The sequence below is a fragment of the Rhinolophus sinicus genome, chromosome 4, assembly GCF_057876585.1.
Source record: "Rhinolophus sinicus isolate RSI-liver-muscle chromosome 4, RSI-T2T, whole genome shotgun sequence".
Classification (NCBI taxonomy): Eukaryota; Metazoa; Chordata; class Mammalia; order Chiroptera; family Rhinolophidae; genus Rhinolophus; species Rhinolophus sinicus.
In genome coordinates, this window is record NC_142504.1 from 102,868,974 (window position 1) to 102,941,062 (window position 72,089).

The following is a 72,089-nucleotide window of genomic DNA, read 5'->3' on the forward strand; positions in this document are numbered from 1 at the left end:
TATAATGACAGAGTTGCAACAGAGTCAGTGAAAGTCACAAACCTAAAATATTTATCACCTGACCTTTACAAAAAAACACACAAAAAAAACACGTTGATCTCTAAGGCAATAATTTACAAAATGTATTCCAAGAAACACTATTTCTAAGGGGTGTCAATAATTATATAGGAAAACAGGGGGTTCTGTGGCCAAATGTTTAAGCAATACTGAGTTAAACCAAGTTACACACATTATTTTGCTACAGAACTACTCTGAGCCCTTAAAGAATCTCGAAGAGGACGGGAAATGTTGCATTTTTAAAACTTTTATGACCATGAGCTTTTTGTTTCAGATTACATCTCAAGAGACTAGTATCCAACTCACTGGAAAATGCCACTCCAGAGCTGTGAAAGCGACAGTTTTCAATGTATCATCTTTGGAAAAAATGGGGTAGACATAAGCTTCAATGACCTTTGACGTTTAAAAACAGTCAGAATAATTTGAATATACGCAGGGAGAAGGCCTTACTGATCACAAGCCCAATATGAAACCAACACTTGGAAAGTCATGGAAACATAAACATGAAGTTGAGTGTTAGTAGTGGGCTCTGTTTTTTGCAGAGCTAGCCATGTTCAAAATAACTTTAAAGTCAGAAGGATAACAATGTGCTATTGTATGTCTCAAATTTGGAACCATGGAGCCCTCATAATTCATGTTGCTTCATGGACTATAGCTGGGAATTAAGGAGAAACTAGGTTTCACCAGCCAATTTGAAAAATGGGTTCAATTACTAGGAGACGTTTGAAAAATATTCATCTATGCCTAACTTTTCTTCTAAAAATTAAGAACACATTTCTAAAGGACCAGAGAGATCACAGTCGCAGGTAGTCACTGTGACCTGTGGTCTGGGGTCAGACCTATGTTATGACTGTCCTTTCCCTTACACTATATTGTCCTGTCTCTGGCCTGTGGGATACATTTTGTGGATGACTGGCCAGGGCCAGAAGTCTAGTCCCTAAGCCAAGGAAACTGCTGGCTCACACGTACCGACTCAGTCGGAATCTGCATGGGATGAGAAAAACACCAGGAAGAGTTTGGTGAGTTCAAGTGAAGACAATAAGTTCCAAAGTATGACACCCATATAATAGGATGTAGAGTGGGATGCTTCCTGTTGTCCCAGAACCATGGCCAAGGTCCAAAGCTGAGCTTGAAACTGTTGGTGGTAAGCACTTCCCCAGAAGACTTACTAGAGGCTCCATTTCTGAAGTCCCCCAATCGAATAAACAAGAGAACTGAGCTAGGGAACTGGAGGTAACCAACTTTTGGTAAAGTCCATGTTAATGAAGAAAGTCTTTTCTCTCATTTCTCTGTGGTCATGGAGAGTGTCTCCCTCTCCCCAAAGGTAAGTAAGGCAGTCTCCAAGAGAATCGTGAATAAAGACTGACTCTGAGCAAGGGAGACTGGATGAATACAGACCTCAAGATCTTCTCTGGTGCAGCCGCAGGAATGAGCTCTTAAGGGTTATTGAGAGAATATATTAAGAAATAAAGAGTATAGTGGGCTGTCCTTTCCATTTCCTAACTATTGCAAAGACAAGAGGAGAGAAAAGTGTTTATTTCATACATGTCACCTAGAGTCAGGTTGGGGGGTACATATTTGAGTATATTGAATAATATTCACTTCCAGACTTCTGAAAGCAGTTGGTCTAGGTCAGCAGGGCTTGTTGTATGTCTGGAAGTGAGATGTGGGCAACCCACCAGAGCTCAAGCTTTCATGGACCTGGGAAACACAGAAAAGGATTCCAGTAGTTCCAATAGCTCCACGTGAAGCAACAAGGAAATAGGCAGAGGGATAGGGCCATGGAGTCATTCAGGATAGCCACTGGACCAGTTGAGGGGGGCACCCAACAGAAAGGTTGGGAGATGTTGAACACCACTTAAGGCCAAGATACAACTGCATTCTAGGGTGGCGGCGGCAGTTCTCAGTAATAGAGGGGACCAGGATGAAGCTGAACTGAACACTGTCCCTCAAAACACGCACACAAACACACACACACCATGGAGACTGACACATGAACTGAGAACACCAACATCAGAAAGGACCAGCCTGCAGGAAAGCTAGTCCAGGACAACATTCTGTCACCACACACTCCAGTGCCTCTGTCCTTCCCTTCCGACCATGCCTGTGGGCCAGCATGGGCTCCGGGAGGCTTCTAAAGTCTAAAGAAAGGAGCTCAAAGAGAGGGGGAAGGAGGTAAGTACATGAAGAAATGACTGCCAATCTTCAAGCCACTGGAGCCACAGAGTGGAAGAGAGACAACTCTGCAGGGGAGAGGACACCAGCTTTGAGTCTGATTTGAGACTGAAGTAAATAAACAGGACCGCGTCTTAAGTAACAAAATGGACTGTTCTTATAACCAAAAGTGACAGGAAAGTTAGAGGAGGTGGCCAAGTTGCTGTTAAGGGAGTTATTTCCCAGCAGGAAAGGTGGGTCAACATATCCTCATTGAAGGAGCTGTTATTGGATAAATATAAAACTGTTTCGTTTTTATATCCATAGCATGTTGAGAGTCCCCAATAAATTTGTTACATAAGATAAATACTTCGGACAGAATTTTAATGTTTTCATATTTCTAATGCTTTTCTTCCAAGGGATTCTAAAGGCAGTATGCCAATATTTTCCCCGTTCTGCAAATTAGCACAGAGGGAGAATGGTATTGGTTATCAAAGGCCTCTGAATCTAACTACAGCCTTCTGTCTTCTACTCATATCACGAGGCAGCTGACTCCTCTCAGACCCAAATGTGATCCATTTTTAATTGGGAACAGAACTTTTAAATTCTTGAGCCCAAAGCAAATTAAAAATTAGAAAGAGGAGGAGGAGGGGAAGGAGATGGAAAAATTTTGTTTTTCCCCTAATTTGAGAATCTGTGATTTCTCACTGGTTTATCAGTACCAAGATTGTTTTGTTTTGTTTTGTTTTTTTAATGTTCCTTTTCTTTAAAAAAATTTTTTTTCACAGTTCTCTATTCATGACTAAATTTATCTGTTTTAAAAAAATCCATCTGGCTTTTGTGTTATGGAAGCCCACACAAGCTTGCACCAACCGTTGTAGAAGCAAGAGAGTTATCAAATGGAACAAGTTTCAAATGAAGGGACAGCAAGCTAATTAAGGGCTGAGTTTCTCAATAAGGAATAAGGCACAGTGGAGAGTTGAATGATGCCAAAACACACAAAAGTTTCAAAGTCTAAAACTGTGAGGAAAAAAACAGCAGAAATGACTTGGCCGGTTTTTCAAGCCCTACCCTCAAAATAAATACGTCTATTCCCTTTTGTATCAACAAATATAAATATCACTCAAATACTCTCAAAATAATATTAACATTACAATGAAATATAACCACGTACAAGATATACCAAAATATAAATATAACAAAACTAGAAATAACATTACATTGATTGTTAAGAGACTGTCAACTGGTTTTCTTCAGCAATTTTATTTTCTGCCTCAACCGTACTTAGATTTCCCTATTTATATTATTCTGGGCAGTTTAATTTTCCTTTAACCAATGGATGAATAATGTCCAATAAAATAAAACCTTTCTGCAAGAAAATCATTTAGTTCAAATGATTCTGGTACAAATGATTTCCATTGTTATCTGGCTTTCTTTTCAATATCTCCTATCAATGTTAATAAACAAGAAAAATGTGAAAAATCACTTAGAAAAGACCAAAATTTCCCCGTTATAGGAAAGCTTATAGATCTAATGTATTCCTGCCATATTGGCACGATGTGGAGACAGAGCCTACTAGACTAGGTATTGAGAAGTTTTATAGCCTTTTTCAATTTCGCCTTTACCACATCGTACCTCAGTTCACTCCTCAGAACAAGAAAGCCGTTGATAACCACAGCACACCCTTCATGCCTCTAGGAAATGCGTTAAGAATCCATTTGTGAAATGTTTCTTTGAATTTCATAAAGAAATGGCATGTTAGAATTGTATGATATGGCAAAGTGTAACCAGAGTGTGGTTATGTTGGAGCTTTTCTTTGGCTGAACGAAGGAGAAACAAGCAGCTCCTTCAAGGTCTCTGGCGTTTTTTGAAAGTAGACTTCCTCGGTGGAAAATCAAATTGTTGCCAATTATCGAAATGGAGAGAAAATGGAGAGGTGGATGGAGAATTTTGCAGAGGGCATAGACTAGACAAGCTCAAAAAACTCAGTTACCATCCTTTTAAAATATAACCCACAAAAAGTTACATCATAGAAGTCTTCACAGCCATCTGCTTCCGCCATCATCTTTGATTTCCACCAACAGATTTCAAAAGTTGAATCTGGCCCTTTGTGGGTTTAGGAACATTTAGCATGATTTTCTGGATGGGATCAGAAAAGACACTAATTAACTCACCATTCCTATCAGCAGGAAGAGTCTACCTCTCATCCTGTCAATTAAGACACAACCACGGTCTTATGTATAATTCCTTGTATCTTTTCACATTCTTCACAGGACCTGGAACAGAATTTGAATATAGCATGCAGTCCCATCCCTTTCTGTCCATCTCCACTTCCACCCCTAACACCAGGCCTAACCACCATTGTGTCGTTTTTTCCTCGTCTGGGTTACTGCAATAGCCTCCTACTGGTTTCCTGTCCAGCGTGGAGACTCTGGATTCCCTCTAATCTCTTCTCCACAGCCAGAGTGAACTTCATCAAAAGTAAATCAGAGCATGTGCTCCCCTGCTTAAAACCCTCCAATGGCTTCACCTTGCATCCTGATAAAAAAAAAAAAAAATTCCAAACTCAGTATAATAGCTGCTAAGGCTTTATGTATCAGTTAGCTATTGTTGCAGAACAAGCTGCCCCAAAACTCAGTGGCATAAAAAAGATTTGTTTCTCTTGTGTCAATGGGATTTTCCTGATATAGAGTAGATGTGGCTGGCCTCACGTATGTACCTGTACATGTATTTCTCATTCTATGGGCAGACCGTGTGCTAATAAGCCAGATGTTAGTAAGGATTTTTTCTTTTTAATTTGTAGCCAAATGTGGTCGTGGAGTGGACTTATCGATTAGGTATAGTAAGTGCCATGCCTAAGTTCTCACAACACTTTTAGGAGGCCACAAAATTGTTTTAATTCTATTTTAAAGTCAGAATAAAAATTTTGACTATGATAACAATGAACCCATTAGTATTTTTTGTCTTTATACCAATGCACCTATAAAATATAATTTTTAATAGTTTTTTTTTTAACGGATGAATTGGCCCTTGAAGGGAAAAGTGCCTAGGGCCACCAAACCCACAATGCAACCTTGCCCAATCTTAATTAATCATATTAGAAACCTAGAAAACTGTTTCTTGGTCTTGTATTTTTTCTCTTCAGCAAGTCATGGAGCTTCATGAAATTTCAATTTCCTTCTTCAAAGAAGAGGGAACTTAATAGGTAAGAGTTTCATCTGCACTCTCTGGAAAGGGAGTGCCCCCCAAATTGGGGGATTCCTCCCAGCCCTTGTTGGCTTGCTGGACCTTGGACTCTTGGCTGCCCTCCCTCTATCTGGGAGACATCATTTTACGCTGAGGTCCTCGTCACCCTGCTGTGACCCTGGGTCATTAATATGAAGTAACTATGTGGAGAGTCCTTTTGGTCCTGTGCAAAAAATAGTGGAAGACTCTTTCCTGCAAGAGATTATGTTATTTTCCAGTCAGAGGGTTTGCTCATTTTATTTTCATAGAAGACCCGTTTACATTTTAGTTACCTAGAAGTCCCATTCAAATGGTCGATCCTATTAGGTTTATAGAAATCTAATGTTGGTAAATCTCAGAGAGGACACAAAAATGGAAGTTAACTGTTTGGAGAAGAGATGCAAAATTATTCCTCACCTGTAAAGACAGTTAGTTTGGGTTCAAAAGTAATAACTTTCTTTATCAGTCAGTCTTGTCATTCCCACAAGAATAAATGTGGTTAGTAACCAAATATATACATATATATGTATATATATGCATATACATATATATACATATATATACATATATATAGTTATTCCATCCTTTTTAAAAGAAGCCAAACAATTTTTCAGATCACCGCATATAGTATATTCCAAAGTTCACTTTGTCTTGTGAAGCTCTGAATTAGCTTCACAATTTTTAACTTATTTTGACATCATTTTGTATTTTTTAATAGGTAGTTAATTTCCTGTTTCTGTGTGTCCCTTAGTGACTATGTATGTGCTTACATTTCTTTTTCTTTCTGGTTCCCAAGTCACAAATGGAAAAAAGTGTGATCCCACATTGGCCTCATCAGCTACCTGGATGTTTTCACAGATTCTGTGATTTCTTTCCTTGCTGAACAGAGAGAGAAACTTGCACGGTATTTTTGCCTTTCCAGAATGTAGAATTCATTTAATCTCATCTGTGTTTATACATATTTCTTGGTATTCAGTATTCCTAATACTTCCCTGGGGCTTCCTAACAACGTGCCTTTTTGTGCTCTCCACTTTGGAGGTTCCATGTGTCTTGTGTCCCAAGAATTGGAGAAAATGCTCCCTCTTCCTCAGCTCTCTGAATTATTATGCCCAAAATTTCCTAAGTTGGAGCTAGTCTTCTATTCATCGGCCTCATCACCGTTTGATTGTGGCACTGAGACACACCCTCACATAACATGGAGGGATGCTTTGGAAAGTCTATACGTGCCCTCTGTCGCTTCACCTCCTTGGAGGAAGTACAGGGGCCCAGCTCAGGCTGGCTCACCCAGGAGTCACTGGGAGAACAAGCTTGACTCTGAGCAAAATGGTTGCTTCCTCTCAGCCATCTCCTTTTCTTGCACTAAGGAGGGGATTCCTGATTTACCTGGTGGGACTACGGCAGTGATTCTCAAAGGAGGGTCCCTGGACCAGCAGCATCAGCTTTACCTGAGAATTTGTTCGGTACAAATTATTGGCCCCACTCCAAGGATCTGTACTTGAACAACCCCTCCGGGTGAAAACAATGCTCAAGTTGGAGAACTACTGAACTAAGGCTTTGTTTTATTAAAATTAAAGTTAAACCTTCCAACTATTTACTTAGCCCCACCAGGGCCTTTATGAAATCGGTCCTTCTTGGTATCTATTAGGTAGCTCTGTTCCAGGTGCTCACGCTAACCTGTGCCCTCCTGGGGCACAGGCGGTGTTGGCAACGGGCCATTGGAGGAAGCAGGCAAAGTCTGTTTTTGACAGCGTCTCCTATTTCCTTTCAGCTCCTCTATCCTTTACATTCCTTTCCTATGTCACTTTCACACCAATTGTTGCTGTCTGTATCTTTTAATCCTATCCCATTCTAGGGATAGGATATCGGGTGATAGAGGCGGAAATCGATACTCTCCTCAGGTCGATTTGAATGCATTATCATAAAGACCGAAACACCACCCTATCGCCTTCATCAGTCAGGATAAGTTGGTTACACTGTGTTAACAAACAACCCCCAAATCTCATGGGTTTACAACTGCAAAGGATTGTTCCCACTCACACCGCACATCCAGTATGAATCAATGGGGAAAAGAGAGCTCTGCTTTTCCCAATGATCCTCACCGTGGAACCAAGCTGTCACTAATATCTGGTGTGTGAATGTGGCAGAAGGAAAGAGAGCATGGCAAAGCACAGAGTGGCTTACCAGACTTTGTCCAGAAGTGACACATTACTTCCCTTCCTATGTCATTGGCTAAGCCAGCTAACATGGCCAAGCCTGACCTCAATGGGGCACTGACATTTAATCCTCCTCCAAGGAGAAGAAAGGACTATTACAAAACCATCATGCACTCTTCACCCATCACCCAAAGGGCTAGACCACCAACATAACATTTCAAACTCCACGGTGGACAATGCGAAAATGCCTGTGTGTGTACACCTGTGACTGTACACTCGCTGAGTGGGTCCAGGGTGTCGGGAGGTTCCCTGAGGGAGGCTGCTTCCTGCTGGCCCTCACGCATAGTCACCCGGATTGTTTCCTAGAGGAAAAACAGAACTAACGTTGATGGAGTGCTGCCTGAGTGCTGGCAACTGTGCCAGACCTCTTCCATTCATGTTCTCACTTAATCCTCACCTTCTGCAGGAGAGAAAGGAACTAACCTTCTACAAACACACCAAATCCCAAAGCAATTTGTCACTTGCCCATAGTGACCAGGGATCTGGTAAAACTGAGATGCTGACTTCACAGGCACCAACAAAACTAGATCTGCTACCAGGAAAGTACAAACTGGACACAAGACACCTCTCAGGCACATGGCAGAGGGAGCCTGATTTCTCCAGTAACCCCAATGCTTCTGGTACCGGATAAGCCTCTAAAAGAGGGGCAGTGGTCACTTTTAGTCCACTGTGATTATCACAATGCTGCAACAACGAAACTCTTTCCCCACTATGAATACAATTTCTCAGGATTTTAATTGAAGGAGCAATTCTTCAAATAAATGCAGACGAAACTATATTATCCTGATTAATGAATAGTGAGAATCTATTTAAATCTAGAGTGTCTCAAGATAAATGAGACCAATATAGTTGTTTAACGAGACTTAGAAACTCCATCATTTCAGTAAAGAATACTTCGTATCTTATTTGCAGGAAGCTCTCTGATTTACACCGTTAATGGTATATCAAAAGAAAACCTCTTTGGCTGTATTTCAATTTCTAAATCATTGGACAATAAGCACAAATAATGCACATTAGAAGGTACCCTTGGTGGAGAAACTAAGAGAGAAGGACGTCCGGACGTACACAAAGCAGCGTGCAAGGTGGGTAACAAGCAGATAACTTTGTCAACAACACTGGCTCCGAAAGTGCTTAGCTCACTCAGAAACGGCACCAAAGACCTCAGTGCAAACGCATCACGAAATTATGTCGATGCGATGCTGCACTCAGCAGCTCCATCAGCAGGGCAGCAGCTGACTTCAAACACCTCCCAGAACACTGAGAACTAATAACCGCGAGTGCCGTTCAGGGGCAAACCCCCAACAGCCCAGGACACAAACGCTAAAAGCCCAAGAAGGACATGATCTTTCAAAGAGTGGTGCAGAGGTCCAGGCCCATTTGAGTGAACCGAAGTAGTGGTTGTCTTATAATTTCCAAACGGTCCCCATTATAAAACAAACGATTTCTAAGAAATGTGTTGGTGTTTCTTATCAAACCCATCAGAGCTACCTTTGAAAAAGAAGAGATCTTACTAGCTGGGGACAAATACCACAATAATATAGCACGACAGTATCAAAAACAACTGTTTTCCTTCCAATTCCCAGGAATGACTTGGGTTAAAATGACATAAACCTGGAAGCACTTATACATATAAGTCACGGAATTAGCATTAATTAATCTCTAGGCCAACTGCCTCTAACATAGTCACTTGCTGTGTAAATTCTATAGGAAAGATACATCCAGCCTGACTTTAATTACTATGGTATCTTCATGTATTTTCAATAACATACATACGTAAATCCTAAAATCCAACAAACAATAAAGCCCAAACAGCTGAAAGTACATAGAATTTTAGGAAATACTCTGAACTAGCTGATGGTCCTATTATTAGCCTGTTAAAACCCACGGGCTCATCCTATAATTTTCCCTTTGCTGTGCTTTCAACCCTCTCTTCATTCCAACGATGACGCTGAGCACATTCATATATCACACACAATATATCTCTCCGTGTTTTCCAGATGGTACTTGATAGAATGGAAACAAAAGAAAAGCAGAACAAAGAAAAAAATAGATATTTTTCTACTTTGGTTCTTGAAACAGTTTCTCCCTTGGTAGAGAAAAATATGAACTCGCCTATCCACAGCTAATGAGGAAGCTCAAGATAGGCAGTTCATTGAGAGGCAACACCCTTCGGATTCAGAGGTTCAGACCACTCTTTGGTCTGTAGTAAAGTGCTACAAACCCAGAGGGAAGATTTCCTTAACTCAGGTGTGCGTTAGTGCTAGCTTGGGCTACAGAGAAATCAGTGATGGCTGAAGTGACTGGTTTGGAGGGAATAAGACTCATCCCACCATGCGTCCCCACACTGATCACCAAATTTAAGGAGAAAAACAGCCCCAGTTCACAGTACTTCAGATTTTTAAGTCAGCATTTATAGACTCCAAGACTTAAAATTACCAATTCAAATGCATCAGAAATATATTTAATATGTCATTTGAGAATTGAAAATATCAATTTAGAATATGGCTTTTCCAAAGCTCTCTATAAAGATTTGATTTCCATACCAGCAGATAACCCTGAAGTGATGTTTATTTTTCTTTCAAGAAATTGGGATATAAATACTTACGTCTTTTAGGTCATTTGTGAAGCAAACACACCAAATAGCATCATCTTTCAGGGAAATAAGTTACGCGCATGGTAAGAAAAACTAAATCACTTTCAAAAAGCAGTACATATTATATATGATCAATTTGCTCTCATTTCCAAATAGTGGTTGCCATTCTGTCTAATTCACCTCCATGGAAATAAGTTGAGGTCATTTATAAGCCATGATGGACTACAAACATGAGTGCCACCCTCTCAGCATTTACTATCAGGGAGGTAGGTGAATCTCATGGTACCTCAGTGATACCTACTCTGAGCATCATCTGGCCACGCCCTCCAGCAAGAATGCGTGGCCTTATTGATTTCAATCCTCTTGCCCAATAAAGTCTCCCCATGTAGCTTATCATCCTAAACAAATGCCCATGAGCCCCCCACCCCCAGACCAGCTTCATAAGAGACATTATGAATCATGGAACCTGGATTCACACTTATCTCCATCACAAAAGAGCTGCACAACTTGTATCAGCAACTAAAACAAGTTGAGCCTTAATTCTGTCATTTGAAAAAATGGGTTAATAATTTGTATATTATAGGATTCTGCTGAAGACTAAATGGGATGTTTGTGAAAACACATAGTAGGAGGTACCTGGCATACGGTAGACGTGCAACATATGCAGCTTTGTTTCTTTTAGTCAACAATACACAGTTTTCAACTATCCCAACTCTCTCTCTTACTTTCCTAATTTTTTTCAGGCTTTTCTAAAAAGGGTTCCCAACCAACACTTCTAGCATCATATGGTATCAGAGCTGGAAGAGCCCCTCATACATCATATAATCTTGGTGGCATTTTTGTTATGCATTTGACCCCTCCACGCACCCAGTTCAGAGAGTGTCAAAGCCGATAATCAGAATGCTGATAGAATGTGTCCTTTTTTTTCTATTGTTTTATAATTCGAATGGTCTCAAACACTAGCTGAAGAAAAGGAGCAGGGCCCCTCAGCACAATCTTCGCATGTTATTCTTAGAGGGGAGTTAGTGTTTATTGAATACCTACTATGTGCCAGGCACTCCACCTTTGTCATACTATTAAACATCATGACACCTTCAGAAAAGTTGCATATTCTCTGTTGTTTTGTTTTCTTTCTTACATGCGGGACCACACAGGTCCCATGTAAGTGATGGAGCCAGCATCAAGCCCACACGTATATGACCCAAAGCCTGGGATCTTCTCCACTACTTCATTGCAGAGCAATGGCAAAGGTCATGACCTCCAGAAGGAGAAAGACGAGCACAGAAACAGAGATGGAGGTGAAGGGTCCTAAAGTAAGTCAGCCACTATCAGTTCTAAGCACATGGGTTGTACCGCGGCAGTAACTTCAAGAAGCACTGGAGAGCAAGGAATTTTATATCAGAAACCAAACCATCCACTGAGTGGAAAACGAATCCTGAACTTTGCTCATCCTGAACAGAATACAAAGGTACAGAGGAATAAACAAACACACATGAACTGAGAGAGGACATTTGCGGAATTAAATCCAGATTGGTTGGAAAGGACATATGCTATATGCTGAGCTCCACTTAATGGAATCAAATCAATTCTCTTATTACAGCGTTGTGGGGAGGAAAAGATGAAATGCTCTTTGAAAGCCCTTTGAAAAAGGAAAAGCTCTATGAAATGGACCGATTCGTTAGTTTATTAAAGAGAGCCCTGGATTGGGAATCAGAGAGACCTGGGATTTAGTGTCAGCTTTGCCTCTAACTAGCTCTGTGACCTTGGGTCATGCATTTAAATTCTGTGGCCCTCAATCTCATCAACAGAAACATTAAGGGTTTGAACAAAGTAGCCCCTTACCACTGTAACATTGTGTCCCAGTTACTCACGTCATTGTATTCCCCCACAATTCCCTGCCTTCTCGAAGATACACACACCTCAGGAATTCCTGTGTCCTGGACTCCAGGGTGATTGAAAGCCAGAGCGGAGGTTTGTGGCCTCAGCATTGTTCTGAGTAAGTTCTAAATTTGCACATTGCACAGAATCATGAGCGAGCACGCACACACACATACAGAGAAAGACAGATGGCAACAGACAAACTTGCTAACCTTTAAAAAGATTCCAGTCTGGCTACCCCAGCAGTCTAGTGGCAGGGATCTGTGCCCAGAGGAGTGGAGACAGGTGAAGAACTCCCAGGCTGCCGAGCTCAGACACTGACGATTCAGCACGCTTGCCCCCTGCCTGGGAAAGAGCTGCCTCGTGGCTCCAGCTGCCCCGGTCCACGCGGGGCTCTGAGCACCAAGTCCCTGGAGGAAGTCCTTGCTTTCTCCTGTTCCAGAACCATCAGGGCCCACGGAGCTTTGGGGAAAGTTTAGGAGAGAAAGGAATCCCAAATTAGAATTTGGAACAGACTGATTTTTGTTGTTTAATGGAGTGTGTTGGTGGATTCGAACGATGTCTCTAAAGGTCAGGTGATTGTAAATAAAGAGGTCAGAAATGTACCTGAATGAGGTCCCTCGAGAGTCTGTCCACTTCCACTGAGGAAACTCTTTTAGGAATGTACTTCAAGGAGAGAATCCAGTAAACAATGGGTTCTACAACCAGGTGGACGGGGTTTGTGTTTTGGGTTGGATTGTGGTAGTCGTAACCCCCAGAACCTGTGAATGTGACATCATTTTATTTGGAAATAGTCTTTGTAGATTTAATCAAGTTAAGATGAGATCATTAGGAGGGGCCTTAATCCAATATGAGTAGTGTCCTTTTAAGAAGAGGGAAATTTGGACACAGACACACAGGGAGAACGCTATGTGAAGACAGAGACATGTGGGAAGAGGCCATGTGAAGATGGAGGTGGAGATGGGAGTTATGCTGCTGTAAACCAAGGAACACTGGCTACAGGAAGCAGGAAAAAGGACAGAAGCATCCTTTCCTAGAGGCTTCAGAGGGAGTACGGTCCTGCTAAAACCTTCGTTTCAGACTTCTGGCCTCCAGAACTGAAGGACAATAAATTTCTGTTGCTTTAAGCCACCCAGTTTAGGATACTTGTTATGGCAGCCCTAGAAGGTAAATACAATTTATTTCTCAGCTTTACCAAGTTCCAGCTGTGTGGCCTCTGGACAAGTTCCCTAACCTCTCTGGTGCTCAGTATGCCTCGTCTGTAAAATGGGAATAATGACAGTACCTGCTTCACCAACTTGGCTTGGGAATGAAATAATAATATCAATCAATTAATTAATTAAATTCAGTAAACAGTGCTCGTCACATAGTAACAGCTTCTACAGTATTTAGTTGATGAGCATAGGTTCTATTCTTTCAAAAATCAACAATGATGATCAATCTTCACTTTTTGAACCAAAAAGACATTTAGAGCTGAGTGTCTGAATGAGGTGGGCAATCAGGCTGAATCACGTTGTTTTGAAACAAAAACAAGATCTGACTTTTAAGTAGCAAGAAGGGGTAAGCGCGTAGGCACTTGAAAAGCCCAAGGTGCCAATAAATGCCAGTCAAAATGGCCCATAATCAAATGTGGGGTTTGAAAAGGAGGCAGATGAGCTGGGGGACTTGCTGCCATGAGTGGCATTCCATGCATTCCGTCTGCTTCCACAGACTGGCAGAGCTGGATCGTTAAGCCCCACACTTAACGAGAGCAAAGACGGAACCTGGGGGACACCTTTGCTCCTTGTCCACACTGATATTTCACACAAATGTTGCTCATCCCTATGGCTGGTGTCCCTGAAGTACTTAGGAAAATGCAGAGGCCGAGAAGGTGTAGATACGGATGGGAATTGGCCAGAAAGGAAAAAAATATTTTCCTTTAAGCACACATGTTCTTTTCTGGTGGGAGAGCATAATTTTGATTTGGGCAAGTTTTGTCTAAGTTTCAATCAATGAAAACCTGGGTATGTCTACATTTATGACCTGCTTTGTACATGTGCTCTGAAAGGGACAAAGCTCTTATCTTTCTGAAGAGGAAATAAGTATGCAGCAGAAACACATCCTTTTAGGGCTGCTTAGCAGGGAAAATGTCTTCAATACAGTGTCTCCACAAAACTAGGTTTTCTAAACTCCTCTCTTGCTTGTTAGAGGGACTCCCTGGTCTGAGTTGAGTGCCATTCTATTTACAGTGGGTAGGTTGGCACTTGATAAAAGGTAAAACTCTAATTTACTCTGACTAAGGACACAGAGTCAGAAATTTGAAATGCTTCTCAAGCTCAACAATTAAATTATAAACAATCCATCCTTATTTATTGATCGTTTACTCCATCCCTGGTCCTAAGCTCTGAGTGATATGTCTCATGAGTTTTGTGCGTTAGAGAGAAAATTAAATACGTACTGAGCACATATCATGCTGTGGCCTAATGTTAATCCTTTCCACCTACATTGTCTTATGTAATTCTTTCAACAAACACGAAGTATATATTATTATTCCCATTTTATAGGTAGAAAATGTCATGTAACAAAAGGCCAAAAAAAAACCATTACCTTGCATCTGCGGAGGAGGAGATTCAGGATTTGCCTAAAGCTCTGAACTCTCCAAAGCCCCAGATCTTTCTACACCTTTATGCTGTCCAGTCTTCTTAGGCACTCAAGACTTATACTTTACGAGAGAAAATATATAATAGGATGCAATTAAGGATCAAAATGCCAAACCCCACCTATTCAATGCTACAGAATTTGGGGAAGGGGGCCCTCTGGTTGGCTGGAGGAGGAGGGGAAGGCATGTAACTTTGACGGAACTGTTTTTGTGTCTCATTTCAGGCAACAGATCCATCATTCGCCTCCCATGTCAGCAGGAGAAAAAAACAACGTATTTATTTGAAAAGCTTCTGATTCTAAGATAAATCATGGAAAATTCATCCTTGTCTACATAAATGTTTACTGTCTGCCTTCTAAATAAAATGTCTGGGCCGAAGGGCTTTGAACATTTTATATCCTAAGATAAAAGACAATATCTACGTTAAAAGTTATAACAAAGGCAAAACACAATACATGTGGAAAGTCCCAGATGCTGCACTTTCTGGGGTTATCCCTCATATCACTGTTCGGTTCTTTTATTCACGGATGCATTCACTCAACCATTATTTATTCATTGAGAGACTTACGTATGCCAGAAACTTCTATTATGATCTTTTGTCATTATTTTCATTGTTTGGGAATATTTTGAAATCTGCTGCCTTTCTTGTAAGCCCGATTGTCAGTTTGTTAAAACTGGTGGTTCAGAATACACAGCTAGGAAGACTTTCTACATAACTCTGATGTGATCTGCCACATACGGAATCTAGGCTCATGGATGTATTTTCTTAGAAAGATTTATACTGAAGGAAAGCATCAGTCCTCTCTCTCTCTTCTTAGTTTCCTTTCTGTTCTCCTGAAAGCCCTGTGACCCTAAGAAGAAAGGTTCATTTAAGTTCCCTAGAATGGCACCATTCAAATCTATAAAAGATTCCTAGTTGGCAGGTTTAATAAAGAAATACTCCACATTTAAGAAAAAAGGAACTGGAAGATGTTGAAAAGTTACTTCCTGAGGCTTGTTTTTATTACTTTAATCACAAAGATCACACGAAAATTTTAATTCTCTGGAACCAAGCCTGGCAACACAAATGAGAAATGTGACAGTTTTGGCTCAGAACTGCCTAACGGTATAAGAGCAGGGGAGGGGCAGCTGTTGCAAAAACAATAATAGCTGCTTATCTCCCAATCTTACATAATCATTAATAGATTTCTATAAATCACAAGGTAGGAATCACTCCTATTTTTAGATGAGCTTATTAAAATAGTTTGTTTAAGCTTCACCGCAACGTAGAACATAAAGGCAACCATGTACTTCTCAGCTCTGGCAAGACAAAGATATGCCATGACTTCATTCACTCCAGAAATATGTCATTTATTCATTCATTCATCCATTTATCCAACAAATATTGATTGAGCCCCTCTGATGTGCTAGAGACTCTTTAAGCTTAGGAGATGCGTCAAGGAATACAATTCTCTTGAAATGTGTGTATTCTAGTGGTGGCCAAAGAGTAGATAAAAATAGAGACAATCACCAAAATATACAAGCAATTTATAAGCTCACATATAAAATAGGTGAGCCTCTAGAACAACTCAATCTTGTCAACACTTTTATTGTAGCCCATTAAGACGCACTTGGGACTTCTGGTCTCTAGAACTATAAGACAATAAACTTGTGTGTGTGTTTTTAAAGCTATTAACTTTGTGGAAATTTGTAACAGCAGTGATAGGAAAGCAATACAACAATAATTTTTTGTTTTTTAAAGATTTTATTGGGGAAAGGGAACAGGACCCCATTGGGGAACAGTGTGCACTTCCAGGACCTTTTTCCAAGTCAAGTTGTTGTCCTTGCAGTCTTAGTTGTGGAGGGTGCAGCTCAGCTCCAGGTCCAGTTGCCATTGCTAGTTGCAGGGGGTCGAGCCCACCATCCCTTGTGGGACTCGAGGAGTCCAACTGGCAACCTTGTTGTTGAGAGCACACTGGCCCATGTGGGATTCGAACCGGCAGCCTTCGGAGCCAGGAGCACAGAGCTCCAACCACCTGAGCCACCGGGCCCACAACAAGAACTTTTTAGTGTAACTATGTCCCATGCAACTTTTAAGCAATATTTAGGCTTTAGAAATGTTCATTTTTTTATCTGAAATTCAAATTTAACTGGGCATCCCATTTTCTCTAGAAATGCTATCATGGAAGTCCAGAAGCTTGACACACTCTGTTTTTTTTTGTAAAAGAATTCCTTTGGCTCTTGTTTTGAAAACAAGGGTGAAAAGGCAAGATAAGGAACAGAGAGCCCTATTAGGGAGGTTACTGCAATCACCCAGATGAAAGATGACGGTGGCTTGGATGAGGGTGGCAGTCATGGAGATCGTGAGAAGTGGGTCCATCTGCATCTTGGCTGATGGCCTCTGCTGATAATCACGCTGAGGGAGGTGCCTACATGTTGCCATTTCCCTTATGTTCTGCAGCCTTCTATTTACTACTAAGGAAGATTCAGCCTTGCAACTAACTCATGTGCCTCCAGTTACTGAAGTCCAAAGGGAAGAGAAGATAGTTCTAGACCCAAAAAACAGAAACAACACATGGTACTTTTGGGTGTGCAAATAGCGGACCACCATTTCCATTCCTTTTCTGCCACCCCAGACTTGTGAACCATTTAGAAATAAGGCACCTGGAGCACTTATTAATCTGTGGATGTTAATGATCAGTCCAACAAGCAGAAAAAGTTTTAATCCAAAAACCAGTATTTCGGTGTATAAGTGATTTCCTTGCTCTAACTACCTCCCAAATACGTATTAGTCTAAAGTACGGCAAAGCTGGCTTGCTTTCTCAGATGGTCTGAAGAACACTTTGTTCCACTCTTTTTTATCCTTGGAGATCTTTCTTCTGACTTTCATGAAAAGCTTAGGCGTCAGAACGGCCAAAGTCCTAGGATGTGAATTATCTCATGTTGGTTACAATTGCTCTCAGGTTCATTAGCAGGGAGAGTGCACTCTGCATTTTTATTTACCTCTGCTTTTCAATTCATTCATGTAAGTAAATTGTTGGTGACTTATGTTACCAAAATCCCACCAGCCCGGGGAAAGTGAAGACACACATGAATGAAGTTCTGTGCAGGCTCGGCGAGCACATTCAGGATCCCAGGTGTCAGCTTCACCAAGGTCTATGGCTCTTCCCATTTGGGGAGGACACCTGGCCCACTTGAGGTAAACAAGTAAAGATTTAGTCTAATCTTAGTCTATATATCAGCCAGAGAGAATGAATGAGACGGTGGCTACAACAGAAATTGAAGTGATCTAAATATTTTCCCAATTCTATTCTACAAATGTTTACAGGCTGCCCATTTCATATAAAGTATTATACCAGTTACTTCAAAGATGAATGAGACACGATCTCTGCCATGAGTTTTACAAAGAATGCACGCAAGCAACTAGAATAGCCCCTAATAGGTGGGTGTCTTCAATCTAGACCTTCTCAGCTTTAATTTTCCTTTCATTTTGTTCTGGAAAATTTGTGACCAGATTGGCAACTCATGAGCCCATTCAGGGCATTTATACAAGTGAAGCAATGTGACACATTCTGAAAGTTATGCCTAAATCAAGCAGACTCTGATCAGACAAGATTTTCTTATCAGTCAAGTTAGCAACTACGAGTATTTTTTGAGCTCATATGGGACATTTTGTAAGTTACCAGATGCTTGGGTACAAATAAAAGGATAGGCCTAATTCGTTCCCTTTGGAGACTTGTATTCTAATTGAGAGAACAGAATTCTCAATAAAATGTAATCACTTGCAAATGGGAAATGAATTGGAGAGAGGTCAGCACTTATGTGGGGAAACAGAAGAGGTTGGAAATGGAGATAAGATGGCTAGTTTTCTGGGATCGGGTGATGCCCTTAGGATGTTCTTCCAACGTCTCTCTCCACACATCTCCTGGAACATGAGTCTTAGCTGAACCTTTGTGAGTTGCTGAGTCAGCTGAACCTTTATTTGCATCACTGTCTGTGAAAGGTTAGATCGGAAATAAACCGGTGGCCTCTGGGAACTCTCCAGTGTACTGATCTGTCCTGGGAGTGTTCTTGACAGTGTCAGTTCACAAATAACACCCCCATGGGTCACTTAACAAACCCAGTGACAAATCATGAATTTTGGCTTTCTGACACAAACCTGAGGCTAGCAATTTCATTTCTAACAGTTTACTTAACGTCCTGAAAAAGGACCAAATGATCACATCACTTAACCACATACTGAAAAAAAAAGTTCCCGCCCCCAGCTCTGCAAAGTATCACACATTGGCATTCCTTGTTTTCTTGATTGCCTTTCTTTCTCAAAATATGGGTAAAGAATGTGCCAGAAGCTGCAGCATTGGGGAGTTTCACCTCCTTCTAAAATGATCAAGACTAAGACAGTGAAGAGCTTCACAACCTATCCAGGCTGGCTTGCCTCGAGCCCTCCCTCCACTCACCTTCTACCCCCCTCCCCCGCTCCCTCTGTCATCCTGTGAAACCATCAAATGTGGACCAGATGGAGAAAACACTTCTTATCGACCTGCTCGTTTTACCTGAAGAACTCACTCCACATATGATTCTCCTCTGGTCCCGCTCCTGCTTCGGCCATCCTGAAAGTCATGAAGTAATGCTGTAGGCTGGTGCCTGATGTCTTCCATCGCTTCATTTCCTGACTCCTTTAAAGCCTTGCACCTGTGTTGTATCCAAACAGGAGGTTTAAATTAATAGCAGCCTCGCAGAGGATGGGCTGACCTCCCGGGTTTTTTTCTTTTTTTTTTTTTTTAAATGAATTTTGAAGTTGTAAGGCTTTAAGTCATAACATACTTCCCTGGAAATGGTCTGTTCTCCAGGACATGTGACAATGCTAAATGGAAAACAACAGCTTTGTCTGTTTTTCTTTTTTAAAGCAAAGCAGAGGATGTGACTTAAAAGTCTCACGATTTCAGGTTGGCCATGAAAGAAAAGGTAAGAAGCTGCTTTCCTAGGATAGTTACTCATTTTTAAATGATTCAACTCCAAAGATAGAGTTTTCATGGATGTGCCAGAGAAGCAAAACACTCAAGTATGTAATGAACCTTCATAATACTACTCTATTACAATAGATTTACTTTTATAAAAATCGTTGTTACACATAAAAGCCCAGAAAAGATGAAAATGTAAAAAAATGTATTGTAGACCACATATTTCAATATTCTACTGTTGTACGGGGTGGCCTGCAGGGTTTCAGCTCCCGCTCCCTACGTAAGAACACAGGATGTGACTAGGCCAAAAAGGAACACCCACGGAGCCACAGGTAGGGGAGTCACACCACTATGGTCTCACTGGAGGCTGGATTCACACAATGTGCGACCTGCTATCTGCTTTTCTGCCTGCCAACCTACAGACTTCACTTACTAGCTGCAATCCGCCGTGCTAACTGCAATCCGTGCTTGCTAGCTCAGCCACCATCTTCTTGCTAGCCCCCCCATTTTCTGCTAGTGTAGCCACAGCAGTTATATTAGTGGCCAATGGCTCACTGGTTACAGCTGACGGCCAACTAGCCACAGCTGATGGCCATCCAATCACAGTTGGTGGCCATTTACTACCTGAGCCAGCACCTTTCTATGTGAGGCCGAGAGCCTGGAAACTGCTTGCTGGGGCTCTGTCCCCACAGCTACATTTTTATGATTTCGTTTTTTTCTTCAACAAAGATTTATTGCTCTTTTTGAAGTGCTAGGTGCTGGAGACTCAGAGATCAACAGACGCAGCCCCTGCTTTCATTGAATGTACGGTAACGATTCCAGTTGTCTCTTTTGACAGGAAAGCTAAAAAAGGCCTCTATGATCTCATCTTAATTCTAAATTAGACAGATGGTGACACCAAGACAGAGAATTTAAGACACTATCTAAGGACACACAGGTCCAGCACTTCAGCCTCCTTAGTCCTTCTCATGGATCTTTCTAGATAGCCCAGTTTTGCTCACCAAAGACACAGGTGTATAAAATAAAGAGAGCATGGTTTAGAATGAGGGGGGCCTCAGTGTCCACTCAACTTGGCCACTAACTACCTGAGTTTATGCACAGGCGCAAGGTCAGTATTTCTTCCCTAATTAAACAGATTTACTGAAATGCTTAAATATGCTCATAGTGAGTCCTCTCCCCTGGACATGCTAACTGAGTAGGTCTGGATGGAGGCCCAGACCTTTGGTAGGTCTTTAGACACTTGTGGAAACACTGGACCAAATGAGCTGTAACCCTCCAACAATAAAAATATTTTAAAATAAAGTGAAAACCAAGAAGATATGGTGATACAAACATCCGTGTAGACTGAGGCTCTTCTTCTAAAGGACGAAAGTTCCTACTAAGCTCTGTTTCTGTGATCAATAGTCTTTGCCTGCTGATGTGACCAGCTTCTTCTGGTCTTCTGAGAAAAACCACTCCCAATCACCTAGGAGGAGGAATCTTAAAATTCATAGAAAGTTCCAGTTACCAGCAGACAATTGCCTAGTATAGAATGATTTTACTCCATGTAAATTTTGGGTCTATATGGACATGTGGAAATAACATATATTTGTATCTCAATAGAGAGACAAATAGATGTATCACCACCAAAATTTCACCTGACACATTAAATAGGTTTGGAGGGATTTTGTTGTTATCATTGAACCTAGAAAAGAAAAACTTGTACTCGGATTTCCAATTTTTTTTCTAGGTGAATCATCGTGTTTAAATACACTATTCTTATAGGTCAAATACTCCTAATAAGAAACAATGGAAGGCTTCATTTAAACACACACATCATGGGATCAAAATCAGAAATCTCAGCACCAGCACAAACCTGTGAACACATCCAGTTCACAAGTTTTCGACTAACTGATTAGTTTGAATTTTGCCAATATAGAAACCCCAGATTGAGGCTTTTGTTGGGTACTCCATTCCCACCGTACCCCTGCATGAGCAGCTAGGGCCATGTAAACACCCAGACAGGGTACATTAAGTAATGATGGTGGGATAGTTTGTAGGCTTTGTTTGCTTTTCCCTTCCGTTTCTTTGAATTATAGGATTGAACATATTGGTTTCTCATATGAAAGAACTGGCTGATGACTTTATTCTGGAAATGTCTTGGCCTGAAATATCTGACCAAACCAGGTAACGGGATGGACAGGAAAATCAGAGCGAAACAAGAGACTAAAGTAATTCAAACAAAACAAATTCCTGAAGCCTAGGAGTGTGTGTGTGTGTGTGTGTGTGTGTGTGTGTGTGTGTGTGTAGTTACTTCTGAGTTTCTTCACCTGGTTTACATGGATCGAATTGTTCATTCTCCCAACAGATAATTATTGTGTTCCTCCTTCATGCTAAACACAACATTAGACAATGTGGGATTCCACGAAGACAGAATAAAGTGATAGTCCCTTCTCATGAAGAGGTATCACTCTGATCACCACTTACAATTTCCCATATGTAAAATGGGGTTGGAGGTGAGAGCACAGCTGTGAAGAAGGAAGAATGAACCAGAACCAGGAAATATCTCTATTCCCAGTGCTTCCCCTCAGTAACTCTGTAAATTGGGTCTCAGTCTCTTCACCTATAAAATAAGACTTCCTTCCTTCCTTCTTTGCTTCCTTCCTTCCTTCCTTCCTTCTTTGCTTCCTTCCTTCCTTTCTACTTGCTCTATTTCTTTATTTTGAAAGGAGAAGGGACTTGGGTACATTAGCCTCATCTTGCTTCTTGTTTTCTGAAGAAGGTTCCCTGGCCCTGGCTCTGGCAATACTGTTATTACAGAACAAGTCCCCTGTTAGTCTTATGACAGGTAACAATGTGGAGACAAGTCTCCAGGAGCTGAATTTAGAATTCAACCCCAAGCAGAAGTGATAGATTTAAAATTCTGAGCCCAGCACAAACCTCTTCATTTTCAAGTTCATTTACCCTTGGCAACATGCAACCTCCTGTTACTAAGAGGGGGAAAAAAAAAAAAAAAAGCTTTAAAAGACTCATTTAAAAGGCTGAGGAGCCTTTTGGGATCTCCGCAAGCTCTTTAAAAACATATTTTGATGATACAAGTGTAAACAAATCAAAAGCATATGGATTGAATTTCCCTTAAATTACACAGGATTTTTAAAATGATGGGAGGGTGGAAATGTGTTTGGAAAAATACGTTTCTGGTTTTACTGACTCAGAAACATGCGAAGGAGCTGAAGCTTTTGACAGACCTGAAATGATGGCAGGTTTGTCCATCATCTGTCTTTGAGGGTCTGGAGTCCTTCACAAGCCTTCTCTGGTTTTTCACCCAAGAAGTCTAGTACAGATTTCTATTAATACAGACTCACAGAGAGAGAAAGACCAAAACCATGCATCATGAGTTTTGTCTTCCCCTTGAGCTAAAGAGCCCTATTTTATGGAGTTTGGCAACGTGGACTCCCCTTGGACCAGTCAAAGGGATTAGTGTTCCTTTTATAAAATACAAGTCTATACAGGGCTGTATCACCTGGGCTCAGGTGTCAATCTTCTGCAGTCCCCAGGCTGGGAACCACCCCCAAGACTTTACCCCAGGCTTTCCAAAGTACTCTGGAGAGTCATGTTATCATTATTACAATCCCTTTCTCTTCCAACCCCAACACACAACATGCCAGAAAAATGGGGTCAACAACCTGCTTTTCTGTTTCTGTTATCTGAACATAAATAGTTCAAGAGTCAGAGCAATCCCAGAGAGCTTCAGAAAGATTCAGGAAGTTTCTAGATGGGTTTGCAGAACCAGAATCCCCCGAAGGCCCTTTCAGTCATTCGATTCATGGCCAAATGAACCATCAGAATTACTTAAAGGCCATAAGAGCTTTGTGCTTTCATCTTCACAGAACTATCTGAGAAAAACTGATTGGGCTGCTTTAAAGAATCTTCCGTTTGGAACGTTTCGTTGGAAACATACAATTACACGAGAGCTTGACTTACCTGAGGTAAAAAGAAACTTTGCCTCATTTTTCTTTTTGAGGAAACACTACAAACATACCCAGTGCCTCTCTTTCGACACACACTCAAGTAGAGAAGTTAACATTACATCCCCCTCACTCCCTCAAAAAAATTTTTTTTTTTTTTTTTTTTTTTTTAAACTTCAGAGGAGTGATCTGAGAAAGCACTCTGGAAAAATAAAGGGCTCTCTAGTAAAAATAGCTGTTACCCCCACTTGTGCCTCTAGTCCTAGAGACTTCTGTCCCCTGGCTACAATGGTGAATGCCTAACCAGTGCATAATTTTAACAGCACAACTTGCATTGCCTAGGCAGCTGTCTGCCACACCAACTCTTTATGAAATCCACCCACAGCATTTGACTCAATTACCTCCTGCAGCTGCGAATTCCACAGGTCGACCACACTCTGCATGGAAAAGTATTTCTTTGTATTCGTTCCAAATTTATTAGCCATTTGAATCATTTCTTTTAGTGACTTGTATATTTTTAAGTGTTCATATATCACCATTTTTAGGCCCAAGTCCCAATTGCCTGTATTTAATATGCAGCTCAGAATATTAGCGTACAGTCTTCAAAGGATCTGTGTAAACTCAGACCCGGTGTGTTGACCTCCACTTGAGCTTTGTTCAAAGTTCTCCAGCCATGGACTTCCTCACAGCCCACCAGCCTCTCACATATGATCACAATCAGAAGAGGGAAAAACACTTCAGGGACCTGGGATGGAACAGTTCAAACCTCCACCATGCTAGAAACATGAGTTTGGGGCCATACCTGAAAAACAGGGACATCCCTAAGAGGTGGGTGGGTATACTGTTTTACAGATGAAGAAACTGAGTCACAGAGAAGTGAGGTCACCAGAGGTGGTATACAACAAGCACCAAATCCACAAACTAGGCATTCTGAAGACAAGTCCAAGGTCCTTACCCTACCACAGAAGATTCCATGTGAGTTTCATGGATAAATGAATGAATGTCCCCTGAGCCAGTAGGAACAGACATTCTCCCTGGCGTCCGCCCCTTCCGGCCCCCCCCCCCCGGCCCCCTCCTCCCGCTCACTGAGGCCATGCTTCTTGACAGAATACACTGTCGAGAACCCTGGAAGTTTTTGTCCATTATCCTAGAAATTGGCCTCAAAACACACGCACAAGCATGGATGTCCAGCATCTATGTTTAATTAAAAAACTGACATGCTTGGCCATTTCTAAGTTCTTGCCTGCCTGTCATCATCCTCGAGGTGAAACCACATGGAGGTCTCACCCCCACCTCCACCCCAGGCAACGTTAGTTCCTGTCCTATCTTTCCTTCACTACAGTTCTTCGACTGGAAACTGAGGGGGTGTATAGGATGGCCTCCACATTTCCATGCGTAGTGGAGAGTGCTTACGCTTCACGGTCACAAACTTAGAGAGTCGAGCTTTGCCGCTCCCAAACTGCACTACAGGCAAGTGCCTTAACCTTTTGGAGCTGCCATTCCTCAGCACCATCACAGTGGGAACAACGCCTAACTTGTGTCACTCTTACACAGATAGCCATGACATACCCAATGTGCCCAGTCCTGTGTTCAGCCCCTAACAGTGTCTCTGTACATGTCAACTTCTTGCCTTTTGCAAGTTGATGCTATCCTTTACTAAGTGGTGCTACAGGATGCTAAAGGTACAACAGGTTATTCCATCCTACAGCTTTTAAAGGGGTGGTCCAGCTTACTTAACTGCCTAGTCTTTAAAAAACCAGGTGTAGCTGAGACAAAATCCAGAGCCTAAGTCTATAGCTTAAGCCTTTATTCATAATTAATGTATGACCCAAGATTAACTTATCATGGCCTATAAAAAACAGGGCTGCTTGATTATCAGAAAACAGGGCTTTATGCCAAGGCCCCTCCCTCCCACCAAAAGAGAAGAAAACGCCACTTGGAATTGAATTTAATAATGACACGTTACGTTGGGCGCATCTGCTTCCATTCCACGTCAAGAAATTACAGTCCATGCTTGAATTCAGCAATTTATTCTTTCTCTAAAAGTTTCTTTGCTGTCATGTACAGGCTATGTTTACGGTTTAGTGTTTCAAGATGGTTTTACTGTAAAGGGAAATGCAAACAACTATAGAATCTAGGGGATCTACTGATCTTTAGCATTTATAGGACCAGAATTTCCTTTGCCTTTTCAAATAATACAACTGTTTTAATTATTATTATTATTTTGGCCAATTCTGAATCAGGGTATTTGTTTTGTGTATGTGATGGTAAATTTAAAAACCTGTTGTCAGCAGCAGAACTTTGAAATGTCCCCCAGTTGCATGGAGTCAAAACATTATACATTAAAAAGCTCTTGTTTCTAGCATCAGCTTAAGTGGCCCAGTGCCTTGGGGCCAGTCACTGCACCCCATTCCACCTCAGACTGATTATCTGCAACTAGAGAAATTTGGGGCTCCCTCCACATCATTCAGCCTAGTGTGGACATTCTTCTCTACAGTATGCTATTCATAAGACACCCAAAGTTTTATAGCTTCTTGCTTCCTGACCATTAGAAATGTAAACATTCAATGGATTTTATGAAAGCATCCTTAGCCCAGTTTCAATATCTGTTTACTCCCATGGAGGTTGAGATGGTGACATTCTTATATTCTCAAGGAACACATCTAGGCAATTGTAGATTTGAATTCAGATTTGATTACCAACTTTGGCCAAATATGCATTAGAAGTAGTCCATATAAAAATGCCTACCTGGTCTGTCTCAAAAATGATGCAATTTGAAGCAGACTTGAAATTGCCTTTGAGCATCTGTGGAGTCAGCTCTGGGCAAATCTAGGACTGACACTGCCCCACTACTTGCTGAATCAGATTGCTGACACTCGCTGCACGTCCATTTTTTTTTTTTTAAGTAATTGAGAGATATTTTGCATACCATGTAATTCACCCATTTCAAGTGTAAATTCAATGTGTGTGTGTGTGTGTGTGTGTGTGTGTGTGTGTGTGTGTGTGTTTTGTTTTTGCTTTTTTGTATATTCACAGGGTTGTATATTCACATCATCACAATCAATTTTGGAACATTTTTGTCCCCCGGTAGAAATCCTGTACACATTAGCGGTCAGTCACCATTTCCACACATATCTTTCCTCAGCCCCTGACAACCACTAACGTACTTCCTGTCTCTATAGATTTCCCTATTCTGGACATTTCATATAAATGGAATCATATAATATGTGACCCTTTGTGACTGACTTCTTTCCACTTGGCTTGAGGTTTTTAAGGTTTATCTACGTTGTAGCATGCATCAGCACTTCATTCCCTTTTTATGACTAAATAATATTGCATCCTATACATATACCACATTTTTTTTATCTGTTTATCCATTGATGTCATTTGGGTGGTTTGCACTTTTCAGCTATTAGGAATACTGCTATGACCATTCATGTACAAGTCAGCACATCCATTTTTGTATCTACAGAATCCTACTGCTTTTCTCCTATAGCTGTTTTGATTATTTTGATTAATGTAAAAAACACTTAACAAATTACTTGAAAGACAACCTCAACATCTTCCATAACATTACCTGCTTTTCTGCTTTTCCCTGATGACACCACCTTAGCTTCGGGTACTAAAACGTTTCCAATATTTTCATTGCCCCTTCGCTTTGCACTTTATATTAAAATAGTTTCTAAATCTTCTAAGTATCTAGGGTGTGTCTTGAGTCCATACTTCCTTTTCTTTCTTTATGATCGTCTCTTAAAGTCAAAACTTCATTTCTTCTCACTTCTTCTCACCATTAACTAGTCGCCCAACCCCCAAGCTCCTTCCCGCCTTTCCACTACAGAATTTCAGTTTTAGTGATTGATTATTTAAAGTCTTAGTGGCCCTCCACTGAAAGGTTAACTGTACTAAGTCATTTGCCAGGGACAAAATTTATAAACCACAAACTTGGGTACATAAACTATAAATTTGCTTATTTTTCTATAAAAGAACTGAAATTTTCTTTTAAGTCCCCGTTTAGTCTACTGGCAAAATACTTAATCTAGTTATATCCAGGTAAATTCAGACACTTCAGTGCTTTCTGTTTTGCTGTCAGTGTCTTCTAGGTTGGCCTCTTGTCACTTGTCCCGCTGTCTAAGTCTTTACAGCATGCAGGTCTATGCATAGGAAGGGCCCACATCCAGTCCACAGGCAACTTCGATTGTGCACGGTCCTGATGAGATTCCCCTGCCCCATCTTCTCTAACCACTTTTGTACCCTTCTTTTTTGCCTTTCCTGACTAGAATTGGCCTGATGTCAGTTCTGCTCTACCCACCATGATGACATGCAAGGCTTCTCTTCAAGGCCCAATGTCCCTTCAGGCACCCAGGCAGTGAGTCACGTGCCCCCTTATCTGGGATTTCCATTGTCTAACTCACCCCTCCCCCAGGGTAGCGGGCAAGGAAAAAGACCCCTTCTCAGAAGAAGAGCCACTTGCAAGCTGTCTTTTCTCTCTCCAAAGCTTATCTTCCACCAGCCCTGGTCTGGTCTATGCACTTAGGCTCGTTGAGCCCTTTACCAATTTTCTTTGCAATGTATTTTTTTATTTCATAAATTCAAGGCTCGTATTCCTTCAGATGTTCTGTTTTCTAAAACACCCAGGTCTTAGAAATGAGGAGACCTGCTCCCAAGGCTATTGTCTCGCCTACAAGCTTCAAGAGAGCCCTTTTCGGATGGATCGATTCTGAAGCTGTACCTCTAGCCACGATGGTGCATTGCCTCCGAGTTCTAGAAGATATCAAGGGCTGAGACCCAGTGGCCAACACGTTAGTTCTCTCCAGAGTCTGTCGGGGCACATGGGAAGCCACAGGAACTCCTGGCCAGAGAGGCTCCTCCAATTACATGGAAGTTATTTCCTTTGGTAGTTAGAGCTACTGAAACATCCTACTGAACCCAGCCCAGCCCAGCCTGGCTGGGCTGTCTGATTTGAAGAGCCTTGGCCAGTCTCTGGTGTGGCCTTCCCTTTGCATCACACCTTTCCGAAAGGTCAGTAAGATATCCAGGGGACTGTCATACCCTCAGACATTCCAGCCCTATTTCTGCCTCTGCCAATGCCTCTGAGGGCTGGACAAGACGGTGAGGCTGGGACCCTCCCAATTAACTTAGGAAAGTGAAATCCCATGGATGTGTGGAGTCCATTCTCAGAGAAGACATGTAGCAAAAATGTACAATAATATTAAAATTTGAGAGAAAAAAAGAAGAAGAAGAAACCATCACAATAAGAGGACAACATTCCCACTGAGTGAAAATTAGACAAAATTAGAGTCCTAGTGCATTGTCCTCTGATGAAACTACCAAATGACTAGAAAGCAAAAGAATGTGATAGTCAATTCCATAACGAGGGGGGAAAAAAGCCATATAAGAGTTTTTGTTTTTGTTTAAATTGGCTATTCCTTGCTATTAATGGAAAAACATAAAAGCTATAATTGCCTATAATCATTGTAGTGAATTCAGATACTCAAGCTTCTGGTGAAGTTGACTTTCTGAATATCCAAGTTTTTGCTGTCTCTTAAAATGGAAAGAATCTAAACTGATTGGAGTAAGCAGAATCAGGATTTGATTTTTCCCCCCTCTGTGTGTCCTAACTTCTAACATAATTGAAAGGATGAATTCATTTGGTGAGCAGAGCTGCTCAAATTCAAATTTGGTTCTCTCAAAGAAAGAGGCCAAAACAGATTTTTCTTTGAAGTTGGAGAATAATGAAGCATAGCGATGATATATTTTGCATATTTGTTTGCAAAAGACACAATGTTCTTATACATATATGTTTTTTTTGTCTTGAATGTGGGTCGTTGTAAAAGGAAAGTCATCCTGCAGGATTACTTCATTTTGTTATATCTCTTTAGAGACTTAAGGGCAACTCTCTATCCATATTATCTGGTGACAAATCCTCTGAAATTCCCTGCTAAAACAAGTCCCATTGATAGCAGATAACCCGGGCTCAGCCTTCTTAAGTTTTATTTTGATTAATCTCTGATTCATGTTAATGATCTTTCAACTGTTTCATTCCTTCTGATGCTGGAATTTTTTGTCATCGTAATGCTCTTATGGCATACCTAATCCACCCCTTTCTATCCTTATTTGACCATTGCCTACACGTTCTCCAAAACCTCCTCTCTCCTCTACCAGCCCACTACCTTCCCTATGTACCTTTGGAGAATTTGCTTGGACTAAGATTTTGGATACTTGGCTTCAATTTCTATAGGTTCCTAGTTTGACGAAACCACTTTATTGAGGTTTTTTTTTTTTTTCATTATGTGTTTTTATATATTTAATATGCTCATTCCTACATTTGTATTTAATTGTCATTTTCCTAAGGAACCACGTTTCTCCCCAGTTAATTTCTAATGACCCATTTTCAGGGGCATCTGCACCACAGAGGGAGCAGCTGATTTAGATTATTCTCGAATTTTCTCAGCAGGAACCATCACTGACCTAAGCATCCCTTTCACAACACACTGTCCCAGGCACAGCAGCAAGCCAGTGGCCATCCAGGCACTTAGCCTTCTTGGCTTAGCGAGCTGCTACTTCTAATTGTTTCTAAATTATTTTAATTGCTTGAAGCCATTAAAAACATACACTCAACATTTGTGCATTTTGAAAGAATTGCCAGAGTCTCCTCAGACCAACGTTTCCACTGACACAATGTGACTTAGAAGGAACATCAAAGGCTTGCAAAGGAGACCACTGAAAGCATTCTTGCTTTCCCACCCATCAGGACTCAGCATTGTGTAAAACAATGTGATTTCCAGAAGGAGCTGGCTGACTTCAGGCCATATGAACTCTGGAAAACCTGGCTAGGGCAGAGTCTGAAAGAGGTGAGAGTTTACTACGTTTAGGGAAGAAAAACGTGGAGCCCCATTTGCTAAGCTGTTCGTCTCACATTACATTAGAAAAAGAGGCAATATGGTCGTGGTCCAAAGTCTATACTTAAAACATTGGGTTCACAGAATCTCTAAGGCTTTGAGGGAGTATAAATGTGTCTCTGGGGAAAAGGTATCAAATTCTAGGATAACTAGCTTGGGAGTGATTTAGAATTCAAGAAATGGGATACAATGTGCAAGTACACTTTCTGGAAGGTTTCGAAACTTCATGGAAATTTCAGCTTGACATGGCTAATTGTGGGGAAGGGTTATGAAGGAGCCAGATTGTATCCCAAGCATGTAACTCAATATTTGGCAATAAGTTTAGCTCAAATGAGTAAATGAATGAATGATTGAATGAGTTAACAAGTCTGGAGTTCCAACTGGAAATAAAACGGTCACAAATTTATCTGTGTGCCCATGCTTTCTTCCTTTCCCTCTTATTTGGAGTAACAGTATACCTTTGCTTCCTCCAGATTTAGCCTTGTACCAATAGCCTGGACTCCATCTACTCCTAACACGTAGGAGACCTTATTCCAAGAATTGATGTCTTCCCCCTGCATCATCAATGATTATCTTTCTCACATGAATATTCCATGAAGCCTATTCCTTTCATCTCTCTCATTGCTACTGCCTTAGTTTGGGGCGTCATCATATGTCCATTTCAGCTATGTCAATGCTCTCCTAACCAAATAGCAGTTCTGACACTGTAACTAGGATACAGTTTCTTTCTCTGTCCCTGTCAGCCTTGTTTCCTCCGTACTGAATTCATTCTTGGCAAACTCTTTCCTTATGATCAAAGATGGCTGCCAGCAGGTCTCAGGGTGTTTCCTTCTTTGTCACATCTAGCAGGAAGAAGAAAACATCCCTTCCAGCATCTCCAATAAAACAAGGGCAAACTTTTCTTTCACAGATATCCCAAACACCTGTGAAATACTTCCCCTTGTCTCTAACTCTGAGTACTAGAACATGCTTAGGTTTAAACCAATTAGCTACCACCCCTTGAACTAGACATGGGACAATTTCATCCAAACTCAAAGGCAGACAAGAAGTGTGGGTGAAAGCCCCAAACTGAAGCCAGGATGTGTAGGTGGGAGAAGAAGATGGATGCTTGGGAGGCAACCAAAACTGTCTTGAACAGGGATCAACAGAACAGAAATTTGTTCAGATAGAAAGGGAAAGAAAGAAGATCAGAAGGTATGGCCAGAAAAGTTAGTAAAGGCAGAAACCCAGTCAGACTCTACCAGCCAGAGCATAAAATAAGTCATGTTCCTAAAACTTAGTTGAAGCACTAGTTATCTTAGCTGACAACTCATGGGAGCTTTTCATAAACACATGCAATGTGACCCACGATTTGTCAAATAAATCCATGTTTTATATCTTGTATATATAAACTCTGTTAGGCAATAATAACTACTTAATAATGGGTATGTATGTAAACTTTCCCTCAGAAACTAAAACATTTAATAATTTGTCGCTTATTTCCTCTTTTGCTAGATAGGGCTCTATATTATATTAAAAGACTAGAAAAACTCAGAGGTGGAAGAGAGAGCTGTGGCAGTACTCCCTTCGTCAACCCTTGCCACTGAAAGCAGTCCAATATATATTTATTCCTATCAATTTTAATGATGCTTCTCAGTTCCTGATAAAAGGTAAAAAAAAAAAAAAAAAAATTAGGTAACCTTAGTACTTACAGGAGATTTTGCTGTTTCAAGTGAGCAAAAGGAATGAAAAATGCTAAAAGAAAGACGAGAACTCTCAAACCCCTCTTCCCACTTCCCTGTGGCTCTGACCTCAGCATTAGTGCAGGTGGGCGAGGTGGGAGCCTACAAAACAGCGCAGGTCTTACTCTGTCCTTTAGGATCCCAGCATGTGCTTCCAGCCCCAAATCCTGCAAAGGGAATCTATCTCCACGCTGATGGATGAAAGATGGGAAACACAGTAGCTTTCTGGTGAATTTTCTTATGCATCTGTTCCAAAGCCAACTGTTTGAAGATTTTTTCTTTTCCTTTTAAGGTCCAGTACATCATCTTCGGGCTTCTCGCCTTCGATGGGGAGGAACATACCACAGACGTTCTCAGTAACTCTGCACTAACTTTCTATTCTACGGAGTCCTTCATTTCATTTTGGCCAAAGATCAACATTGATCTAGGTTGTCGCCAGCTGTATAACAGCTGTGCAATTCAGGAAAACCACAGTAGGCTCAGGAGGTTGAGACTTTATTAAATCAGGAAAAAAAAAAAAAGGGCAGGTCAAGGGTTGCTTCTTTTTCTCTCAACCTCCCCTACATAATTCTCTTCAGTATCGATGTTGTGGTACATGGCGAAACTCAGGTTTCACACCTCTACAGCATTTAACTAAAGAGTTTCATTTCTATTAGGAGGAAGAAGCCATAGAGATGAGAATTTCCTCATGCTCTGTTTGGGAGATAAAGTGGGGATGGGATAAGAAGTTCTCATTTGTTCCAGCATTCAGACATTTTCAGCAGGCAATGTCTTTTCTCTCATAAGTCAGGGACGAAAGGGGCCTCTTCAAGCGAATTTGGGGTTTGAAACTGAGCTCTTCAAATTGCCAAGGCTTCCTAGAGTACCGACTACCTTAAAACCTTAATAAAATGCTCCTCCTGGGGTCCCACATGCACTTATGAAGTTATAGAAAGGGCGTTTCTAAGACATTTGGCACTAAACCCACTAAAATAGATCTAAAATGGATTCATGTTGTATCTGCAATAAGTTATATAGAAGGATATATCCTCGACACATGAAGGATATATTTGCACCAGTTACTGTTAGCCTAAGATGAAATAAAACATCGAATTTGTAAATCCATGAGAAACCTGCTCATTCTTCAACAGGCAGATGCTCAGCTTACGTTTTGACCTTGATAATGCAGCAATGGTTATGGTCAGAATGGAGACTCACATTCAAACCCCAGCTGAAGTGTACAGACTAGACATGTTTCATGGCCTTCGAGCTCTGTGTTGTCATCTCCAAGACCTTTGTACATTGTCACATTAGCATTGACACATTAAAGTTGTTTCCTGCTTGGCAATGTCAAATATGAACACGAAAATCACATAGAGTATGAAATGTAATATTTTCTTAGCAGTATCTCCCCTCCAATAAATTTTTAAGTGAGATTCCTGAAAGCTTAGGAGTCAGTAGAATACCTGATTGTTTCGTAGGAAACAAAGGTGCCATCTTTGCAGTAGGAAGGTGATGTTATCAGGAGGATGCAAGCTATGAAACATTCAGCTAGAAGAGGAAATGGATTTGCTTCTCAGTCCACCTAAAGCCAGACTGGAGCTGTGTGCATTGCAAAATGATTAGCCCACGTTAGTGCTGCAGCCTGTGGCTGTGGAAGAAAGAGATGTTGACCAACCTTTGTGGGCAATGAGCCTGCCACCTGGGACTAATTAGAAGTCATTCGTTAATCAGTCTATGCATTATTTTATTAGAAGAGCAAACACCCATCTTGCTTTATAGATCCATGACTATTTTATGAGAGAGATGGACATATGCTGAGTTATGCCTTCCAGTTCATTTTGCATTTAGTACAATGATAAATTCGTATCTTTTTCTTGTTTTGGCAAGTGAAATTTTTGATGAACAGAGGGACAACAGTAGTGAATGTCTAAGTTTTTAGCTTAACTTACAGGCTGGAGGCAGTTTCAAACTCACTCTAATGTATGCATCTCTTTTTACATAACCTCTAAGAGTTTTCTAAAAGAGAATACTTAAGCAATTCTTAAAATTATACAGCTTTCCTTATGTTCCCTAGTCAGCATTTATATTTTTATTGAACATGACTTTATTTAATTGCCAAAAAAAATGTATTAATTAATAAAATGATAGACAGCCAGCAGAGACTGGGTTCAACCATGTGACCATCATGCCGTTTGCTGTAAGTGACCAGTCATGCACTCTTTAATCAAGGTACCAGGGCAATTATTTCTTGGTCCTTTGAGTGGTCTGTGGATAGGTAATGAACATGCAGGTCAATCCAAGAATCCAGATGGATGCTGCCTCTGAACTCCCACCCACATCTGACACACCACTTCTGAAGTACTCCTACCCACCTTACAATTTACGACAGCAATATTTTCCAGACCCGCAGATGTTCAGCAGGCTTGGTTCATTCGAGTAAAATAAAATGAATAGGGGATCTCACCTAGTGTATTTTACACTGCTCTTTGTTTCCTGTAGCAAGTGTATTGCATTTGCATGTTTAAGGTGCCCCAATGCCTCTTGGGGGTAAGCTAAGGACTGGACTATGTGACTTGACAATCTGGGGAAAAGGTATGCCGTGGTCCCTAGGCAAAGCTAGAGGAGCTGCAATCAGTGATTTCTCAGTCACTATGTATGTAAGAAAGAGCTACCCTACACCCAGGTAAAAAAGAAATCTAGAAAGAAGTGTTCTTGAGAGAGATCTAATAGTACTGCCTAATGTGGCCGTCTGGTCTGAGGTCTGATTGGGACAAGCTGATGTCCAGGAAACTGGTCAGATGAAACAACTGATACTCTAATAACTGATCCAGGGAGAAGCACGTAAGAGTAGCTCAGAGACAAATTGCTCATCAGTCGGGCAGCACACAATATCTTGCTTAATCAAGAGGCAGTGGACTATAGGCAATGGCCCTTGGCATTGGGCACGTTATGAAAATTGAACTTTGCCCATATACATACACACCAATGTCTCCATTCCTCCCTGAACCCCCATGAGTGTACCCAAACACCTAAGCATTTCACAAGAACATTATGCTAACAGATAAACAACTCTGGATAGGGTACCTAGTCTATTCCCCACGCTTATTCTATGGGGATACACAGATGCTGTCCTCAACTTTCTTACAATCTACATTTTGAACATTAAACATCGATAGCCTAAGCCTCCTATCTTCAGCCAAATTTGGCCTTGCAAAGTCAGCTGGCATAGGAGAATTTTAGTTTACCACCATGGAACTCCCTGAGAGCCCCTGTTGCTGTGGGAAGAAGGGGAGTCTTAGGAAGGAGAGCTAAGCTTCCACTGAGGCAAAGGAGCTCATCACCAGCAAGTGTTTGTGACAGGAAAATCGCAGCACCTGCCTTTCCAATGTCCAACATCCCGAACACACTCCCCCCACACACAAAAGTCCCAACCCTCATACAGAGTCACAGTTGAATTTCACTCAACCCTCAGTCAAACCCAGTGATCTCTGCTGAACTGCTGGACTGACTGGAATCTGAAGCCCATTTCTGTTGGATCCCATTAAGATAGGATCCCTCCTTAGCCAGGATGCCACCTCAGGATGCCTGAGGCAAAGGCTGGTTTGGCGTAGTCCCTTTGGAATGTGTCCACAGAGAGCAGCATAAACAATGGGGGAGTGGAAAGCAGAAGGAAGGAAAGACAGAACTCAGGGTGGACCACCAATAGGACACGGTCACTTGATGTGGGACTCCTATGATAAAAGTCTCAGAGCCAGCCACTTGATGACTAGACAGAAAGGACAAGCATTTATCTCACAGCTTCTGTCTTCCTTTGGCAAAGGGTTGCTCCATGGGGTTTCAGCTTCCTGACACTTCCAGATTCTTCCCGTGTAAGTGCTAAGCCATGCACCATGCACTATGGAGTCAGAGGAGTGCTTGGACCCTCATCACACAGACATGGGACACGCTAGAGGTGAGGTGTTGAGAGCACAAAGCAGGAATTGTTTGCCATAGTGGAACCAGAGGATGTGAGGCAGTGTACGAGAGGTTTGGAATACCCAGCCCTCCCGCCATCTTACCCCACCGCCCTCTTTCCCACCTCTGGGGTAGGCGGTATAAGGCGGGGGTAGGGGGTATTTGAGCAGCAGGCAGCACTGGGATATGTCCTCTTCTAAGACACAGGTAGCAACAAAGGCCCCGTTTCAATTCTTGATATGGAAGTGAAGAGAGAAAGACCATTTTCCCAACACTTGAAGAGCCAGGGTGAACTTTTAAAGCTACCAAACTATCTTCTTTGACCCCGTAGGAAGATCAAGGAGAGATTAGAGGATGAAATGGAAGAGAAAGAAAATATGGGGCTTGATTTCCTCAATCCTTTATTCATCTAATTAACAACCTTTGAGGAAACTACTAAATGACCAGATATTTTTTTCCAGGTCCTACAGATACAGGCCTGAGCCAGCAGAGTAGCTTTCGTCTCAAGAGCTCAGAGGCTGTGATTGACCAAGGCTGTTTGGCTGCCTGGGCTAAAAGTCGCCCTTTCACAGCTGACTCTTTCATAGCTGACTCTGCCCTTAAGAGTTTTTAGTCTCATAATCTGCTACCTTCAAGAACTATCTTTATGAATTTTATAATGAGAATAAACTTTCCTTTGTCCCCTCAACTAATAACATTCACTTTTGGGAAATTCTACCTTCAAAGAAATGTGTTATGTAGGAAAGTAGAATATTGCCTATAGAAGAAAAATCATGTTACAGATGATGCTTTCAAGGAATTTATAGCATCGGGGCCTTAGAGGAGGGTAACCAGGGTTATTGGAACCATATCATTTGGCTAATAGTGAAAGATCAAAAACACAAGAGGATTTCAGCAAAAGGAAAAAGTGAGGCGGCTTGTTCCAAAATCACTGTAAATTCTGTAGGGTGGCTCATCTGCAGTTTCGTTTGCTTCAGATTTTTCAAGTACCAATTTCAATATGTTATACCTTCCTTCCAAAAAAACCATTAAAATGCACTAGAAATTTGAATATGTTGGTTTCTGCACTGCATCTTCTAGGCGGCTTCTCATTCTTGGAAATAGCATATGTGTTTTGAGCATTCGATTTAGGAAATATCTTCCTCAGAGACAAAACTATTTGAAGTTCCATGCTAAGCTTAATTCTGTGAAGACCACAAAAAGAGGCCTGAACTGGTCCTAGGGCCGTGCTATCCAATAGGGTGGCCAGTAGCTCCATGTGGCTATTCGAATAAAATACACGCCAGATTCCAAAGATTTAGTGTTTTTTTGAAAATGTAAAACATCTCATCAATAATAGTTTTTTTATTGATTATATTGTTGAAATCATAAAGTTTTGGATACACTGAGTTAAAAAGCATATTATTAAATTCATTTCACTTAATAATTTTTAATGTGGCTAATTAAAAAATGTATAATAACACATGTGGCTCACATTACATTTCTATTGGATAGTATGGTCCTAGAAGTATAATAATCTAACCTGGCATTAAATAAACATGATTTGAAAGTCCCACTCACTTACTGGCAAGGCAGTCAGTTTAGGAAGCCGTTGTTTTACTAAGCAGTGCTTTGGTAGCTGGGAAGTAATTTAGGCTTGAGGAGAACCCCAGATACCACTTTATGTGGAGACTTGGTGTGTTGCAGATAAAATAGCCTGATAAGGAGCTGGGGACCCTGTCCTCTCATCCTCACACTGTCCCTGACTACCTGTGACCTTCAGAAAGTTACTTAGTATTTCTGGCCTAATTTACCCATTTACAAGATAAGGGATTTGAACTGCATTATCTCTAAGTCCGTTCCACCCTCACATTCTGTGATCCGCAGTCCTCTCTGTTCCCACAACACAGGAATATGACAGGTATTAAATTGATTATAGCTACTGACCAAGCAAGAAACCTCAAACCTGAGGAAAGGCAATGTTCTCCTGTTTAGAGATAATGGAGTAGCCCTAAACTATCAGCTACCAGAGCCCTGACACTTTGGCTTAAGAGATGAGCTACATCTGGGATTTGCTAAGTTGAGTCAGCAAAGACTTTCTATTTCCTTGAAACGACTTCCTGAAGTCATTTTTCACAAGGTTCCAACTTTCTATGATGTTCTGCCATAAATGCCTTTGCTGTCAGCAGGCGTGGAGTCTGCCAAACTTGGCTTCCCCAGGACTTTCCACTGGGTTCTCCTCTGTTCCCATGAAGTTAAGGACCATGTATGCTACGCCCCTGTGGGGAGTACAAATCATTCTCTCTCCTTCTTTGATCACATACAATGAATATTGTGGTCAGTCCCAGTGCCCTTGCAGAGCTAGGCACACTCTCTACACACTCTCATTGAGAGACTGGAGACACAGGAAGTTGCTAAAACAGTAACCCTGCAGATTATTGGAAAATCAATATGCACCAAATAGAAAACAGAGCTGCTAGAATGAACAACGGAAGAGGACGGGGTTGCAGAATAAGGACTGAGCCCTTGGAGATGTGAAATCACAGAGGATATGAAAACCAAGTCTTCGTTCGGGGCCCCTTGTGATACTTTAGGTTTGACCACTCCGCTATGCACACTTTTTCATGCGCTCTGTTTGTCATCATTCCATTTTGAAGCCCCCATTTTTAAGACAAATTTGTTTTTGAAACCAGTCAGAGTAAGAAACAACTAGCTGGTCCAAGAGAGAAAAACCCAAACACACATTATGGATAGAATTATTGGAAGAAATGTAGTAAAATGGAACTTGGATGAGACCGACGCACTGGTTACTGCACTAAGAGGGCACCTAAAAATAAAAAAAAAGGCACTTTTAAATGGCTGTAAAAGGAGTGGGCCAAAAGATCAAAGTTGGCTTCTAAATTGGGGGTAGTGCCACACAGATTTTCCAAATATTGAGCACCCAGCTTAGTTCCACTTCAATATTGAGGACCCTGGGAAACAAGAACAAAAGTGTTGAACTCCTTTACCTTGCATCCCACTAAGCACTCAGTGGAAAAGAGATGGTCGTTTCATTTTGTAATGGTAAGCAAAGAAATGTGAGACTGAGCCTATTTCTCTGTGTAGCCCCAGTACTGAGCACCATATCCGGTCATAGCCATGTAGGAAACGTTGAATTAATCAAATGTAAAAATAAGACTGCTAGCCTTATCATTCTTTGCACTTCAGCAAGTCATTTCACCTCATGGTTTCATTATTAACTTCTGCTTGTAGGAAAATATTATGTTGGGGTGAAATAATATTCGTGCTGAGCTTCACATGCAAAAAGATGCTCAGGGGCCTCATGACTCTTATGAAAAACCTGCAAAGGATCCTGCATACCTCTTCTGTTTTCCTCTGAGGCCAGTGACTTACATTTGGGACACAGCCCCTGCACGTTAAGTCCAGTGTCAACATCACCAAACTCACTCTAACTGGACTAACCCATCAAGATCTAATCACTCACGACATCTTATGTTTTAACCACACAAATAGCAACCCTATGCAAATCCTTGTTTTCCTCTCTAACACTGTGATCAGTTATCAGCAACCACTAGTCAAAATTATGCACTCTTAATTCTTAGCCAATCATTGTACTGCTCTTTAGCACTTACATTTTATGATGATTAGTGGTTGATGTATCCATCTTACATACAGACACGTAAGTTTCTTGCAGAAAGGAATAAGCTGGTCTTATATTAGATAATATTATACAATATTATGTCATATGAGACCTGGTCTTATATTATAGTAAAATAAGACCGGGACTTATACTTATTTTCGGGGAAACACAGTATTCAATAAATGCCCACTGAACTGTTGCTAACCTTGTACACTGTCCCTTTAAAATGGTATTTTAGTGCTGATTTTGTCTTGCCTTCCAAAGTCAGTCCCTCTGCTCTACAGGTCTGCATAACTGTGTTTCTGAAAAGGTGCCATCTGCTACTGTGAATTTACAGTCTCTTTCAGCAAATAGGGAAAGTAAATAGAGAAAGCAGAAACTAAATTTCTTCAACTGAAAAAATGTGCCCTGGAGAAATATTTTCCATTGATGTGCCCAGTCTTAAATGGACTAATTCCAGGTACACCTTGTTTCACCCTGATGTCTTCTTTCTGAAAGTCAACCATATGAAAATGTGGCTTGTCAACTGATCTCTGATTTCCTGGAGTCACTCCACATTCCTTAATGTTTCAGCTGAATGAAACATAGGAAATTTAGCTTGAGTCTTACTGCTTATTCCATGAGTCTATGGAGAAACCACTGCAGTTCCCATGCATAAATTTATTACATGATTAGCTAGTCTATGAACTGATTGGGGAATAACAAGGATGCTTCTACCCACATAAAATGCTCAGAAAGTATATTTTGAAACTAACAGCATGTTATGAAAATGAATCTCTCTCCGTGGCCCTCTCTCAATTAACTTTTCCTAGGCATGACACCCTGGTGTCTTAAACACAGTATTAGGTCACTGTCAAATATGAGAACTAGGATGAAAAACTTAGTGAGACTAACCTTCTCTCCATGAATAAATACGTATGAATTATCTGTAGTGTCTAATAGCTTGTTCTCCGGACTCCAGCCCACTGAATTCAAACACTTTTTTTCTAAAAATTGATACTAGTGAGTCCTTGAGGAAGGTACTTCAGGTCTTAGTGTCCTGATCTGTAAATGCTGATGTTAATAGTTGCTACCTCATAGAATTTTTGAGAAAGTTGCACTGGGCAATTGCATGTTAAGGTCTTGGCATATATTCAGCATGATTAAGTCTGTACCTTGGAACTATTATTCTTACTAATAAAATGCATTTTTAAATATCAATAAATGATTTTTATTCTTAGGAGAGCCTCACAGATGTTGACTGTTTAATCGAGTATTCTGCAACGTGGAACCACACCACTGTTTCTTAAGATTTGCAATGTACTCAGAGGCCACAGAAAAGCACTTTCTTATGTTTATCATTTTTCTTTGCAGTTTGGAGCTACCGTTGGCCCACCCAGGTCTGAACTACACTCAACTGTGTGTGAAGAAATTCAGAACAAAGAAATAGCTGCTGCCCTATTGAAAGTATGGTTCACTTGCTCTTGGCTAGCCAAAGAACAGACACTTTGACCTACGATGTCTGCTGAATTTCAGCCCCTTCTCATGTAATTCCCCTCATCCAGAAATGACAGGCAAATTCAAGCACAGGTGCAGAAAATCATGTCATTCTCAACAACCTAAAGTGATGTGTTTGCATCTGCTTTCTTCCAGAGGAATCTTCTAGAGAGTGGAGGCAGATTTCACTTGGGAACCTTTTGAAGATTATCTCAGATTCGTTCTCATTTTGAATACCTTGTTATCACCACGGAGAATCTTGCAGCGTAAATGATTTCCAGCCGCCTTTGCAGAAAATGACACAGCCTGTCCTGTGAGCTGTTCAGAAATTACTGTATCTTGTTAGTGGGGGTTGAGTTCACTGATACTTAAAAGCAACAAAGGCTAAAAGTTCCCAGATTTGTAAATTCAGTTCCTTTGAAGGTAGGTATGAGAATTTTCTCACTTTTTCTTTTGTTTCTTTGGCTTCTTTTTTTTTCTCTCTCTCTCTCCTTTTCTTCCTCTCTTTTTTAAACAATCAAGAACACAAGTAACTGTCACGTTGGTATCTGAATTCAGAGCTCTAGAAGGCTCTTTATTCTGGGAAACACGTAGGCTGAGCGTTCCTGAAATGGAATCAACAAAACCTGTACACTCCCAGGTGTGAAGAGGTAATTGCAGGTGCAAATCGGTGATGGCACGAACAACAGGCAACTGAATGTAATAAGCAAGCTGCACCCCCGACAACTTGGTGCCGTTCCTTGGAACTCGCCTTTTTTCCTTGAATTCATTTGCATCTCTCCAGCATAGGGGGTGCATTTACACATTCCACCAGGCTCATCAGTCTATGACAGGAATTTTGCCTTCAGCTAGTCCATGTAACTAATAGGTGTGTGTGTATGTGTGTGTGCACGCACACACGTGCACACATGTAATTGGAGTGGCAAAGATGGGAGATCGTGCATATGGTATCAATGCTCTGGCTTGGGTCTTTCAACATAAGTACTGCTTGTTTGAGAATTCTGTCAAAATGCAGGAGTCGGAATGCTTTCCAGATCTCGGGGCCACACATGGACTAAGAAAGTGAAAGTCTAGAGGGTGTGGGGAAGGGGGTATCCAGTCAGTAGAAGAGGGCTTGACCTTCATCTCGTGCCTGAGCTGATGAACATGGTACTGCTTTCCTCAGCATTTTGTCTGCTTCGCCTTTCTCCCGTTCACCAAGCTTCTTTTTTGCCTGCTTTTCTCCCTCTCCTGTTTCCCCACCACCAAAAAAAAAAAAAAAAATCAAAATGGGTTAGCCCACTTGACAAAGATGGAGGAGGGTAAAAAGAAACTGAGAAAGAAGCAGGAAATTTCCAATTTCCAGTTTGTCTCCAGGTCACAGAAGTGTGGACAGAGTAGAATACTTTCTGGAATGTAAAGGGTACAGATGATAGGTTTCTGTTGTGTCGGCTCCATTTCAGGAGAGTGCATTGTCACCCCGTGCATGAGGCGTATTGCCCGTTCCAGGATGTAGCTTTCGAGGGATGGGGCGTACAAGAGCAAGACCTGCAGCTTTTCCTCCCCAGCACAGGAAAGTGCATCTTACCTCAAAAAAAGCATTGTCTCTGAAGCTCATGCAAAGACATTTTAAGAGGACATACTAGTTGTCTATTGCTGCTGTAACAAATGATCACAAATGAAGTGGCTTAAAATAATATGTAAGGTTTTCTTTCTTTCATTAGAGAATGTAGAAGTCCAAAATGGGGCTCACTGGATTAAGGTCAAGATGTGAGTAAGGTTTCATTCCTTCTGGAGGTGCTAGAGAAGAATCTATGTCCTTGCTTTTTTCACCTGCTACAGGACACCTGCATTCTTTGGCTCAGGGCCCCTTCCTCTGTCTTCAAAGCCAGCAACATAGTATCTTTAAATCTCTCTCTGATTCTGGCTCTGCTTCCTCCCCTTTCATCCACTTTAAAGGACTGGGATTAGATTGAAGCCACCCAGAAAATCCAGAAAAATCTCCCTATTTTAAGGCCAGTTGGAAAGCCAACCTAATTCTCTCTGCAAACTTAATTCTTCTTTGCCGTGTAGCAAAACACATATACAGGTTCTGGGGCCTAAGGTGTGAATATCTCTGCGGGGCCTTTATTCTGCCCACCACAAAAGAAACAAACCATAACTCAGAATTATAAACCTACAGAAAATGGCGACATGCCAAAAAATACGACAGCATAGCAGAGAAAAAAACACAGCCTGATAGTAGTTCAATTCAAGCTAAAGGACACTAAGAAAATAACAGAAGCAATGGAAGAGAAACAGCCATGAAATTTAGAAAATCTCAGAAGTGAGATAGCTAAGCAAAGCAACCATGAGAAATGGGAAAAAAAAATAAGAAAAAAAAATAAATAAATAAAATAAAATAAAATAAAATAAAATAAAATAAAATAAAATACGTGCTGACTGAGCTCAGGAACAATTTAGAAGGGAAGGGAAGGAATGAAAAGGAAGTCTCACAAATGACCCTCCCAGCCAGTGTTTCCGGGAGGCAGCGTCTCTGGGAAAGAAGATGGAGGGTCTGCCAAGTGGTGCTGAACTCCCAGGAAGCTGACCTCGGCCCATCACATGTACCCCTCCTCATGAGCACACCTTTCCCTCTGCCCCACCGTGACAGCTTTCTCCTTCACGGTTTCATCACAACCTGTTTGTAGGTACAGAAGACTCTTTGGGAGGCAGTAGAGGGGTAAGAATACTGAGTTTGTTGCTCTCCTGGGGTAGCCCCTGCCGTGTGCTACCAGGGATGTCTGGCTAGTGGCCCCTCACCCCCCATGCGTCCACATCGCTTCCTGCTTTGCTTACCACAAGCTGTCATGGTGTCCTCCTCTTTTTTTCTGCCATACCTTTGAGGAAAGTGGTATTTTCTGTTAATTAGGAAGAGAGACTGCGCGTTGCTCATCACTGTGACCTCAGGAGCCAGTAGACTGCTTTGCACACGTGAGGCTGCAGGCAAGTGCACACACAACTGCAATGTAGTTTCATTTAACAAGTGTTGAATGGAAGGGTGTTATCAGCATGTAAACCAGATTGGAGATCCGGCAGCTTCACTGTGAACGGCTTTTTAGGTAACCTGAGAGCTGGCCTCTGACAATGGCAGTCACCACCACAGTGCTGGTGCTTCCTGGGTGGTTTAGTGCACTCAGCATTAATAGGACATCCTCAGGGAATGAATCAGAACTCACTGGACATTATCTGTCCATCAGGGCCAAGCCAAGAGACAGGTCAAGTCCATAGCCATGTACTTTCTTCCCCTAGTTGAAGGCTGCATTCTGGTTTCCCAGCAGCCAGTATGAGCAGGACTCTATTTTGCAGAGGCCCCTGACTCATGCTCCCAGCTCACTTCTCCACTGTCCCTGGAGAGGAAATGCCTGCAGATCCTTTAAAGGAGGTTAACAATGAAACAGGGTGGGGAGAGCACCTCTCAATTTGCCTAGATTTCACCTCTTAGGTAGTTGTCAACCATCTGCTAAAACTTAGACTAAGGAAATAAATTACAATGCTAAGAGGAGTGTGAAAGCTCAGTGTCATGAAAGCAGTCAGGAGCACCTACTGTGTGCTAATCCCTGCCCTAGGCCAGAAAGCAGAAATAAACCCTTATGTAGCAAGGTGAGAGTGAAGTGAGGAGGGCAAACTAAGGGGGACATTTTTATTTCATATTGTTTAGACGAGGTCAACGTTTCTGAAGAAAAGAAATTGGCAAGCACATTCGGAGAGTTCTAGCAATGTATCCTACAGAAATAAATCAACTGAGGACAAAGACTTATAAATAAAGATGCTCACTGCAGCATCATTTAGAATATTGAAACAAACTAGAAATATGCTAAAACAGCCACACACTAATAATTGAGAACATTCTGGGAAATCCATATATGGACTCTTTTGTAGACTTTAAGCTGTATTTTTGAAGGAGAGTAATGACTTGGTAAATGAATTAAATAAAAAAGCAAGATTTAAAGTTTTAAACACACCATACTTCAAGTTTTGGTTTACACATATATTTGTAGAAAAAGCCATAAATATCAAAATTATTATCTAGAATTATGGGTGATCCCTTCCTTCCTTCCTTCCTTCCTTCCTTCCTTCCTTCCTTCCTTCCTTCCTTCCTTCCTTTTCTCCTTCCTTCCTTCCTTTCTTTTCTGTGTGTTTTCTAAATTTTCTACAATGAGCATGGATGGATTGTATAACCTGGGGCAAAAATAAAGGGAGAATTCCCATTAACTAGAACTGCTTCCCATTATTTCACTCCCTTAATACCTAATCAGATGAATAAAAATATTAAACACACTCACATACACACACACACACACACACACACACACAAATCTATCAACTGCAACCAAGCAAGGAAAGAAGTAACCTAATATTTTAAACTTTGAAAAGTGATGGCCTAAGAAAGAAACAGCATATTCGAGAGCAGAGGTGAAGGAAGTTTGTTTCCTCATGTCACCCCCAATCCCCTGTCCTTGAAGTCCTAATAGTTGAAATTGAAAATTCTTACAAATAGCCTCCCTGATTTTAAAAATGATAGTATAGAAGGATATTAAATTATAGCATAATCTTCCTCCATTTCTGAGTGGTGATGGGAAACAAAGGAACTGGAAAACTAGAGAAAAAGAAAGAGGGGGGCCTATCTCGCACTGTGGGAAGTGAAATCTCCTGGGACTCATGTTGAACTGGCAAAGGACGTCAACCCTGAGACTATTCTCCTAGGTGAGTGGGATGAACACAAAGGTCTGGTGAATGAGCCTTTGTACGAGAATTGAAAGATTATCTCAGAGTAGAGAGCAAATCCGGGCATTCCAACAAAAACATTGTTTGCCTGGCTTTATACTGCCATTTCCTAACGCTGCACAAAAGTAGGGAAAGTAAGACATACCCAGTCCTCAGCCTGTACCTTAGAAGGGAAACGAGAGTGGTGAAACCAAGTGAAGAAGTTCACTCACACAATATCAGAGCACGTGGAAATTCGAGAGAGCTGCCCAAGCATGAACAATATAGAGAGAAATAGCATAACAATGGTGTCACTATATCCAGCATAAAAATTACGAAAAAGACACAGGATGGAGAATATAAAGACAACAACCAGAAGAGGAAATTAAGAAAAATAAAGAAAATGTTCACAGTGTCTTAACAGCAGCTAAGAAAACTTAACAAAACAAATTCAACACAACAAGATCTCAAAGTTAAGAGGTTAAACAGCCAAATGAGGTGAAAAGAAAGACTGTAGAGCAAAGGAAACAAATTGAGGATCAGAAGAACATCATAATAGGTATAAGAAATAAACAATATCAATACCATTGGAAAATCTATCAATAATATAAGAGAGGAACAGATCACCACAGTGAATGCAGACTAAGAAAAAAATGGGAGGATTAAACATTAGATTACAAAATTTCAAAAGAACTTATATGAAGCTAATTAGTGTGAAATAAATCAGACTGAGAGAGACAAATACCATGTGATTTTGCTTATATGTGGAATCTTAAAAACAAAATAAATGAACAAACAAAACAGAAATAAGCTCATAAGATACAGAGAACAAACTGATGATTGCCAGATGGGAGGGGGGTTTGGGGTTGGGAGAAAACGCTGAAGGGATTAAGAAGTACAAATTGGTAGTGGCAAAATTGTGAGTAGGATATAAAGTGCAGCATCGGGAATATAGTCAACGATATTGTAATAACTGTCTATGGTGTCAAGTGGGTGTAAGACTTATTGGGGAAATCGCTTTGTAAGTTATATAAATGTCTAACCATTATGCTGTACACCTAAAACTAATATAATACTGACTGTTAATTATAACTGAAAAATAAAAAGAATATACCAAAAAGGGGAAAAAGGCCCAGGATGCAGGATGAAGAGACTCTCACTGGCCAAATGTGTAACAATTGGAGTATCAAAAAAAAAAAAAAAAAAACTGTGGTCAAGAGTTATAACACTTTCAATAGACAGAATTCATGGGTTTATATTGATACTGAAAACAAGGGATTGAAATACGGGCTAAAAAATATAACACTATCAATGTAATAAGTTGTTCTGCCAAGCATCATTAGTGGATGCTAAAAGCATCAGTTGAAAAGTTACTGGAGAATAGGTTATATATATAATCTCAAAATATCGCCCCAGGGTTTACTTAATTGTACAGGGAAAAAGATACCTTACAATGTAAAGATTCCTTTATAATGGAGAAATCTGGTAAATACCACCATTACAAAGTATTCAAATTTAGCATCACTGATAATGGGACAAACAGGAATTATGTGCCTTCTTAACAAGGAATGGGAATCATACAACATAACCCACGTAATTCTCCTGTCCAAAATGTTTGATTGTATGTAGTCCTTCAGGTTTGGAGGTATTCTCCAAAATAACTGGCCTGGAATCTTCAAATACCAAGTTTATGAAGATTAAAGGAATTTAAAGAGACATGACAACTAAATGCAATGTGTGATTTTAGAGTGGCTAAAGAAAAAAGTATTGAAAAAATTAGGCAAGTTGTATTATGGAATATATATGAAATACCATTATTGCATCACTGTTCAACTTCATAGTTTGATAATGACATTGTTTTGTAAGAAAATACTGACGCATTTATAGATAAAGAGTCAGAGGGGAAGTTTTAGAAAAAGTTCCTTGTTTATAGGTGCAACTCTTACATTAGCAAATTAGAAGGAAGATGCTACCTAGGAACACTTATTAAATTTGTGTCAGGAACGATACACCACAGTGTATCCAATTCTTCAGAGAGATACCAATGAAATAAATGAAAAGTTTTCTGCTTTTGATAAACTAACCAAAAAGTGAGGCAACCAGCCAAATGGTAATGTGGAAGTGGAAAGACATAAAAAGAAATTCAAGCATCATCAATAGGCATTTACTATACACCTCTTGCTAACTTTTTAACAGTCTAAACTTTAAAAATAAACTTAAAAATACAAACGTCTTCATAGTATAAAGCATGGATAGTACCCATGAAGTTTCAAGTCCAGTTGGCAAGACATTACTTGTACACATGAAACAATTTAAACACAATGCAAAACACCATGTTCTCAAATGTCAAATACTGTGGTTTGAACTAAAAATGTAATAGGAATTTTTGGAAGGAAGAGATCAATGTCTGATGAAGTCACTGGGAATTGGGGCTTGTGACACATTAAAAACAAGTATAGAACTTGATCTTAGTGCAAAAGCTACCCACATGTGTGCTGAGGAAATTCACTAATAGGGGAATGTGTGATTAAAACCGGGTTTTATTAATCAGAAGGGCTTTCATAGGGGGGAGAATTCTCAGGAAAATTTGAAGAAGAGATGCAAATTATGGGAATTGCTAAATATACATTAGAGAGAAAGTGACCTTAGAGATCATCTTTCCAGTTTCATATGTTTATGTGTAAAGAATATTGGTCCCAGAGAAAGGCTGTATTTTGTAGGAGACAAAGGGGAAAATTGGTCAATAGCTAGAAACTGGATGGGAGTCCAGTAACCTGTTCCAATTTGGCAAGCCATTCAGCATTTCTAAATCGTTGGTAGTGTGGCAGATGGGATATATTCCATCAGGATAAGGTGCCTCTTCACCTTCCTTTGAATCTGGGCCCCCCTTAGCGACCTGACCAATTGACAACAGTGGAAATAACATTGTTGGACTTCTGAAGTGAGGTCACTGAAACATTCATCCTTGGAGCCCTGAGCTGCCACAGAAAAGGTCCAGCTATTCAGAGGCCACCATGATGGGTGAACCTCAAGCTCCTGAGGGGTCCTAGAAATAATATAGGGAGAGAGAGAAAGCCCAGGAGCACCAAGGTGCCAGACACATGAGTGAAGAAGCCATTTTGGAAGTGGCTCCACTCCAAATAATGCCATGTGGGTTGGAGATGAGTCACCAATCCAAATCAATCCTGAATTCCTGACATACACCTGGGAGCAAAATAAAATGGTTGTTTTAAACCTCTAAGCTTTGAGGCATTTTTTACAAAGTAATAGACAAACCAAAAACTAGTTTCTAGTGTCCCTCATAACTCTACATTTCTCTACTTTTTAGAAATTCCACAAGAAAGAACTTTACAAATGTTTGATTAAAGAAGTAAGCAAGTAGAGGGTAACAAGTTGGTTTGAACAGAGTAGTAGTTTATGGAAGAAATAATAGGAAGTATAACTAAGAAATAAGGGGGTGTCAAAAATTAAGATTCTTATGTCGTGTTCTAAGGATATTTCTGATTGGCAAAAATATCCTGGTTTTCTTTCCATCCATATAATTGACTGTCCTCTCTGTGTGTACAATTGTCCTTTTCTGTAAGATCTGAACCATAATATTGGCTCTCCCCACCTCAAAGAGTGTTATGATAGCGAAATATGGCCGTCACCAATAATTTCTAGCTCTTCACCTTCCACGCACATGGTAAGATTGTATTTCTGTCCCTTTGTGGTTGAATGAGGCCATGTGATTAGATGTTTGAGTTGTGAGCAGAAGTAACCCATGTCACTTGCAAGCCAGGCCATTGAATAGCCAGTTCTAGACCTTCCCGGGATGTCTTTTCCTCTGGCACAGTGATCAACAACTCTCGTAGTCTGGTTCCATCATCCAAGATTCCTGAGTAGATCCGGTGATCAAGGCTCTCTGCCAACCCATCATAGACATACGACACAAACGAGAAATAAACCTCTGTGCATTTAAGTCAAAGAGATCTTTGGAACTGCTTGTTACTGAAATATTATATAGTCAGTTCTGACTAATACACCAAAAGAGTTTGAAAATGCTCTTGGAAACAGAGAAGTGACACAAAAGTGTGAGATGTTATTACAAAAAATAGGCCCCAGCAGGGCTTCTGAGGAGGGTAGCGACCCAAGTGTTTCAGTCAGCTGTCTATTCCAACTTTCTCTTGCTCGACCTTAATTAGTAAGTCATCTAGCTTCTCTGAGTCAAATTTCTCTGTGTAACAACAACAACAACAACAACAACAACAACAATAATAATAAATTGCAGCAGGGCATCCACTATTCCTTACATACCTACTGTGTAACTGGAAACCATTCATTGATAGGAATTAAAATCCTCAAGGCATATCAGTAGAATGGGTTTAACCATGCGTGTTTTCACAGATGTAGACACTGAGGCTAAAGAAGTTTGATACTGTGCTCTTTCTATTTCCTTCCAATTTTTGAATCTCCAGCACTTAAGAAGGAAGTCTAGTGCTGGGGTAAAGAAAAGTGAGACTCTTCTCTGGTAAACCCTTATAGAATGCGGCAAATGTTCTGAACATATTACATGCTTGCTTTCACTGGTGTTTTAAAGGGAAGCTAAAACCAGCCGAGACAGCTCTGTGTCCAAGTCATCTGGTGCCCATGTGTGGAGATGTGCGTGCTTTTCCGTGTCCTTGCAAGATGGCACAGATATTAATTGCTTAATATGTAAGAGGCAGAGGCTGGGAATAATAACCCTCAATTCCAAAGTCGGCTTGGTTTTACCTTCATGGGCCCCAGCTACCCACAGGCCTCTTGGGGCTTAAAAGCACCAACAGACGCTTCAGCCTCTCACAGGGCATGTGGGGGATGGCATCGAGGCCACAGCACCAAGCCAATTAAGCACACATGGTAAACTTGAAGGCCAAAGATGTTCGAAATATCCCTGGCCCCACCCCAAGTTTTGGGTGGCCCCAGCCCAGCCTGGAACCAGTATTTGCATGCAAGAATCTTAAATTAGAGCACATTGAGGAATTAATGCAGAGTGTTCCAGGCTGGTCTAGGACATTAAGATAGTTGGAAGGGTTTGGGGAAAGGACAAGAGAAGCCCATACTGTGTGATGTCTGGCGGATGACACGGTTCTGAATAAAATTTCACTGACTTGGTCTCTCACCCCTCTTCTTGAGACACCAGAACAAGCATTCTCTCTTTCTCGGATAATCAACTGCCTGCCTTCTGTGAGGTCTCATCCTTAAGACTCAGATGTCACCCCTCCCTCCCCACCTTTCGCTTGTGCTTCTACAATTCCACTTTCTTCTCCAAGACATCTCCAGAAAATAAAGTCTCCTGCTCCCCACACCTTGGTGAAGTTCAGAATTCCTGTATTTCAACTTCAAATCTTTCCTTCCCAGAGGAACTCTCCAGAGGTATGTGTATTATACCCTGTAACTTCCCTTGGCTTCTTGGACATGAACAGACACTTTCCTCCTACTAATATGACTTTATTGGCCATCCAATGTGCAAGGCTTGGCACTGGGCATAGCCATGAATCATAGAGATCCCATCCCTGTCCTTATGGCACTTCCATTCTAGCAGTGTTGTATTGTCCCTACCCTCTCCAAACCCTCCCACCCCGTCCCCAAACAACCCTCCTTCATCTGCTTCCCTCTAGTTAGATATCAGTCCTTTTTGTGTGGATCCCATAAACCTCTATCAATTTCCTTTTAGTTGAATTGTTTCTATTAAAAAAAAAAAGACTACATCCATTGAGTATATTATATTCGTAGTATAAAAATACACAGTAATCATTTTGCATGAGTTCAGAGACAATGCAGAGTGGACAGAGCATTTGAGTGGAAGCAAGAAACCCAAGGTTCTAATCAGTCAGTCAGAAATTATTACATTGCTATACTTTGTGCTGAGCACTGTTTTACGTGCTGAGGATACAGCTAAAGAGACAAGGTGCTGGCCTTCAAAGAACTTAGATTCTAATAAAGCGTATGGTGGATTGGTTGTGGCGTCCATCTTTCACACTACTTGCATCCATGTCCTTCGGTAGTACTCTCTCGCATTCACTCTGGGTTTGGCCTGGTGATTTGTTTTGGCTAATAGGCTGTGGCTGAAGTGACACAAAAGGACTTGTATACCTTTTCACTCTCTCTCGGAACTCTGTCACTGCCATGTGAATAAGCCTGGGCTAGTCAGCAGGAGGATGACCCCTAGAGGCTCATTAATGAGTGAGCTCAGCCAAGACCAAAAGAACAACTCTGTTGACCCATAGACTTGTGAACAATGAGAAATACATAATAATAAACGTGTACTGTTGTGAGCCATTGAGTGCTGGAGTGATATCTTACATAATAGTTAACTGATACAATGGAGAAACAGGTAATAACCATATAGACAAATTAATAAATCACAGATATTCCAGAACAAGATATATATGAAGACACAATACAGAAATAGTATAAATAAAATGGAGTGATTGGTTGGGGAAGCTATAAAGGGAAAATTTGGTCAGGTTGGCAGGGAAAATCTTGTGCTGGTGTCTCAAGGAGAGGAGTGAGAGACCAAGAAATGACATTCGTGTTGAGATTCAACTGATGAAAATGAGAGAATTAGATCTCTATTTGGAAGAACTTCATTCTAAACAGAAGAGGCAATGGGAGAACTGGATATCGAAGCTGGAATGCTGAATCGGCGGCTGAAGCTCAGGGGAGAAGTCCAGACCAGAGATGGAAATTTGGGGTCAGAGGATGAATCAAGACCACGTAGAGACCACCTGATGAGATGGGCATTCCAGACACAGTATCGGGGATTCTGGAGGGTGTATTTGGGCAGTAGAGTTAGATTCATGAGTTACACACAACCAGGATACAGAGATACTCACCCATGTGATGATGAATGAAAATGGAGGCTTGGACTCCTGAGGCTGATTAAAAAGGAGTGAGGACGTGAGGTATGTTGAGAGTGTTTCCTGGACAACTGAAGACTGAAAGCATGGGAAAGTGATGATTTAGGGCTTTGCCTTGTCTGCAGCTGGAGAGGTTATGGCAGCAGGGAGGGGCCGAGGTTAAAGGCCTGAGGACGGCCAGTCACACCCCAGTGGTAAAGGCTGACTCATGAGTCCATGCTTTGTGTGAAGACTGTGAGGTGGTCGGTCGCACCAGTGCTCAACTGTGCCATCAACCCGCCATCTGGCTTCCAATACGTCTTTATTTGCTCAAGACTTCAGATTCTTTCTCTACAAAATGAAGTCATAATATCTTTCTCCAATGCTCAGTACTTTTTAAATTGCAAGGGAAGCATCTCTAACTGGTTTAGGCAAAGAGAAAACTTAGTGGCTCGTGTCAAGTCCAGGAGTTTCTTTGAATTATAAGGACCTCAAAAGGTATCACAAATCTCTCTCTCTCTCTCTCTCTCTCTCTCTCTCTCTCTCTCTCTCTCTCTCTCTCTCTCTCTCTTCCTCTTATTCTCAGGATAATTCTGTATACTGGGCCCTATAGTAGCTCTAACTTAAGTTATCCTTACAGGTAGTATTGTCAGAGGAAAAAAGATTCTTTTTCTCAATGATGCAGTTCAAATCCCAGGATTGGGTACCATTGATTGGCTTGGATCATGTCCAACCTTGACTTATACACTACGTTTAGAAGGACAGAACACACTAATTGGCCAGGCCTATATCCTCGGCTCATTTCTGGATACATGAGTGTAGAGGGCATGGGGTGTGAGAAGCCTACAATAGATATTTGAGATGCTGCCATTAAAAGAAAAACAAATGACAGTTTGGCAGGGGCTAATACATAGCCTCACCTATCTATAACAAAGGGAAGTTAACAGCGACAGGATGCCTGGTATGTACCTAGTTTAATGTTACGTCCATTTTAATAAATGTATCACTTAATCCTCATGACAACTCTACAAAAAAAAAAAAAGTATTATTATGAACCACCCTGAGAGGAATTGGAAAAATGTAAATTAAGTACATGAATATGAAGAATCCAGCTCACTATGTTCATGCTACCATGTTTCCCTGAAAATAAGACCTGCCCAGACAATCAGCTCTAATGGGTCTTTTGCAGCAAAAATTTATATAAGACTGGTCTTATTTTACTATAATATAAGACTGGGTCTTTAACATAATATAATATAATAATATAATATAATATAATATAATATAATATAATATAGTATAATATACCAGGTTGTATTTTATATAAGACTGGATCTTATATAATATAATACAATATAATATAATACCTGGTCTTATATTAATTTTTGCTCCAAAAGACGAATTAGAGCTGATTGTCCGGCTGGGTCTTATTTTCGGGGAAACAGGGTAGTCTTTTAATTTACATTTCTGGATGTCTGTTTTGTCAATTTTCCCTGTAATTTCCATCTTGCTGGTGTGTAGGAGGGAATCTCATGAGGAAGGGCAATTATAAGGCAGGAGTCAAAGGGAAGTAAAAACCTTCCTCTATCTTGCCTAGCAGAGAAAGGGTTAATGTAGGAAATATTTTGACTAGGAACGAGAAGATATGAAATCTAGAAGGCAGACCAGAGGTGGAGGTACATTTCACCAGGCAGGGAATGTGGTCGGTCTCACCACAAATTTACATCTACCACAGCGTCACATAATACTTTCCCTGACTTGACTTTCGTTCTGCACCCTCCAAGGGCATTTACTCCGCATCTTATCCATAGTGAAGCCTGATGTGGTAATTTAAGTCCCTCAGGGTTTACCTTCATTTTGCTCAGTGGCCTTTTCATCCATCCCTATTTCTCCACCATTTGGCCCAACACTGGCCCATCCTCCAGCCTCTACCCCTGGTAATGCCCACACCTTCCCTGCCCAGCCAAACTTTAAGACTCAGTCCCAATTTCTCCCTAAAGTCTTCCCAGAGACGAATTCTTTCCTAGAACATTCTAAATTATAAATTGCCTGTGCTGCTTCTCCCTCTCCTGCCGTGCACATTAGTTATCATTTGGTGGCTTGTCTTCCCAAGTAGATCACAAGCTCAGCCCTCTCATGATCATATATACCCTGTATCTCAGCATCCTGCACAATGCCCAGGGCCCTAAGGAGGCCACAGGAAGGATTTACTGGCTACTCTGGGAGTGCCTGCCATATCTACCCATGAGGAGTGTTAGCACTGGGCTATACTTACCTGCCACTTGGAAGAAAGCAGACCAGTTAATTGAAAATAACTGGTCAATTCCATTCTTAAAAAAAAAAAAATCAATTCAACGATTTCTTTAATGGAATTAACTGGTTAATGCAGTTTTGCTTATGGAGAACTGAGTTAAAAGGAAATGACCTCAGTAGTTTTCAAATTAAATCGTGTCAGAGAAAGATTATTTCAAATTGGCAACTTGCAATGGAAACTATTCCACAGTGCAATGTGCTTTTTCCCTTTAAATGCCTGACTGTTTTATTATTGTAGGATTGCTTATATGCATGGTCGGAATGGCCTCAGGGTCTGGATTTCTAACTCAAATGGCCCTGGGTGTTTTTGCTCCGTCCAGACTTACGCGGCTGAATGGAGACTTGTGTTTTACACATTTAATAAATAATAACAGAAAGAATTCCATGCTGTTGGCTGAGTGTTTTCATGAGAGAGCTTTATGTAATTAACCCAATATCATAAAACTGTGTTAAATAATTTATGTGTGTTTTAATTCTGCAGCCTAAGTAACGTATCTGTGGGAGGTTCGGGGGTGTATTCAACAGGATCAACAGCTTGCAGATTGGTGCAGAGGGGACTTGAGAGAAAAAAAAACACCAAAACATATTTACTTAAATGTCTACAGATTAGCCCCTCTCTTAAGCCTTTTTCTCCATTTATCCTGCTCTAAATAGCAAAATGTTTGGTCCTACCCACTGGCAAATGTATAGGTCAGCTCTCAGAAACCAGGGGGTAGGGGCCAGACACTGAGGCTGCGTCGACTATTCTTACCCTCATGCCCAGTCCCAAAAGGTCAGCCCGGCTTACTGGCAACGTCTGACTGTCTGGCTGACAGAAAAGAACAGGAGCCAAGTCATTCTGACCTATTTCATCTGACTAAATCCTCTTTGGTCTTCTGTGAACCTGAAGCTTGGGGTTACTTACTGCGGAATGAGAAGAATCAAAAGCCACCCCCAGGAGGTGTCAGGCCATGGGTCTGAACAGGACAGAAGGGACCAAGAATGAGAATGCGAATGCGTGTCGGAGTGGGAGTGCTTCAGGCAGAGGCTGGGGGCGAAGGCAGGACTGGACGCCTTTGTTGAAGCACTCGCTATATGCCAAGTACTGTCCTGGGTGCTAGGGGTTGCCTGATTCCTGCACACAAGATGCTGGAGCAGAGGCGCTGCAAGAGAGATCCCCAGGTAAATCAGAAAGCAAGGGCCGATTTCCCAGGGGATACGTAGGAGAGCATCTGATCAGATTGGAAAGCTCCAAGGAAGAAGACACGTGAGGCTGAAAGGATGAGTACCAGGACCAAAGGGGAATGGGCGACAGATGACCCCACGGAGGGACAGCAAGGTGCTATGAAACAGCTAGATGCACCCAGTCAATAGTATTTCATCCAAATAGCCTGTGAGCTTTATGGAAGATAGGGTTTGTCACCAGTGTTCCCAAACCTACTGAGCAAGAGTCTCTTAAAGCAGGGCCATGCTCAGACAGTTTTAAATGCTTGAGAGGTGATTCTAATGCATACCCCTCACTGAGTACTTCTGCTTTAGGAAGCTGTGGTTTTGGCTGGAGCAAAGAAAGTGGCTGCAGACAAGGTCTGATTGGAGAGTCGGAAAGCCTGGGCAATGGCTGTCTGTGCTGCCCGAAGGATTTGAACTTTATCCTGAAAGCAATGGCAAAGCATGAAAGGATTTTCATTAAAAATTCATATGATTAGGTACACATTTCACAAAGCTTGCTTTGGCAGCCTTGGGAAGAATGGTGTGGGTGTGGGGATTGAGGGGGACCAAAGCAAAGGAAGTGCTGGCTGTAAACAGGGGTGCAGGAGGTTATTTCAGTAAGGCAGGAAGTGGCAATGAGAGCCAGAAAGAGGTGGCAGTGATGGGACTTGTCACCTACTTGGATAAAAGTGGTGACAGAGTGGGATCTAGAATGACTTCACTAATGGTGCAATGGAGAAAAAACAGTGTAGAGGATATGCGAGTTTTGTCTCTCTCAGGAACAAATCACCACAAACTCAGTGGTGTAAAACAACATATATTTTCCCCCTTATGTTTCTGGAGGTCAGACAGCCAAAACATATCTACAGGGATGTGCTCTCTCTGGAGATTCTAGAAGAGAATCTATTTCCTTGCCTACAGCTTCTGGGAGTGGCTGGCCTTTTTTGGCTCATGGCCCCATTTCACTCCCATCTCTAGTGCCATTCTCACACCCCAGCCCCCTGCTATGATTCTGGCTCTCTGCCCTCCTTTTTTCCCTTGTGATGACAGTACAGAATCCTTGTGATGACGTTGGGTGATCCTACATGATCTTTCATCCTACCTGAGAAGTCCCTTTTGCCATGTAAGGTAACCTGTGCTCAGGTTCTAGAGATTAGGTCATGGCCGTCTTCCGAGAGTCATTATTCTGCTTAGCACAGAGAGGTTACAAGGGGAAGGTGTAGGCCTGGGGAGAGGAAGTCAGTTTGAATGTATTAAAGGTGATGTGCTCCCCGGGCGTCAGAGTAAAAATGTCTAGTCTGTGATTGAAGATCGGGGTCTGAGACTCAGAATGGAGCTCCCCACTGGAGGTGGGACTTCCTGAGTCATCGGCACGGAAGTGTAATGGAAGCTACACTTGGTGACCCTGGCATTTAAGGGGCAAGGAGACGAAGAGACACTTGCAAAAGGGGCCCTGAGAAGAAATAGGTAGTAGTTAGGAGAAAACCCAAAACTGAGGGGAGGAGGAGAAGCAAACATGAAGAGGAAAAGGAATGACATTGGTGTCAAGTACCTGAGACAGGTCAAAGGTGACAAGTGTGAAAATGCACCTGTGGGCTTGGGCAGCGCAGAAGTCAGAAGTGAACCAAGGAGAGAAAACTTTCAAGAACGTTTTAGGAGAGGAAACCAGAGTGCACTGGGGTAACAGGTAAAGAGTAGTGAACAATGCACAGAGGCAAAAATAATCAGAGCAGACCCCTCTGTAAAATGTTTATGAACTATTTCAAACATAAGAGAAGTACAGAAAATGATTTAAGGTGCACCCACTCGACAGCTTTTTCGGAGCTTAACATTTTGCTGTATTTGCTTCATTTTTTTTTTAAAGAAATACAGTTGATCTTTGAACAACACAGATATGAACTGGGCAGTTCCACTGATACACGATTTTTTTCAAAAAATACTGTAAATGTACCTGCTCCTCCTTATGATTTTCTTAATAGCATTTTCTTTCTCTAGCTTACTTTATTGTAAGAATATATGTATCACATATAACATACAAAATATGTTATTGGTAAGGATTTCAATCCACACTAGGCCATTAGTTACGTTTTCGGAAAGGCTAAACATATAGGTCGATTTTTCAATTGTGTGGGGGTTTTGGGCCCCTCACCCCCATATTGTTCAAGGGTCAACTATAATATACTACAGACGCTGTTGAAACGCCCTGTTTCCTTCTTTTATCCCATTCTCCGTTCTCTTGCCCCAGTGCATACACCATTCTGAGAGTTTGGGATTGAACATGTGTGCATGTTTACAAACATACTATATAGGTAGCACATCATTTCATGTTCAGTGACTATTTGGGTTTCTTCTGTGACTTCTCAGGTCTTCCCCCTCCCCCCACCCATTTTTCTATTGAGTTGCTTCTTTCCTTTTTATTGGATGTTAGATTTTCCATACATTTTGAATATTCTTCCCTACAACTTGGTAACTCCAGGCATGACTCGGGGTCACTTGGAGGTGGGGGCTAAGGCTTTGTTGGGCAACTCAGGTTTGGAACGATCAGAGTCTCATCTGTGGTCTTTTTACATGAGGCTCTGCATGGCCGTTGGTATAATCCTTTAGCCCGTTTTATTAGGCCCTACCAGTTGTGGCCCCACCCCCGGCTCAGCTGTGATAACCAACCAGACTAGTTTACCCAGCACTCGCCCAGTTTTACCATTGAAAGTCCTGCATCTCAAAAACGCCCTGTGGACCAGGCAAATCAGGACAGCGGGTCACTGTTTTTCACAGTAAAATCGCCTTGCACGTAATTCAGTCATGAATATGAACCAAGAGGAAGTTCTAGGTTCTGACAGCCCATGTTCAGGTTCCCCACCCCAACGGCAGGATTGTTTAACGGCAGCTAACCCCCATCGATATTGAACTCCAGTGGAGAGCAAAGCAATGGGTTCTTTTAAAATCATTTCCCAGAGACTAGCACATACTGGGCACTCAAATACATACATGTTAAAAGAAGGAAGCAAGGAAATACACCAGGTAAATTCTTTTTACCTCTCCCAGCTATGTTGGACATTTTCACACACACCTGCCCCACCTGGCAACACGAGGACTGGCTCTCATGTCAGGGAAATCATTTTCAAGTTCTTGGATGAAACATGGGGAGCAGGAGAGCAGAGACATGGAACAATTTCTCTATTTTACCCAAACTAAGTTTTTTTTTTTTTGTTTTGTTTTTCAGGCATGTAATTTGGAGAATGAATTTCATCTTTGGAATTTGGTTTTAAACCTTTCTAGTCTAGCATTCTACATATCGATTTTTCCTGGCGACATCACACTGAAATCTGATTAGCAGCAGATTACAGTATGGGGCAGCTTTTTTGAGAGCCTTGCAAACGGAATCCCTGGCAGTGGTTCAACTGATCTCCTAAGTGGGCCTCTTCAAGGAAGCCAGTGAACTGGGACGTTCGGGTGGCAAACAGAGGAGTTAACTTGTGACAATACTTGTCCAAGTCTTGAAAGTAGAGCATCTGGTTCTTGGCCTCAGAAGTGAAACAATCCAATAATTACAGTCCTTGGTGCTTTTTTTCTACCTCAGGAAACATTTTGCAACTAACTAGCAATTTCCAAAAATATGGCTCAAGCAACACATCTCCTATCTCTGCGTGTAGGAGAGGGTGTGAGCTGTAACGAGGCAGGGGCTTGTTATCTCAGGGGGTTCTGGCAAGGTACTGCTGAGGACAGCTTTTAATTGGGTACGCGTGTGGTATGCTATCTAGGTCTGGGGCGTTGAAACCATCTTCTGGGAGAAGCTGAGGCCCCATTTCCAAGGTGCCTAGTTAGGACATATTGATAGGGCAGCCGGAGTGGGCGGGGACAGGGACCCATGGGAAATGACAGCAAGTAAATAGCTTGGCATTTTCATACCCCTCTTGGGGGCTGGGGCTTTTGCTTTCACTTTTTCAGAGCTCCCAGGTTTTTGGATTCAGTTCAGGCAGAAGGACGAGAATTCCAGGTGATCAGCCCACTCATCACTATAAGTAGCAGGTAGCCAGGTGTGTGGACTATAAACGCTACTGTCATTCATGGCACCCAGGGATTGTGCAATGGTGGGACCCCACTGAAGATACCCAAGACTGGTATCTTCTTGGCTTAAATCAAAGGAAAAGAAACACTGAATTGTACTCACCTCTGCCTTGGAGTCAGGCCAGAAATCACTTGCAGATACCCCGTTCAGTGTCACGTATCAACGCTTCTTTAAGAACAGGAGAACTGAGTTCTCTCTTGATTTCAAGGCCTTATATCCAAGAGCAGCACTTCGCAAATTTCAGTGAGCATCAAAATCAGCTGTGAGCTCATTAGAAACGTAGATTCGCCTCTTCCAGGCAGTCTTCCCTGATTTTTGAGGCCTCTCTGTCACTCTGTCACATTACCCCAGGAAAATCAAAAACAAGGAAACTTATCTTCACACATATATCTTTAAAACACTGTCCTGGCTGATGATAGGCTCAACAGGCATTCGAACGAAGATGTGTTGGACTCAGTCTATAAATTCTCTAAAGTGCATGAAAACTTTCCAGGAAGCAGGTATGCATGGATAGTTAAGAGACGTGATTTTCAAATGCTCCACCTTCCTGTGTACCCATCTTGCCTAAATATGCACCTGTCGGCTAGCGGTCATTTCCCAGCTCCAATTCTGACAACTCACAATAGAAACTGCACACCCTCATCAAATCTCACCTTGGTGTATAGCCCCAGAGTTTGAGGACCTGCAGAGCACGACACAACGAAGGGGCGAAGGGAGAATGCAGGGCTCCCGAGCATGTCTCATATGAACAAACAACGGGAGTGTCAGAAATAAATACTGAAGCCGCATAGCCAGGCTTTCCGCCTGCCTTTCGTTTTAGAATTAAAATTCAAGAGCAAGACGGTTGTTATGGGGACACTTTTATTTGAATTAAAAAATAAAATCAGATTTTTTTTTTTTCTTTCTGAAAATAGGTTTGGTTTGATTGATGGGATTTTACAAAAAAAACTAAGCTTTTTTAGCTGACACTGGATTTTTTTTTTTTTTCCTGTATTTTTTCTTCTTTTTTTTCTGAGCTTGAGGGTTTGGTGGAAAGATACTTAAAGCATTAAAAAATAAGAGCATCTTTAAAAAAAAAATCACAAAGTATACTGGCTAAGGTGTATTAAAATTAACATTTTCGCAACAATCTCTGAGAATAAACAAGGCACACAAGTGGCAGAATAACAGGCATAATTACTAAGAGATGCTCCGTAAGACGTGGCAAAGCCATTTTGGTATGTATTTCCCAGAATGGAGAAAAATGAATAACTCTGAGGACCAGGTAAGACACCTTTTTACAAATCAGGTGGTTTCCAATTCTGTTTTCCTCACCACTGGGGGAGACCTAATGGATTGTCAGCTGACAGATGATTAGATGTAATTTTTGATAAGAGACCCCCCCCATAATTTCAAAGGAGTTCACAAAATTGAGAAATGCTGCTACAACACAACTTCTACTCCCACCTACATATTTGTGTGAACAAGATATTCCAGTGCATGCGACTGTAAAACAAAAAGTAGGAATTTGGCCGGTGCTGAACACTCACCTATTAAAGCCGTGAGCATTTATTCATTCACTCACATAAGAAAACTGGGGGGGAAAAAGAAACTTCCACTTATTTCATAAGAGGTGATTTCCTTATGAATTTTGTTTTTTACATTTTATATCTAATAAGTGTTTATCAATATTTGTCCTGTCTTTATGATGTTTTGCTTAGCTGTGCACTACTAATAATTGTAATAATAGCTCAATTCAGAACAATTTTATGAAACCATTAGAGCATTCTGGTGACATGAAATAAAAATAAACTTCAACTGCATACACATTTTTGACACAGATGTGTTTGACAGGGTGATACATAAAGATTTTTAAGTCTAAAAATATGTTCCATTAGGAAAAAGTTATGTAGCAGAAGTTGAATGGAAATATAAGTTTTAGGAGAAAAAGTATTATGTAAAATTACCTTCTGTTAAATAGGCCTTGTTGAATACTTTCTAGTAGATAACACATTTCTATCGTATTTAAATTCCTATAAGGTACATTTAAAAGAATGGTGAAATGGTTTTATTTCAAAATGTCTCTATATCCAATATGTCAGAAATTTTTTGCTTTTGGACTATGTTAATGTTTGGATGTGAAATTATGGAATTATAAATAACTCTGATCCCTGCTGGCTTTAGTTTCTGACTAAAGGAATCAGACGGCCACGAAGGCAGACCCTGCCGGCCTTTAGGCGGAAATGACAGGCAGACAGTCACCACTAAAGAGAAAGAGACTGGAGGAAGGAACGCTTTGTTTTGGGGGTGGGAGGAAAACTTCTTATGTCTTCCAAAAAGAGGGACTTAATCTTAAATTTGGAACTCCAAGCATGATTTTTCAAAATCTCCCTCTGGCAGAGGCTGCTAGTTATCCCTCAATATCTCTGACCCCCATTTGCCTAGAACCCACGAATTTGAGGGGACATGACTTTTAAAACGCAGACTGTTTCCCATCCTCCCTGAAGGAAAAGCATGGCCATATGGCCAAGTCTGGCCAGTGCTATGTAAACAGAAGGGGCATGTAGAAGCTTCTAGGGACCTTTCAGAGACATAACGCCAGCCCTTTGCTTCTCATTCCTCACCCCTTTCTCCTTCCTGCTGCTGGAATGTGGGCTTGCTGGCCACCTGTGACTTGACAGGCAAGCACAATGGAGCATGAAAAGAGCACCCCTGGAGTCCTCACCCTAGGAACCATGTCCTACCGGCCCTGTCTTGCCCAACCTTGGAGAGAGTATTAGACTATAGTGTTTCCTAAGCCACTGTTATTTCGTGACTCTGATACTTACAGTCAAACGAACTCCTAACTGACTCCTCTCTTTAGCCGGCCACTGCTGCTGGCCCAGAACTCCCCGCTCCCTTTGAAGAAAATAATTCTCTTCTGATGAGTCTTTCGGAGCCATTGAGGCAAGAGTTGCCCTTCACCTATCGCCTTCCTCAAACCCTTTTCAGACTGTGAATGTGGTGATTAGGTACTCAGAGGCCAGAGGCCCTTGTACTCATCCACCTGAACTCCTATTTAGTGTGGCATCACGGGTCCCCTCTACCTGGTCGGGGTGGTGATCGACAGAGAGAAGACCCGTGGGCCCTGGGTGACTTTAAGTGGGAGTTCTCAACCCTGCTGCATATTAGAATCAACACAGACCTCGCCCAGCCCCATCCCAGACAAATTAAATTACAAAGGAAGGGGCAGGAAGGAGGGGGACATTTATTTTAATTTTAATCTTCTCAGGTGATTCTCACATGCAGCCCAGCTTAAGAACCACTGTCCTGGAGGGAAGCGTTTCTTAAGTTCTTAGCAGCACTACGAACCCACAAGGTCAACCATATTCAATACATTTCTGGGAAAGATTCATAACGGCACAGGACACGTAGGTTTACCTGTGTATTGATCATGCCTGCCTCCAAGAGGGACTTCATCTGAAGAATTTCTCAGCATTATAACACTCTCTCCTGTTAGAATGTGCATCTTGTATTAGTCTCCTGTGACTTCCTTAGCAAATTACCACAAACTTGGTGGCTTGAGACAGAAATACATTCTTTCACACTTCTGAAGTCTCAAATCAAGCTGTTGGCTAGGCTGTAGCACCCCGTTATTTAATCAAACACTAATGTAGGTGATGCTGTGAAGGTATTTTGTAGATGTGATTAATATCTACCATGTTTCCCTGAAAATAAGGCCTAGCTGGACCATCAGCTCTAATGCGTCTTTTGGAGCAAAAATGAATATAAGACCCAGTATTATATTATATTATATTATATTATATTATATTATATTATATTATACCCTATATTATATTATATTATATTATATTATATTATATTATATTATATTTATTATACCTGGTATTGTATTATATTATGTTATATTATATCATACCCGGTATTATATTATATATTATATTATATTATATTTTATATTACAAGACCCACTCTTATATTATAGTAAAATAAGACTGGGTCTTATATTAATTTTTTGCTCCAAAAGACGCATTAGAGCTGATTGTCCGGGTAGGTCTTATTTTTAGGGAAACACAGTATAATCGGTGGACTTGAAATAAAAGAGCTTTCCCTTGATGATGTGGGTGGGTCTCATCCAATTACTTGAATGGACATAAAAGAAGAAAATGAGGTTTGCCAGAGAAGAAGAAATTCTTCCCCAAAGACTGAAGCATCAGCTCGTGCCTGGGTTTCCAGCTAGTGGACTTGCCCTGAAGATTTGGGGTTTGCCAGGACTACTGACAGCAGGCAGGACTGGAAGGATTGTTTCTGCTACACGGTGAGGGTTGGCAGAGTGTAGGAGTTCCAAACCTCTAGCTTCCCCAGAACGCCCCCATCCCAGTATGCCCCCACCCCACTTTTCAGGACCCCATTCCTTCCTAATCAATGCCCTAATTTTAACAAAAGAGAATCCTGACAAGAGGTGGAACATTTAGTCTGCTTTGAAATTCAGCCACCTGCAGGATTAGATTTTTGATTGTTTTTCAAATGAAATCACACAGCTATAGGGGAAATAAAAATTCCTTCAGGACAGAAGAAGAAGCCTAAGATCCCGGATGCAGACGTTGAGCTGGGAATTTAAAGCCCTTACTTCATCATTTTCTTTTCCCCAAGTTCTCTAGGACAGTTGGAAACAACCAACCAAACCCCTCTCACTCCTTATTGTCATTATAATGTTCTATGCCAGCAACTACCTAGTCATCCAGAGCTTGGCCTTCCACTGACACTTGGTCACAGGTGAGTAACCGTTTTGCCTTTGCATTCCACGGGCGACCAAAGCCATTTCTTTAAATCTAATCAGATCAGAGAACCAATTCCATAAAATGCAGAAGCAATTCATGAAACTCCTCATTAGTATTCATTTTTATTTCTGGAACACTCTTAGGGGAGCTGGGTACACCGTTCTCTGTGAGGCCATTGCTCTTGAATCTGATGCTTCTTGTCTACCTGTCATGAATCTTCCTGGGGCAGAACAAGAACAGCTGGAATCTTCACCATGAGCAGGAGATGAGGGTGGAAGGACCCCTGTGTTACTTCTTGTCTCTGACTTCGATGGTGTGAATATCCTACCACAAGAGGCTTTCCTCAAAGGCGCTGCCAACATGGGGGAGAAGGGCTTCGAAAGTGCAAACCTGACCAAATCATGTCTCTACTTAAATTCCTCAGTGGCCCCTATTGCCCGCAGGGCAGTCCAAAGTCCTATTGGTATCGAGACCCCTGCTCATCTCTTGCTTTTCTCCCTCCCTGTCACACCCTGTTCCTACAGGTACGGTGTTTGGAATCACTTGGTGTTCCAAGCATGGGATTTACAGTCTCACGCTGTACCTTGAATTTTCTTCCTTGTTTTTCCCGTATGGACGTTTCTTTCTTCTTCCCCAAGATTAATTGTGGTTGCTATTTTTATTCTGAAGTCTTCTCTAGCCACTTTCTGCTGCTTCTTCTGCTGCTTCCTCCCCCAACCCTCTTCTCTACTCTCAAAGCATGCTGGGCACATCTCTGTTATTACCTATTTCAATTCTTTTTCACTCCGGCTTCCCTTCCCCCATGACTGTGAGCCTCCCACCCCACGCTAGGGTGCCTGCTCCTGAGCCGTCCCCTTTTTAGGGGAGGTTATTCCTTGATCACTGTTGTCCACCCAGCATTTACTCAGCAGGTGCTCCCCAGAGGGGCTGAGGAATGAATCAACATTTGATCTGTCCAGTTACAGGCTGCAGGGACCTTTTAAGATGAGAATGGGGCACCAAACTAAATATTTCTCTTTGAAAGCTCCCTGGGTCAATTGTGAGGAAAACTGTTTTCCCTCCAGGCTGGTCGACTAGCTCTGTGTCCCCAGGTGAGTCAGAAAGAGGCCCTTTCAGATTGCTCTAAGTGCTGGCAAAGGGGTAGTGAATACATCTTAATAACACTTTTTTTTCTCACTGGGTTTCAGAGGATTAACTCTTCCTGCTCTTTTCACAGAGACAGTGCTCTCCCTGGCCTGTGCTGTCTGCTGGGGGGGGGGGGGGGGGGTCTAGGGCACCAAATGCAGAATTTGGTGTCAGATGATGGTTCTGCGAAATCCCATTGGAGTCACTTACTGGAAGCATGACCTTAGTAACTTGATCTGATGTCTCTCGGCCTTGTGTTTCTCTGTAAATCTCATTGAACTATTAGGAAAATAAGTTGCTTATTAAATTCTAGCATCTATCTCACAGAGCAAACTTTTGATGGATTTCAGAATCAAAAGTCAGTCGCCCTGGCTTCCAGTAGTACCTACCCATCTGTTATTTATCTAACAACTCCTCTAAGCCTCAGTTTCTTCCTCTGTGGCATGGGAATAATTAGAATCCCCAGCTAAAAGAATTATGTGGATTAAATAAAACAAAGCACCGACTGGCTATAAAGAGAGAAATGTTACCTTTCATCATTTTCTATGATTTAGTTCATTGAGGTATATGATTTTTGATGTGTGTTATGGTCTAAGGTAAGTGCTCGAAAATTCCCATTGTTTCTCTTTCTGTGTGTGCTTGTTTGTTTGCTTTATATCTGCAAGAGATTTTAAGGTTCTTGTGGTAACAAGTTTTCTTTCTTCCCAGTACCTAACGCAGTGGTTTTGATCTACGATCTATGATCCCCAGATGTTATTAAACTTTTTTTTTTTAAGTGGATGAGATGATCTTAAGCAGAATCCAGACAATGCAAATGATGTGTCTGAATTAAAGATGAAGAGAAGGGCCCCTGGGGTGAGCAAAGGCTCAGGAATTAGCCGGCTCTTGGGGTGCTGTGTTGTCTGGTTGGGGAAAGTCCATGGAAGCTGGTACAGGAGGAAAACATCATTAGGGAGGGCGGTGGCGAGCCATATTCCGAATTAGAAAGGACATTAGACAAATTGTAATCCAGCCAATGATGCCCCCACCCCCAACTCCAGACGGCTGTGGGATGGTGAAACGTTCACAGGCCCCTACATCAAACAGACTTTGAGGGGTTTAGCCCTGGTTACTTGCACTGACCATGGCCCTCGGGGCCTCAGTTGCTCTCCTTCTAAGGTGCAGATAACACCAATTTCTTAGGTTTGCCTTGAGGCTTAAATAATGTTTGTGGAAGGGCCATGATTTTGGAAACAGAGCTGTGATTGGGCTGAGCCTCTGTTTGAACACATTCTTTATAAGATAGAGCATTCTGTCTGCAGATTTTCCTAACAGTAGCTAGGTAGGTGTTCCATTAAATACCAGAGAAAATGGGAAGTCACAGTAGAGTTTGGGAAGATGCACAGTATAATCCAGATGACTCTTGCTGCTTATGAGGAGTAAGAATTAGGGGCAGGGGGCAAGAGCTTGCAAATAGAGGGCAGTGCTGTAAGCTAGGATTCGAGCATGGATGTGTAAGCATTTGCATGCCATACAATCTCAATGAAATGCATTATTTCTACGTGTCAACATTGGGCAAAACACACCATGTGCATTCTAATATTTACTCCGAGATGTAGGTACTATCAGCTGCATTTCACAGGTGGAGGGTAATGAGTGAGGTTTCGTAGCTTGTTCAATAGCACGGATCTTATAAAGGGTATTACGAGCTTTAGGTACCGAGCAGCTAGTGGGAAGGAAAGGAGAGTTTTCCTCACCTTACTGATATTGATGATTAGTGGGATCTCAAAAGCCTTTTAGAACAAGGCTTGGTAGAAATGAGTAAAATAGTACTGACAGCATTGCCTCATCCCACAGGACCTTTCATCCAGGCACCCTTTGTGTATCCACTACACTTTGTGTCCACTCTTAGCACATCCCTAATTCAGAGGCCCACATCCCTCAGCAGCCGGAATGCCCTAGACACCACATTGCATCTTTTCATCCTCTACAGCTTTTCACCTCCTTCATGAAGGCTTCCCCTATTGAATCCCTTCCGTCCCTCAGCCTGGGGGTCATACCCCAGCCGTCTGTCAATCATCCATCACATCCCAGAACACTTCACTGGAGACTATACAGCCCCCATTAGTTATATGTGTTCTGTTTCAGTTGCTCATGCGTGCCCTTGGGCTGTGGGCTTCTGGAGGGCGTAAGTGTCACTATATTGACATAGTGGCATGTTGCAAAGGGTTCGTGGGCAGAGAGTGAGGAAACGAGAGTTGGGTGAACTGTGGAAATGAAGCTGTGCTCTCAGGGCCTCCCTGGTCTTCTCTGTAACCTGTGCATGTTGGTCTAGAGTCTCCTTCAGCTCCTTAATCAAATGGAAGGATACAGCTGCTTCCATTGCACCCCCCATCCCCCAGGCTGTCCACACAGGAGCCCTGAATAATCCTGTAGACCAAAAGGTCAGCCAAGGGTTTCCAGGTATGGTTTGGGAGATGGGAAGGTGATGACAATTTGAAAAATACACTGTCATGGCTTAAGCTACCAACCCTGTGTTACCTACCACAAGTTTACGTCTTCACAGTGCAGAAAGCTGTGCCATTGTCTTAAGTCCATTACCTGTCTTGCCTGTCAAAATGCACCTCACACCTCAAGGTCACTTGTACAAATGTCCTATTTGCCCCAGAACCTGTCCTAGTGTCTCTCCCTACCATCGCAGCCTGGTTTGTTCCTGCCTCATGGCAATTACGGATGCTCATAAAGATGCATTTGTGGTCTTCCAACTGAACTCCTTAAAGGTAAGGATGGTTCTAACTCCCCCATGCTTTTGACCTGCTCGGCACTCAGTAGTAAATTCACTGTCGAATGAACCACATCTGACTTATGATTTAAACTATTCAGTTTGTGGGTACTGTAGGTCTCCCCTCACCCCCTTTCTCTTCCTTCCTGTGTTCTCCTTACTACTCAATAGGATGGATTTTTGAGCAAAGGAAACGAAGGGGACAAATGGTACAAAGCGAGTCAGTCAAGTTTTTACAATAGTTCGGTTAGGCGGTGTAGTCACTTCGATAAGACCCCGAGACCATGAGCTACTGAGCAGACTCCAGCTCTGCTGCCTACGCTCCAGCTCCAACTCCAAGTGGGTCAGACACAGCGACATACGATCCTGGATGGGATTCTGGAACAGAGGAAGGGGACTCGTGGAAAGCTGGTGAAATTCAAATGAAGTACCAATGTTAAATACTTCGTTTCGACAAATGTACCACGGTTATGTAATATTTTACCCTTACAGGAAGCTGGGTAGAGGGTAGACGGGAACACTATGTAGTATCTTTGCAACTGTTCTGTACATCTAAAATTATTCCAGAATAGAAAGTTTATTTTAGAAAAAGTGGGCCAGAGTGCAAATTTTAGTTTGGCTAGCAGTCTCTTATTGCTTGAACATTCTCACATCTAGTTATATCCTAACAATTTGTAGACTAAGGATGAAAATGAGAACTGCAGGGGAGTTGAGAAACTCTCCTGTAAAATATCCGTGAAAAGACAGCAACAAAGATAAAAACAAAAACACAAAATGGACCTGGAGGCCGCCAGTGTGGGGGTAGTGAAGAGGGTGGCAAGATCATGTTAAAATGTGAAGCATGATTGGTCGCATGAGAGGTGGGCAGTGCAGTGACCACAGGGCTCAGAGTACCGGACACTTGTTTTAATTCTTCCTTGAAGCATGTTACTTGGCCTTCGTTTCAGCGTCTTTAAAATGGCCTCACCCAATCACTAATAGAGATGTAAAATAAAAATTCTTTACAAAAGTCATGTTGTTCTATTTTTCAAAATTTTGTCATTTTTGCTCAGGAACGAAAGAGTTCCTCACCCACGGGGTGGTTACCATCAAAAACCTCAAGCCAGCAGGTCGGATTCTGCATGAGCATTTTCACTTTGGACTTGGCAAGTTTCTGCTTCCTCTTACAAGAATCTTTAAGCCAAAGCCATTTGACTTCTAAATATAGTGTCACAGATGTGAATGAGGACTGTATTATTTTCTGTGTTACATAAAGGGTCTTTCTTTTACCCTCTTAAGCCAGCTACCAGTCCAGTTCGGGTTAGGCTCAGCCATTTCAGTCAAGGTAAAGTGGATTGCTCTCTGCTGGGTTTTTTTTTTTTTTTAAAACACTTAAGTAGTTACCTCACACTAGATTTTGTTAACCCAGGATCCATAAACAAGTGTCTATGCCTAGACTCAAGAGAATTTCATCAACTCCTCAAAGCTGAATGTGACATTAGTAAAAAAAAAAAAAAAAAAAAAAAAAAAATTATACACGACGAGGCATATACTTTTTTTCTATGGAGTGATTTCATTCATCTTCAAAGGGTTCACAACTCAAAAACGTTAAGCACTGCTTTGGATACACACCCTCCATGGCAAAAAGCCTGAACTGTAAGACACTATCCTGGGGGTGCCAAAAAAATGTATACACATGACTTGCGTTCATCTTGTTATTGGTATGTATTATTACAATTTTAAAAGTTTTTTCCTTTCTTAAAATGTGTATACATTTTTTTTGGCACCCTCTGTATTTAGGTGCAGATTCAGTCATCGTAAGGTCTAACACTCCAATACCCAGGCAATAGCTGGTTAGTTAATGTCACTGTTTTGTCCCTGTAGCACCCAACATGTGTCTAGGGCTTGCATGCCAAAGCACTCATGCTTGTACCTAGTGTGTTCTCCCAGTTGTGGCATTGAGTCTTCCTTTCCTGGAGACTTGCGGATTTTCATTTGTTCATCAAACCATCTCAATTTCAAGGATCTGTCCAGAATAACAGGTGACCCTGGATGGCTCTTCTTGCCCTTCTAGTCCTTTCAAAACTGGCCATGTTTCTTTCTAACACATGCCATGACCAGTGTATCTAGTTTGCTGTAGGCGTACACCTTACTGAACATGCGATTTCTGGCTGGCAGAGCATTAAGGGTTCCCAGGGCCATTTACATGTCCGATCCTGGGGTGATTTGAAGGGGAAAAGCACCCTATAGTGGACCTTTCGTTTTCAAGCTCTCCTCTAAAGTGGCTTGCAGTCTTAGGCTGTCAGTCAAGAGAAAGGTGGTCTACACTTGAAGCCTAGAATAAAAATTTCACTTGGTCTTATATGAATCTTATATGGATCCAATTGTAAGACTACAAATGATTCCATTTCAACTTCTTTGGAGAGTCTTCCCTTCTTTGTTTCTAACAATATTGGGATCTTCATAACTTTGGAGTATTTTGGTTTCTCCAGCAATTTAACTTCCCTTTGAAAAGTGAACCAAAGTCCAAGTTTAATGTGGTCCATTTAAATAAAACATAATGTTAATAGACTACGCGAGACACTGATGTGCTGCCCAAGCTCATTTTCCCTTTAGCAGGTAGTTCCGTGATCAAATATAATACTAAAAGACTAAATGTTTGTGGCTCTTTTGTATATATTTAAAACACACAGTAAGAACATAAGAACATCTCAAATCATTTAGAAGGAAAAAGGGGTTATCAACCAAAATCTTTGGAAATTTCATTAAATTTAAATATCTGCAAACATTCCAACCAAAGAGAAAAAAATCCCAACATTTGGCTATGGAGGGCACGTCACACGTGAACCAAATGGTGTTATAACATTTTCCTTAACTAGTCACTAAATCCCATTAGAAAGAATACAAGAGCAATACTGGAGACATCCCCCAAATACCATGTACTCGATGAGAACATTCTTTTATGAAGTGCTCGTCTACCGCGGCTCTCTTTTCATTGCATACATTACTGTACATT